Below are 72,089 nucleotides of genomic sequence, written 5' to 3'. Positions count from 1 at the left end.
AGCAGCTTTTTAGCTGAGGACGTCTTTGTATTTTCACTCTTTGTTTGATACTTTCCAGAACCTCCCCTTATTTCATGTCAGCAGGTATGCCAAGTGGTTTTGAAAATTGAATTACAGTCTCTATTTTACTCATTATTGGACGAAGTGTGTAATTTGCCGACATGGCTCAAAAGTATCCGATGTTAAAGTTTCATTGGCATTTCCTTTTAAGTTAATAAAATTATTGTGCTATTTTACCTGTGAATTACAATGCGCAAGCTCTTCTAGTGTAGACAGTTGCAGTAATCAGTCATTGGTTTTGATGCCTATGATTAATCTTCCGAGAGACATTACAGTAAACAAACTGCGCCACACAAGGTGCTTTCGGAAACAAGCGAACCAGTGATTAATTGTTTTTGAATGAATAAATAAAACAGAGGTGTCAAATGCGTACCTCGAGGACCATTATACTGGTAGAATCTTGTAGAATTTCTCTAATTAACATGCAATCAAACAATTAACCTTGTATATTACTAAGAAATGTGGAGTTCCTGATTACTTTGACTTAGTAGATTGGTCGTTGCAGTATCGCCCATTTCAATATTAACCCTCATCCGACTCAACAGGAGATGACAAGACAGGGGAAATCCTCAGTCCTCCCATTCAATATTAGTAACCCTACATTATTATTATTAAATGTAGCGTGTTCTGCTGTAGTAAGATAAGATATTTTAATTTGTCTCAGGGCTCTTTCATTTAAAACCATTAGATTAAGTCAACAGTAACGTCTCAAAAAACAAATAAATAATACAACAATATTTCATACGTTATGGATATTTGAGGTGTTGAAATGTAATTGCTACTTTTGTCTCTGTCGAGATCCAATAAGATGTTGAATGCTGATAAACCTTCTGGCCAAGAGAATTCTATTCTCATTCTCAAAAAGTCAAAAAGGTCAAAAAGAGAACTACAATATGGTATTATTCTCTAATCTCTCAAATAACAGTAGGCAACCTGAACTTGCCATTTGAGCATTCATAAAGGCAGGGGAGAGCTATGTGTAGGTGACTCCTGGGTGCAAGACTTGGTGCCCCATGTGGTTGAGATTTCATTTTTACCACTCCACTTTATACACAAACATCAACATTGACTGTAAATCAGCAACAGTCAATGTGGTAAATGGAGAGCTGCCTAAATAGTTGCCCTGGCATTTTGTACCATATAGCGAGCTGCCTCAATGGTTGCCCTGACATTGTGTGCCCTGGATGCCTTGCACACCTTGCAGCCAGGTGTGAATTTTGGATTTGTGCTGCCCTAGGCATGACTAGGTTCAGGCACCGCCCTAATCTTAATTCGCTCCACCACTTCATGTCAATGCCACTTTTTTGACTGACAAGCACACCCACTTATTGATACCTGCACTGACATATATTCGCTGAAAGCTAACAGTAATTGGCACACACACTGTTTAACCAACACACACTTTCACTGACAGACACACACTAACACACACTCACTGACAGATACGCACTCTTAGATATACTGAAATACACTCACTGACAGACACACACATCCTCTCTGATTTGAGACACAGACACTCCCGGGGCCGAAGTGACCTCATATTCCGGCTCCCAGCATCACAGCACGGTGTGCAAGGGAACAGAGCAAGAATAGCTCAGAAGACAGCGCTTCCTCACCACCCTGCTAGATTCTCAGCAGCTGAATGCCTCGGTGAGGCCCTAAGGTGGCAAGCCGGCAAGCTCTTGGGCCCCACCAGAACATGGGCCCCACCAGGACATGAGGCTTGGGTGTCGTTTTTTGCCACCACCCTGTAAGTGCCGCCCTAGGCAAATGTCTTGTTTGTCTCACAGTAAATACAGCCCTACTTACATCCCAGCTGGGTAAAGGCAATGGGGTAAATTTACAAATTATCTCTGAAAGTGGTTCAGAACTCTACATGAGGGAGAGCATATGAAGCAAGGAGATAAGTGGTAGGGGAATCAAGATTTCGGGTTTTGGTTAAGTTAAAAGAATGGATAGGGATCAAGGAAGGGATTTGTGCATATATCTCTGTTTGTGTGGGTGAGTGCAAATATGCATGTGTGTGCGTGAGTGCATGTGTGTGCAAGTGCGTGCACGTGTGTACATATGTGTGTGTGTGTGTGTGTGTGTGTGCGCGCGTGTGTAATGGAATAGTGCTATTTCTTTTGTTGGAGGCACAAATCTAAAACACTTTCTAATAATTAACACATTTATTTTTTTTATAATTCAAAATGCACAAATAATTTCTATGAAATGCACAGCTCTCATCTCACTACTATGTTTTCTTGACCTTACTTACGATAGACAATGCCATTATGTGCAGACTGGTGACTGTACGATGCCTTTTCACAGCCAGTACTTGCCAATGGAGAGCTTGAACAGCTTTTGATCACAATCCTGCATACAAAGAACCTATTCGAAAAAGCAGGTGGCAAAGCTTCATCAAAATAACAATAATGAGCGACGGCGAGAGTCATTTATTCACACCACTTGCAACGCACTTCAAACTCCAAGACAAGGTTAGGCACCAAAGATAATGCCATTTATAACACACACAAAAAAAAAACATTTACCAATGAGGCAATGTGACAACCTTCATTATCTGAAATGCATGTTAATTTTTATTATAGTCATTTATTTTTCTATTCTCAATGTGTTTTATCTGCATATAGTTTATCTTGCATACAATGCTTGGAATATTGCATAGGAAAATGAATGATGTTCTGTGATGAAAAGACAGCAATGCAGGAAGCATCTCTTTAAGGGTTAGCTATATTCCATTTTTTTGGTGTAACATACATGTATAGGTTATAATTATCCTTAGCTGGCATGGTTGGGTAACTGGGTGGGACATGTTATGTAACTGGGAGGTGAGGTGGACGTTAGGAGTTTAGGTGACATTGTTAGGTAACTGGATGGGAGATGTTAATATAACTGGGAGGTGAGGTGGATGTTAGGAGGTTAGGTGACATTGTTAGGTAACTGGATGGGAGATGTTAATATAACTGGGAGGTGAGGTGGATGTTAGGTGACATTGTTAGGTAACTGGATGGGAGATGTTAATATAACTGGGAGGTGAGGTGGATGTTAGGTGACATTGTTAGGTAACTGGATGGGAGATGTTAATATAACTGGGAGGTGAGGTGGACGTTAGGAGGTTAGGTGACATTGTTAGGTAACTGAATGGAAGATGTTAACATAACTGGGAGGTGAGGTGGACATTAGGAGGTTAGGTGACATTGTTAGGTAACTGGATGGGAGATGTTAATATAACTGGAAGGTGAGGTGGACGTTAGGAGGTTAGGTGACATTGTTAGGTAACTGGATGGGAGATGTTAATATAACTGGGAGGTGAGGTGGATGTTAGGTGACATTGTTAGGTAACTGGATGGGAGATGTTAATATAACTGGGAGGTGAGGTGGACATTAGGAGGTTAGGTGACATTGTTAGGTAACTGGATGGAAGATGTTAATATAACTGGGAGATGAGGTGGACGTTAGGAGGTTAGGTGACATTTTTAGCCAATCCCCTCTGTCTATTTACATATATACTCCATGATGAGTTAATACGTGTTTACTCAGTTTCATTTTACTTCCAGTTCATATTTTGCTAATCTAAAAGGGTTAATCTGGCTGAAAGTAATCTGCAGCTGCCCTGACAGGTCGTATTAGATTGGTGTATTCCTCTGCGACAATGATAATATTTATTTTACTAGCCTACTTCTCTTTTGTGTTAACCTTTTTCTCACAAGATGTTACATTTTCTTGTAAATTAAGATTTAGCATAACAATGACATCACAATCCAGTTCAGACTAGGCACAGCCAGGGCACACATTGCAAATGAAGAGGATAATTAGAAACATTGTTTCATTTCTTCTCCTCTCTGTATGCTCTACCTAGGGTGACTGCCAGGTGTAGTGGGCAAAGCTTATAACAATGACTGACAGGGAGCTAAGATGGAGGCCCCCCCGATACAGGATAAAGAGCTGCAGATTTTGTAACACCTCACAAATACATATTTATTAAATATTGGGATAATTCAACTAAATATTAAAAATCCTAGAAAGTGACAGTTTCCATTTTCAACAATTAATTTTATCATATATGTAACGTTTTGAAAATGTAATTTCTTTTTTAATTTGGAACTATTCCTATTTTTTTATTTTCTTTTATTTTCTTATAAAAATTATTATTATTTTAATTCACTTTCTGCTTAATTCATAGCTTACTCATTTTGCTTACATATCTACAATAAAAGATAATGCTATTTCTGTGAACCTGAGACTATGGGAAGAGAAAGGAATCCAGAACCAAGTCAAGAATCTCATGAGCAAAAAAAATAAAAAATGTGAAACAAATGAACTTGAAATGATGACAAGATCCAGAGCTACGAATATGTATTTTTTTTGTTTGTTATGTTTTCCTTTATCTATTTAGTTGCATTGTTTTGCTTTTAATGACGAGCTGTGGAGATATTCCAGACTCCTGGAGGGTCAGGAGAAGTGTAGTTTTTTTCCTGGCCATTATCAAACAGAGATAGTATTATGTTTGACATCTATTTCTCAAAAAGATGGGAAATATAAGATTCAACATTTTAAGATAATGCAATGTTTGTTTTGGCGGCTATTTCAAGAAACAAAGCTTGTATTAGAGTCATTAAACTTTGAACTATGATTTATTGTGTTTCTGTCTTTTGTAACAATACCATCATGCATAAACCAGACTCGCTATTTGTTTATGATTGCAAAATCATCTTTTTTAACTCTTACATGCAGTACATATCCCATGGATCATTGTGTTTCTAATGATTCTCAGTAATAGTATCCAGTAGAGAAATTACTACTCGAAAACAAAATAAATTAAGCAGGTTGAAATACTCAGATCTAGATAAATGTTTGAGAATCAATGGTTCCTAAATCAGTCTTTCTAGGCCATCATCACAATTTAGGGAATTTCAACCACTTCAGTTGCCATTGGAATAAAATAAAACCTAGATAACTAAAGGTACGTGGAGGTACTAGGAGATAACTGGAGGTACCAGGTAATAACTGAAGGTACTAGCAGATAACTGGAGGTACCTGAAGATAACTGGAGTTACCTGGCAATAATTGTATGAACCAGGTGATAACTGAAGGTAGTAGGAAATAACTGGAGGCGCCTAGAGATAACTGGACATACTTGGTTATAACTGGAGGTACCTGGAGGTAACTGGAGGTACCTGGAGATAACTGGAGGTACCTGGAGATAACTAGAGGTACCTGGAGATAACTAGAGGTACCTGGAGATAACTAGAGGTACCTGGAGATAACTAGAGGTACCTGGAGATAACTAGAGGTACCTGGAGATAACTAGAGGTACCTGGCAATAATTGTATGAACCAGGTGATAACTGAAGGTAGTAGGAAATAACTGGAGGCGCCTAGAGATAACTGGACATACTTGGTTATAACTGGAGGTACCTGGAGGTAACTGGAGGTACCTGGAGATAACTGGAGGTACCTGGAGATAACTAGAGGTACCTGGAGATAACTAGAGGTACCTGGAGATAACTAGAGGTACCTGGAGATAACTAGAGGTACCTGGAGATAACTAGAGGTACCTGGAGATAACTAGAGGTAGCTGGAGACAACTGGAGGTACCTGGAGACAACTGGAGGTACCTGGAGACAACTGGAGGTACCTGGAGACAACTGGAGGTACCTGGTGATAAATGGAGGTACCTGGAGATAGCTGGAGGTACCTGCAACTGGTTTCAAAACTAGTATATGACTTGCAAGTGTCATATTCCAATCTAAAGCATCATAAAGAACAAACTTCTTAGAATGTCAGTCCTAGTTTAGTCACATAAGCTACAGATTAGTCAGTCATAATGTTAATTGTCTGGATGGTTGTTAATTATGAAAATCTTAATGCTACAGAAGGATTATGACCTTCGAGGACCAAATTGACACCCTGCATTTGATATTTTGAGTGATCTTCACTAAATGAGTGGCGCATCTTTGATCCATAATATACATTTTTAACTTTGTAAAGCTCATAGAGGTTCCCTCAAAGGTTCCCTTATCATTTAATGTTCCTATTTTGTTTATTTTATCATTTGCTTTAAAAATCCATCGTAACAGCTTAACTAAAGCAAAATGAAAGAACTTCCTGTTTTCTGGTCTGTCTCATTAATGTACTGAAACATCCAATAAAGAGATATTACTTCTTTATGTCAGTCTTCTGTAATTAAGTACAAGGTTGCAAATCTTCAATGTGAAATAGAATGTAATCCAATTAAGATGAAAAGGTTATTTATAACATGGGTTTAAGGATAAATTGTGTCACTTTTGAACATATTACATTTGCTGAACTTATTTAAGTGGTAAAACTCTATAGCAACATGTACATCTAATTACAGTGAAAATTGCAGGTTCTTGTTGGAAAAAAATGTATTAGCTTGACAAATATAAATATTAAATCACAAACAATCAAACTGCAAAAATTAATACAGTTTTAATTTAATTTAATGGTTAAAAGTATAAAAATCATGGATATTTGTTGGGGGTATAATATTGCCATATTTGTTCCCATTAAAATTAATGTTTCACACAATATTTGAAAACATAAATTTAAAATATATATATATATATATTTATATTTTCTCCTTTTTTTTAGTCACTCTGGATATTCAAAATGTCTTGCTGTAAAGAAGAAACAAGAGAAATTAAAAAACCTAATCACTTCCCAGGAAAGCGCCATAAAGGAAATCTATACTTATTTTTTTTATAATTTAAAAAAATTTCATGAAGCAGTGTGAACAGGAATGTACCCGCAACAAAACTTCTCTCTTCAAACAGATCATTTGGGAGAAAATTAAGTCACTGAGTTTTTTTTCAGGATTTTTCTCTCAAATAGAGAAACCGACTCATTTATTGTGTGATGCGCACCACAAGTTGAAAACAGACACTCTCGCATCCTTTACTGTAATGTATTGCTATTTTTGTGTATTGCTATTTTAGTTGAGTGTAATGCAGGGGTTCCCAATTATTTTTTCCCGTGGAACTCTATGACATAGTGTATCAACATCGTGGAAAACAATTTGCGCCGTTTTTTTGTATGTGCTGGTGTGTGTCAAGGTGTGTATATCTGTGCTTATATGTGCGAGTGTGTGTATCTGTGTGTGTGTATCTGACACACAGATACACACTGGCACATAGTGGCACACAGACACACACACTGACACACAGATACACACACCTTGAAACACAGTGTGTAGCTCTGTGTGTGTATATCTGTGCGAGTGTGTGTATCTGTGTGTGTGTATCTGTGTGTGCATATCTGACACACAGATACACACTGGCACATAGTGGCACACAGACACACACACTGACACACAGATACACACACCTTGACACAGAGTGCGTGTGTGTGTGTGTGCATGAATGTGTGTCAAGGTGTTTATCTGTGTTTGTATGTGTCTGTGTATCAATTTGTGTGTATCTGTGTTTGTATGTGCCAGTGTGTGTATATGTGTGTGTCTATCACACCCACACTGGCACATAGTGCCACACAGATACACACACACTGACACACAGATACACACACCTTGACACACTGACAAACACACATATACTCTTTGACAGACACACAAACACATACAAACTCCCTAACAGACACACATTCAATTTCTTTTACATTTTAGTCCACCCAGCCCCCCTACGTTTAGGAGTGCTGGCATGGAGACCCTGGGGTCCAGTGGGGCTGCTGGGTGGCTGGTGAGAGGTCCCTGGGGTCCAGTAGGGCTGCTGGGTGGCTGGCGAGCAGTCCCTGGGGTCCAGTGGGGCTGCTGAGCGTCTGGCGCGCGGGCGGCGATTAGTGAAGCTGGAGCCGGAGTTACGTCATATTCCGGCTCCAGTATCACTGCTGTGCGCGTGAGGGAGCTCAGCAGGGAAATCACTGCTCACTGCTCCCTCACTGCCCGCAGCCATTTTATTTTTTTAACTTTTGACCGAACCCCAATTGGTGTTCCGTGGAACCCAGGGTTTCGCGAAACACCAATTGGGAAACACTGGTGTAATGTATTGTTATTGTTCTGTATTGTTATTTTAGTTTAGTGTAAGGTGTTGTTATTGTTGTGTATTGTTATTTTAGTCTAGTGTAATGTGTTGTTAATGTTCTGCAATGTGATTTTAGGTTTGTGTAATGCATTGTTATTGTTCTGTATTGTGATTTTAGTTTAGTGTAATGTATTGTTATTTTTGTTTAGTTTAAAACATTGTTATTCTTGTGTATTGTTATTTCAGTCTAGTGCAACATGTTAATGTTGTGTATTGTTAATTTAGCTTAGTGTAATGTATTGTTAATGTTGTGTATTGGTGTTTTAGTTTAGTGCAATATATTGGCATTGTGTGTTGCTATTTTAGTTTACTGCATTATATGTTTAATGTTGTGTATTATTTTAGTTTAGTGTAATGCATGGTTATTGTTGTGTATTGTTATTTTACTTTAGTGTAATGTATTTGTATTGTTCTATATTGTTTCTTGTTTAGTGTAATGTATTGTTCTTGTTCTGCATTATTTTTAGTTTAGTGTCATGAACTGTTATTGCTCTGTATTGTTATTTTACTTTAGTGTAATGTATTGCTATTGATGTGTTATTGTTATTGCTCTTGTTATTTTACTTTACTGTATTGTTATTGCTGTATATTGTTTATAGTTTAGTGTAATGTACTGTTATTGGGCATTTTTTATTTTATTTTAGTGTAATGTATTGTTATTGTTCTGTATAGTTTTGTGCAATCTGTTGTTATTGTTGTGTGTTGTTATTTTAGTCTAGTGTAATGTGTATTTAATGTTGTGTATTATTATTTTAGCTTAGTGTATTATATTGTTTTTGTTTTGTATGGTGATTTTAGTTTAGGGTAATGTAGTGTTATTTTAGTTTAGTATAAATCATTGCAATATATTGTTATTGTGTATTGTTATTTTAGTTTAGTGTGTTATGCTTTTAATGTTGTATATTGTTTTAGTTTAGTGTAATGTTTTGTTAATGTTCTGTATTGTTATTTTAATTTAGTGTAATGAACTGTGTTACTATCCTGTTATTCTGACAATGCAGAACCTTTTGCTGAAAACCACATATAAAGCATATTTTACTGTTATATGAAGCACCGTTCTCATCTGTAAGCGGCTCACTGTTCCAGGGGCTACAATCCAGAGAAGATTATTGCAAGATTTTCAATTAAAAAAATGTTATAGCTATTCAAAAGGGATTTATTTATTAAACATTGAATGTTGGTGAATCAGATTGCAAAATTCCAGCTAAAACGGTTAACTTGAATAGAAGTCAGAGCTGAATAATTATTTGGTTAAAGGGAAACTCCAGTGCCAGAAAAACGATCCGTTTTTCTGGCACTGGAGGGTCCCTCTCCCTCCCACCCACCAATCCCCGGTTAATGAAGGGGTGAAAACCCCTTCAGTCACTTACCTGGGACAGCGGCGATGTCCCTCGCCGCTGTCTCCGCCTCCGCGACGCTCCTCCTAGTGATTACGTCGGCCGGTGGGCGAGACTAATCTCGCTCACCGGCCGAGGAGACCTAATGCGCATGCGCGGAAATGCCGCGCATGCGCATTACGTCTCCCCATAGGAAAGCATTGAAAAATCATTTCAATGCTTTCCTATGGGGTTTTGAGCGACGCTGGAGGTCCTCACACAGCGTGAGGACGTCCAGCGACGCTCTAGCACAGGAAACCTGTGCTAGAAACAAGGAAGTGACCTCTAGTGGCTGTCTAATAGACAGCCACTAGAGGTGGAGTTAACCCTGCAATGTAAATATTGCAGTTTATGAAAAACTGCAATAATTACACTTGCAGGGTTAAGGGTAGTGGGAGTTGGCACCCAGACCACTCCAATGAGCAGAAGTGGTCTGGGTGCCTGGCGTGTCCCTTTAAAGTCAGAGATGCAGTTTGGATGGGGCAGTACTAGAATGCAGAAGTGTGTGAATAAGGAGTGTACAGTAATCCTGTAACAGTACTAGAATGTAGGAGTGTGTAAGTAGAGTGTACAGTTATCATGTAACAGTACTAGAATGTAGGAGTATGTGAATAGAGTGTACAGTTAACATGTAGCAGTACTAGAATGTAAGAGTGTGTAAATAGAGTGTACAATTATCATGTAGTAGTACTAGAATGTAAGAGTGTGTGAATAGAGTGTACAGTTATTATGTAGCAGTACTAGAATGGAGGATTGTTCGAATAGAGTGTACATCGTATAGAAGTACTAGAATGTAGAACTGTGTAAATAGAGTGTACAGTTATGTAGCAGTACTAGAATGTAGGAGTGTGTAAATAGAGTGTACAATTATCATGTAGTACTACTAGAATGTAGGAGTGTGTGAATAGAGTGTACAGTTATCATGTAGCAGTACTAGAATGTAGGAGTGTGTAAAAAGAGTGTACAGTTATCATGTAGCAGTACTAGAATTGTGTGAATAGAGTGTGCAGCTATCATGTAGACGTACTAGAATGTAGGAGTGTGTAAATAGAGTGTACAGTTATCATGTAGCAGTACTAGAATGTAGGAGTGTGTGAATAGAGTGTACAGTTATCATGTAGCAGTACTAGAATGTAGGAGTGTGTAAACAGAGTGTACAGTTATCATGTAGCAGTACTAGAATTGTGTGAATAGATAGAGTGTGCAGCTATCATGTAGAAGTACTAGAATGTAGGAGTGTGTAAATAGAGTGTACAGTTATCATGTAGCAGTACTAGAATTGTGTGAATAGATAGAGTGTGCAGCTATCATGTAGAAGTACTAGAATGTTGGAGTGTGTGAATAGATAAAATAGCCTAGGTTGCCTTTTCCATTGTGCTTAAAGCCCCAGAGGGATTAAGATCGTTTCTGCAGTGTATATAGCTGTCTCACCTGAACACTAGCCGAGACTTAGTGAAGGGTGAATAAGAACTGTTTTATTGGCATTCAGCTAACACTTTTATACCTGGGGTATCAACAGCCGGTCTGCACGGACAACAAAGAAATTGCCACATACCCGGCACCTTGGTGTCTGTGCCTGAGCTGGTAATGTAATTAGCGGCCAGACACCTTGTTAATAAAAACCATCAAAATTAATGGTCCCCGTGCCCACATCCCAATAATGGTGGCATCTCTGGAGTGCCCATTCTGTCTAGAAAGCACTCGGATCAGAGGTGTCTATACCAAGATAGTTGGAAGGGGAAATTTCTGCAGGCCGCGACTAGCCTCCGTTCCAGCGCAGAGTTCCAGAGTGCTGGGTAGAAGTCCCGGTAACCAAAAATGACAGTGCTCTCCGTGGGTACATGGAGCTCCCACAAATCCTGGGTGTCAATAAATGCCTCACCACTCCCTCTAGCATCCCTATAAAAAAGCACACTGATTACTGGTCCTGGGACCAAGAGCGCCCTCCATCCACTCCAGAGACTATAGGGTTGCTCCCGATCAGGTGCTCTGTGCCTCAGCTCAGCTTTAGCTGGTGCAGGGTCGCACAGACTGGAGGGTCAATTAGTAGTAAAACTAGTTTTTTTTTTAGGAGAGAGTGGAAGTAGGGGCTAGGGAGATATGTCATAGGTGACCAGGTGATCCATCACAAAAAGAGATATAAGGAGCCACCAACCAAAATTTCACACTTGTCAATAAACCACAACTCACTCATTAGTGAAACTTTTTAAATTACAGCCTTTCTTATAAGTAAAAAAAATAAGTAGTTTTATTTTAAAAATGCAATTGCTAGCATTCTTGCACTGATTTTATTAATTTTCTTTAGAAGAAATGATGTTAAAGATGGCAGTTTAAACCTATTCTGCATGAAAGGCTATCTTTGCTGCATGCTGTGTTTTTTGAGATATGGTGAATGCCCAGGATTTATAACACTAAATATATAACACACAACACAGAGCACAGTAAGGACTAAGAACATTTAAAATAAAATGGATCAATGTTTTTTAGGTCAGAGGATATTTCACAGCTATTTATAATGAAGCCAGTTTTCACTTTCTGCGACTTGCAAATTAATTACCATTTTAAGTGGGGTGGGGGGGCAAATTAAGGTTTGCCAGTTTTATGGAAAATTAACCTAGCCCTTCAAGTCTTTAGGACACATATACAGTGACATAGTCTTTCAGGTAGCCAGTAATACATGGTATCTGTATCAATGTGTACAATATAACATATAAAATATAGAAACAAGACACAAATCAGTGTGATGGATATCTGAATCCAGAGATACAAACTGGCTGAAAACTGGACATGATCACAGAGGATTTATTGATGATGTGGCAAATCTCGACACTTCTGGAACACTGGACTTTACTTGCCATAAAGGTTGTCTGTATTGTATGCTGTGTAAATAGATGTCTTCTGCTGTGTATTATGTGTCCATTGTAATTTGTATGCTAGCAGCCGTAAGCCGCTAGCATTCAGTCACTTCGTTTCACGAACAGCGACTATCTGGGCCATTCGTGTAACGAATATGGGCCCCCCTGCTAGACCACACATTAAGAGACGTGTGGCGCTCGTTAACTGATTGCAACAGTGTTGCAATCGGTAATTAAGTGTATTCCTAGGTGGCCGTCGTTCGGCTACCGACCATGCAGCGGTCGGCCATCTTGGATTCTTTGTTCCCCAGCTGTGTTTTGTCGTTGAGCGCGTGGAACTAAAAATGGCTGCTCGACGACACGAACACCGCTGCACTTCCAGGCCGTTCGGGAGCTCCGGTATGCTCCTATTATGTTTCTCCATTAGTATTCGGTACGTTTGAAACAAACTAAATAGACAAATGTATTTCATGTGGCGTTCGGTTAGTTTAGCTGGAATCTGAGCGGTATTCACACGAAATGTACCCTCAGACCACAGCTATCTACCGAACACCAGTTCGTGCAAATCAGACGAATATTGTTAAAGTTAGAGATTTTAATGTGAATTGCCGGTTCTGCTGCACGAGGGGATAATCCACTTAACAGTCTATTTCAGTGGGAGTATCCCTCTCGTGCAGCGGTGCCTGATGGGCGAAATTTACCAACTGTTAAGTCCCCCATGTAGTCCCTTACTGTATCACCCCTGTTTTGCCAGTAAGGAAACCCCTTGCATGGGGACTTGCATAAATACTGGAAGTTCTGAATAAAGCTGCTAGTTGACTCGCAGACTGTGTTTTGTCCGGTTATTGGGAGGATTGGGGATCTTGCCTTCCTTTTCAGCGCTGACTGTGGATTTACCTGTTATACCAGCAGAGATCGTGGATTCTAATATTGCACTCCGCTACAGATGAATATAGTGCCAGAGAGCCTGTGTGTTAGTCTGATTGCTTGTTAGCCATCGGTCTGACACACATCACAACAGTGCTGTTTACACATATATATATAGTAAAATATCTGTTAAGATAACAATTCAACGAAATTCACAGGTGTTTGCCAAATAATGCCAAACAATTAGTGGCCATGTACTGAAGTTCAGTCACTAGACCACCAGGGAAATGGATTCCCCTGTCAATGGTAAGGCAGGGAGAATAATCAAGAGTAGAGTTGAGCGAACCCGAACATTAAGTTTTTTGGACCCTGGACCTGAACGCGGACATATCACTGTATGTTCGGGTTGGAGTTCAGCGATTTAATGACGCGTTTTGAAAGGCTGCAGGGCAGCCAATCAACAAGCGTTTGACTTGTGTGCCCTTAGAAGCCATCACAGCCATGCCTACTAATGGCATGACTGTGATTGGCCAGTGCAGCATGTGACCCAGCCTCTATATAAGCTGGTTACTTAGTATTATTAAATTATGCCCCTACTCGCTATACCACGAGTCGGTGCATGTGTATTAAACAGTGAGCAGCCTGGGGCATTCCCCTCTCCTGAGCCCTTACCTGCGACGTGGGGGCTTTTAAACTAAAGGGGGGACCTATTGCCCCCCCTCGGCCCCACCCCTGAGCTGCGGATGGGGGTCCTAAATACCAATAAGGGGGGACCTATTGTACCCCCCTGGCCCCCACCCCTGAGTGGTGGGTGGGGGCCCTAAATATTCATAAGGGGGGGACCTATTGTCCTGGCCCCCACCCCTGCGTGGCAGGTGGGGGCCCTAAACAACAATAAGGGGGACCTACTGTTCTTCCCTCCCGGCCCCCACCCCTGCATGGCGGGTGGGGGCCCTAAATAACAATAAGGGGGGGACCTACTGTCCTCACCCCAGCCCCCACCCCTGCGCAATGCGTGGGGGCCATAAATAAGAATGTGGGTGGGGACCTACTGTCTTCCCTCCCCGGCCCCCATCCCTGAGCGGTGGGTAGGGGTCATAAATAAAAATTTTGGGGGGCACCTACTGTCCTCCCCCCAGCCTCCACCCCTGCGTGGCGGGTGGGGGCCCTAAATAACAATAAAGGGGGGACCTACTGTCCTCCCCCTGGCCCCCACCCCTGCGCGGCGGGTGGGGGCCCTAAATAACAATAATGGGGGGGACCTACTGTCCTCCCCCCCGGCCCCCACCCCTGAGCAGTGGTGGGGCCATAAATAAGAATTTTGGGGGGGACCTACTGTCCTCCTCCCCAGCCCCCACCCCTGCCCGACGGGTGGGGGCCCTAAATAACAATAAGGGGGGACCTACTGTCTTCCCCCCCTGGCCCCCACCCCTGAGCGGCGGGTGGGGGCCCTAAATAAAAATGTAACCCCCCAGGTGACTAGGGGTCCCCAAACCCCTAGTCACCCGCCCTTCCCCCAAAAATAACCCCTACCTACCCCCCTCATCCTAAAAATAACAGGTAAGTTTCTACATTTACCTGTAACAGCACTCTGATTGGTTGGCTTGAAATCCACCAATCAGAGTGCTCTGTGTCATTTTACACAGCGTGGGAAAGTTCTTTGGAATTTTCCCAAGCTGTGTAATTTGACTCATAACACTCTGATTGGTTACTTAATCCACCAATCAGAGTGCTCTGTGTCATTTTACACAGCGTGGGAAAATTCCAAAGAACTTTTCCACGCTGTGCAAAATGACACAGAGCACTCTGATTGGCTGGATTTCAAGCTAACCAATCAGAGTGCTCTGTGTCATTTTACACAGCGTGGGAAAGTTCTTTGGAATTTTCCCACGCTGTGTACTTTGACTCATAACACTCTGATTGGTGGATTAAGCAACCAATCAGAGTGTTATGAGTCAAATTACAAAGCATGGGAAAATTCCAAAGAACTTTCCCATGCTGTGTAAAATGACACAGAGCACTCTGATTGGTGGAATTCAAGCCAACCAATCAGAGTGCTGTGACAGGTAAATGTAGAGACTTACCTGTCAGTCTTTTCATTTACCTGTCAGAGCATTCTGATTGGATGGCTTAAACCCACCAATCAGAGTGCTCTGAGCCTAATTGCAGGGTGGGGCAAGGCTTTATAAGCCTTCCCCCGCCCTGCAGAGCGAAGTCTGCGCCGAGCCCTCCATGGGTGAAACTGGATTTATTTATTTTTGCGCTCATTTTCTTTTCTTTTTTTTTTTTAAGTGCGTTGGTTAATATGGATTTTTATTTGGCCTTTTTTGGGGCTGAAAAAAGAAGAGTTTAGAAGAAAGAAGACATCAAATGGTAAGTCTGTTTTTTTTTTTACAGGTATTTAGATATGGGTCCCCTCATTATTTTTAGGATGAAGGGGGTAGGTAGGAGTTATTTTTTTGGGGGGAGGGGGTTACTAGGGGTTTGGGGACCCCTAGTCACCTGGGGGGGTTAGAGTTTTATTTAGGGCCCCCACCCGCCACTCAGGGGTGGGGGCCGGGGGGGGGGGACAGTAGCCCCCCCCCCATAATTCTTATTTATGGCCCCCACCCACCGCTCAGGGGTGGAGTCTGGGGGGGAGGACAGTAAGTGTCCCCCCCTTATAGTAACTTAGGGCCCCCTCCCTTCTTGTTATTTAGGGCCCCCACCCGCCGTGCAGGGGATGGGGCCGGTGGGAGGACAGTAGGTCCCCCCCACATTCTTATTTATGGCCCCCACCCACCACTCAGGGTTGGGGGCTGGGGGGAGGACAGTAGGTCCCCCCTCCACATTCTTATTTAATAGTTTTTTTTTTGTTTGTTTTTTACAGTGAGCACCCACTGGCTGCTCACTGTTTACTAGACACACCCCGCGGTATAGCGAGTAGGGGCTGAATTTACTAATACTAAGTAATCTTTACTTAGTATTAGTAAATTTGGCTGAAAGACTAATTTAGGTCTTTCAGCTTTTGGTAGATAGCTCCCTAATACCATGGGAATTAGGGAGTTATCTAATAAGCGGCTGCTTATTTTATGTATTTTATGTTATTTTAAGTGATTTCCCTATCCACATTTGTTTGCAGGGCACTTGTCCTACTCTTACCCCCTTTTTACTTCATTTTGCAGCCCATTTAGAGGCATTTTAGTGCCCAAAAGTTTAGGTCCCCATTGACTTCAATGGGGTTTGGGTTCAGGGTCAAGTTCGATCCTGAACCCAGACTTTTTTTCGACGTTCGTCCGAACCCGCCGAATCCGAACATCCAGGTGTCCGATCAACTCTAATCAAGAGTAGTTTTTAAAAAAAGTATCAATATTGTAAGGTTTTTGTTTTCCAACCCATGTCCCCCTTACACACCCTTCAGCACGTTTTCCCCCTCACACTTTGCTGCCCCAGTTCCCCACACACACTATATCCCCTACCCCACCAAACACAACATCCCCTCTCACCCCACAACTAAATTCCCTTTCCCCACACACACTACATCCCCTTCCCCAACACACACACTACATCCCCTCCCCTCACACACTAAATCCTCTTCTCCCACACACACACTACATCCCCTTCCCCCACCCTGAATAGATACCCTTTCTCCCAGAACCTACATCCCTTTCCCTCTCTAGACACTACATCCCCTTTCCCCACACAAACACTACATACTCTTCCTTCAACATACTACATCCCCTCCCCTACACACTACATCCTCTTTCTCCCACATACTACATCTCCTCCCCTACACACTACATCCCATTTCTCCCACATACTACATCTCCTCCCCTACACACTACATCCCCTTCCTTCCACACACTATGTCCCCTTCCACACTCACACTGCAACCCCACACTACAACCCCTTCCTGACCTTTCATGCCCCCACACACTACATTTCTTTCCCTCACAATATATACCCTGTTCCCCCAAACACTATGTCCCACCCCCCACACTATGTCCCACCTCCGCACTATGTCCTTTATTCCCCTGGAAAACACTACATTCTCTCCCTCCCCACACACACTCCTATATCTCTGTACATCTATCCCCACAACAAATACTACAGCCCCTAAACCAGTAGAGAAACTAATTAGAGATTGCCCTGGTGCAAGAAATGTTTTTGGGCCTCCCTCTAGTGCAAGGATAACAAAAAGGTAGATCCCCATCTGTCGTACAACTCCCACAATGCTATCTACCGTTTGAAGGGTTTTATTTTTGAGCTGTGTTTGTGTGTTTGAATAGAGTATATGTGTGCATGTAAAGTTGTATTTGAATGTACTGTTGCCATTGGAATGCAGTGGTGTGCTTGCGTCTGTATGTTGGCTTTTAAATGCAGGTGTACATTTGTATGTAGTGTTATGCTGCATGCGAATGAATGGGTAGTTGTATTTAATTTTGGAGTTTTTATACAGGGGTGTATTTGTCAGGGCTGAACTGGCCCTCCACACACAAACGGCACTCTCTCCACACACACAGCACCCCTCCACAGATAAACGTCACTCTCTCCACACACACACTGTACCCCCCCACACACACTAAACCGCTACACACACTGCACCTCCTTCAAATACACACCACACCCCCCACACACAGAACCCCTACACACACTGCACTCCCCACACACTGAACCCCTACACACACTGAACACACACACTGCACCCCTCACTGCATCTGTGTGTGTGTATTCACCAGTCTGTGCGCGTTCACCAGTCTGTGCGCGTGTAATCACCAGTCTGTGTGTATATTCCGCAGTCTCTATATGTGTGTATTCAACAGCCTGTGTATATATTCAGCAGTCTCTATATGTGTGTATTCAGCAGTCTGTGTGTGTTTTTTGCAGTCTGTGTGTATTCAGCAGTGTGTGTGTGTGTGTGTGTGTATTCAGCAGTCTGTCTGTGTGTGTAAGTATTGTATCTCCGCACTATGCTGGCGCGATGCATTACGGGGCTGGTATGGATTTTTTTTCCAGGGCTGCTTTTCATTCCCAGTCCGGCCCTGGTGTTTGTATGTACTGTTTGTGGTTGCAGGGGTGTCTTTACATATTGTGTTGGTGTTTGATTGCTGGGATGTATGCATGTGCACACATACACTGCTACATAGATACGTACACAGATAAACATGCACATTTACACACACACACATATACACATATATAAACACACTGGCCCAAACACACACACACACATCCAGATACACACTGAAACACACATAGATACACACTGACACATAAAAACACCCTGACACATACAAATACCCTGACACAAAGATATACACTGCCACATACATCTGTGTACAAAAATAAACATACACATTTACACACACACAGATACACATATATAAACACACTGACCCAAACACACACACATCCAGATACACATTGAAACACATGTAGATACACACTGACACATACAAACATATTTGCACACCCTGACACACAGATACACACACTGAGACAAACACACACCCTGACACAAAGATACACACTGACACATACAAACACATTGGCACATACAAACACCCTGACACACAGATAGACACCCTGACACAGATATTCACATATACATGCAGAGCAAACACAGGACAAACATTTCATAACATTAGCTTGTACTGCACTAAACAAAGGGACTTTTTCACATGCAAGAACTCTTCATCAGCCCATCTGCACATGGGCTTTTCTAATGGGTATCAAACTGACTTGCCCACATTGGGAGGAGTGCATGCTGGATTGATGAAGACACCACATGGTCTTTTCTAGACCCACACATCATATAGGGCTTCTATGGCCTATGAATACACAGACCAAAGAAAAAGTGCAATAGAATAGTTTGTATGCAGGATATGAACTATTGCCACAACATGCTATATTTCACACTCACATGTAACAGTATCCACATGAGTTCAGTATTGTTTGTCACAGATGGATGACGTCATCACATAACATGATGTAATGTATCTTTTTCATTCAGTCCCAGACTCACAGTAGGCAATAACAAACAAAAATGGCAGAAGAATTCAACAGATACCTTTACACAACATTGTTGTTATTCGATATGTTTGTAGTTTATAATTACCAGATTTGACTAATTTCATGACGTACAGTCATGATTTTATAAAGGACACGGAGGTGAGTATTATGCTATTCTCTTTCTTTTATTCCTCAGCAGCAAGAGAGAGAGAAATACTGTAAATATTCAACAAAATTTAAATAATAACATCACTTACCCCAAAGGGTTAACCATATGTAACACATTAACCAATGAGAGTGTCCCTATCCTAATAATGTCCCATGTGACCTTAAGCCACTCTTCTTTCTTTTGATGTTGTCGATGAACACTTCCTCAAACAGAAAAACGATGTAGTCAATAAAGTGAAGAACCGTGATTTCCAGAAACTTATAGCAACGGGCTCCAGATGAAACAGGCAACCTTCTGCTTGAACTTGTATGGGCAGGCATGGACCAGAATGACAACCCAATTAGGAGGCTGTAAAACAAGAAATGAAATGGTAAAATACGTTCTTGGATCTTATTTCCATATTATATTACGATCCTATCTACCAAAAACCAATTTGTAATTTCAGTACTAGTCATCAGGTGAAAGAATAAATCACATTATTCCACAACTCGTGCCCCATTACATGACAGTATATTCACAGGGAGGGCGTAACTTACCTGGATTGGGTTGGATAATACTCGCTTCCGTGTCCTTTATAAAATCATGACTTTACGTCATGAAATTAGTAAAATCTGGTAATTTTATTGAAGGACACGGAGGCTCCTATTATGCTAGTTCAAAGCTGCGTGATCACTGAAGTGGAAAAATTAGAAATTGGTCGGAAATAAAATTCTCGGAACGTAGATTCTCTGGACCAATCAGCTGCACGGAGGAGCCTAGCCTACCACCTAGAGAAACGGCTTTTGATGCCATAGCACCCCTTACAGAATGTGCTCCGTACGTGGAGGTATCAATGCCTGCCGACCCCATGATCCATTTAACCCAGCGAGATATGGTGATAGTAGAAACTGGATGGTGAGGTTGTCGGAGTGCCAGAAACAGATCTGGATACCGGGAATCACGAATCAAGACGGTCCTTGCCTCATATTCCTTGAGGCAGGCTACTGGACATAACTTAACGTTATGTGGAAGGGCTGGGTAGAAGACTGATGTAATGGATGTCTTCGTACATCTCGATATGTTGAAGTAGACTCCTTCTGGTGTAAACGAGCGTGCCGTGAGCTCCAGTGCTCGACATCTGAGACACGTTTACAGGAGATTAGACACATAAGCGTAACCAACTTAGTAGTGAGTTGCTTGATCGAGAGTCTGAAAACTAGGCCAACATCCCATAAGGCTGCATATTTAGGTCTTGGTGGGCGTGCAAACTTGATGCCACGTAGAAGTCGACACACCACTGGGTGCTTTCCTGCTTGGAGTCCATTCCAGCCTTGATGGCCTGCCGAGATCGCTGATTTATACAAGTTAATTGTATGATATGCCAGACCATAGTCGTAAAGTGAAGTCAGGAAACTCAGAACCTGACTCACATTTGCAGATATGGGATCCATGTGTTGTTCGATGCACCAACCATTCCATGCGTTCCAGGCATGTAGGTACGACTTCCTTGTTCCTGGGGCCCAAGCTCCTGCCAGGAGATCCAGAGTTGCCTGTGGAACATTTGGGATGTAATAGGGTCCCCTGAGAGGAGCCATGCCAAGAGTTTGAGATGTCCCTGAAGTAAAAGGGGTGTGAGTTCCCGTCGGAATCCCGTATGAGGTCGGTTGTCACCGGTAGTAATCTCGAGAGATCTATGGACCAGGGTTGAGACGTCCAAGGGGGTTATGAGGATTAGGGAGGTTCGGTGATGTCTGAGATCAGTAGAGTTCGTACGATGAGCGAGAAAGGAGGGAAAGCGTAGTGGCGGGTTTTCGGCCATGGTTGCAGGAAAGCGTCCGTCGCCAGAGCTTCCGGAACCGGCCTCCAGCTGAAGAATTTTGGCAAATGTGTGTTCAAGCGTGATGCGAAGAGATCGATGTCCAGGGGGCCCCAAAGTGATTGTAAGTGGCTGAAGATGACCGGGTTCATCCACCAGTTGCTGGCATCTCGTAGGTGTCTGGAGTCCGCCACTACGTTGGACATCCCCAGAATGTACTCTGCTTGTACCGAAATGTTGCAGTCCAGACAGAATTTCCATAAATCTTTCGCCAGTTCAGCTAGTATTGTTGACCACGTGCCCCCGAGGTGGTTGATATACCGGACCGCTGATATATTGTCCATGCGTAATAGAATGGAGCAGTTGGTCGATATACTTAAAAGACTCCGTAGAGCAAACAATCCTGCTAGCAGTTCTAGGCAGTTGATATGTAGTTTCTGTTCCTCTAGGGACCATTTTCCTCTGGTGGAGAAAGCTCCACAGCGCGCTCCCCAGCCGAGCATGCTTGCATCGTATTCCACTATGGTGTCTGGGGTGGTTCCCGAAGATCGCTCGGCCGTTCCATGCTTCCATGTGTTGTACCCACCACTTGAGTTCCTCTTTGGCGGTGCAGTCGAGAGGAACAGAATCTGAGTATGAGTGCCCTGAGCGAAGGTATTTGGCTTACAGTCATTGGAGTGCCCTGTAGTGCAGAGGCCCAGGGAATATGGCTTGGATTGACACTAAGAGGAGGCCGACAATCCTGGCCAGGTGTCTCAAGGTAAGAATGGGGCATGCTAAAGTCCGCCTGATTTCCTTTTTGATGGATTTGACTTTGGCTGTCGGGAGTAGGAGTGCTCCGTTCACAGCATCTATAGTGAATCCCAGGAATTCTATTGACTGAGAGGGTTTGGTGACCAACTTCTCCCAGTTGATTAGAAACCCCAGGTTTTCTAGTAGAGTCCTCGTCCACGAGAAATGTTCGTGGAGCAGATGAGGGTCTTGCGCCATTATGAGGATATTGTCCAGGTATATTATGAGTCGAACTCCTCTGCTGTGTAGGAGGGCGACCACTGGTTTCATGAGCTTCGTGAAGCACCATGGTGCCGACGATAGGCCGAACGGTAGGCATTTGAATCGCCATAAGGTCTCTTCCCATTGGAATTGTAGGACGTTTTGGCACTCTTCGGCCATCGGAACCATGAGGTATGCATCCTTCAAGTCGAGCTTGACCATCTAGTCCCCTGTAAGCAGGAGATCTCTTAGAGAGTGGATGCCTTCCATCTTGAAGTGGTGGTATGTGACAAACATGTTTAGGGGTCATAGGTTGATGACTGGACAGATGCCTCTGCCCTTTTTTGGGAACCAGGAAGAGGTTGCTTAAGAAACATGGTGTGAGAGGAAGGACTTCTGCAATAGCGCCCTTGGAGGCTAAGGCTTGTACTTCTTGAGATATTAGGTATTGGTCGTGAGTGGGAAACACCATGTGTTGGGGGGTTGTATTTGAACAGGGTAGTGTACAAAATCTATAGAGTATCCCTGAACAGTGTGAAGGATCCATGCATCTGCAGTGAGCTTGCGCCATGCAGTGACAAAATGACACAGTCTGCCCCCTACCATAGTTAGTGAAGCCAGATGTCGAGGAATAGAACTTACCATAAGGTTGTCGGCCATAGGAAGATCCTCTGGGTCCCCGAGACCGCCATGGTCTGTCCCGGACTGGGAAGAACGGTGTGGTAGTTCTAGGTTCAGGTGTTGTAAGCCTGGACTGTATAGGGCCTTGGTAGCCCCGGTATGAACCCCGAGGTGCTCGGCCGGGCTGACGGCCCTGATATCTGCCGGCCCCGCCAAAAACTCTCTGGTGGAACACTCCGTTTCATGTTGGCCTGAGCTTTATCAAGTGCCGTAAAGGTGCCTACATATGTGCCTAGCTCTTTAACAAAAGTATCTCCAAATAGGAGGGCTTTTGCCTCGGGTCCAGGCTTTGAAATAGCTAGGTTCACTAGCTTAGGTTCTATTTTTATCAAGATTGCCTTGCGCCGTTCTGTGGTTACCGCCGTATTGGAGTTGCCCAGCAAGCATACGGCTCGCTGGATCCACTCCCTGAGTGCCTCTAAATCCACCGGGGTACCACCTGTTATTGTGCCTTCGACCTGTTATTACCACCTGTTATTGCGCCTGTCAGACATTTTTGCAATTGGCCCTAGGATATCCAGGACCTTGTCCTGGCAATTCCGCCAGGCAAAATCCAGGCCCTTCTTGACTTTCCAGCCTGATTTCCCCAAGAATTGGGCAATTTTGGGGTCTACGTCCGGGGTGGCGCATGCCATATCCGGAATAGTGGGGCGTGGGCTCTAGGGGATACCACTCCGAGGATCTCGGGTGTTGCAAGGTGTCGGGGTCAAAAGGTGGTTCGCCTTGTGGATCAACCAGGGCGGAGTCGTCTACTCCATCTTTGGAGTCTGCTCCCGCTCCTGTCATGGGGCTATGCTCAGGGAGATAAAAAACTTGGGTCATAAGAGTCCTCCTCATCGGACTCGCTCTGTGCCTCCTCTTGCTCCGACTCAGATTAGGAGGATTCAATGAAGGCTCTAGCCCTTTTCCAATTCCTCACCGATTTTGCCCGGTGGGGGGCTCCTTGTTGTGGTTCAACCACATGATCTGTGACAGGACGTACCCTGTCCGTCTGTTTGTTTTGGAGGCATTTTCGTCCAGGTGGTGGGACTTTTTGACAGCCTTACGCCCACTAGGGGCAACCGGATTATCCTCTGAGGGGTTAGAAGTGGAGGATTTCAGTGCCTTGGTAATTGACAGTGAGATATTGTCTGACATGGCCCCCATAGCGGTAAATATGGCCTGTGTCACGGACTTCGTCATAGCCGCATCCAGGAGGGAATGCAACTCTTCAGAGTCCATTTGCTCCTGTGGCCCTTCAATCATAACGTGGCCAGGAGGAAAGGATTAAATGACCGACAGATAAATATTTTTAGCCTTAACTGGGCACTACTATCTGTGGAGTAGGAGTGTGACAGTTTAGCAGCTAGCTAAATAAGCCAACAGCTGAAGAGGCACAAGCTATTTAAGCAATACAGCTGAAGAGGCACCAGCTATTTAAGTAATACAGCTTTAAGAGGCACCAGCTATTTAAGCAATACAGCTTTAAGAGGCACCAGCTATTTAAGCAATACAGCTTTAAGAGGCACCAGCTATTTAAGCAATACAGCTTTAAGAGGCACAAGTAAAACAATATGCAAAGCTGAGTAACAAGAAAAAACTAGATTAGAGCAGTAGAGCAGGCTAGTAACACAGACACGTTCCCGCCCCCAGGTAAGCGTATTGGCCGCATTAGGAAAAAGCACGGCAAAACCGCCAATCAAAACATGGCCGCCGCGATGCGCACTCGCTATGTGCGCATGCGCGGGCGGCACTTAGCCGCGGCTAACGCCGAGAACCGCCGGGACCGCGGGAAACGGTACCCGGTGTGAGGAGGGAGCCCCAGACTGAGGTCCCTTCAAAGCAGGATGGTAGAAAAGCCTGGTTGGAAGATCATTTTAGTATATTAGCATGTTATATATTCACAAATGTCTCTCAGACATTGTAGTAAAATAGAACTTCTCTTTACTTCAATACACACACATAATTGACATAACACAAGAGAGACTAACACAACAGAACAAGTGCATAACTTCACTATGTTGCCATCTACTGGAAGGTGGACTGCATAAACCTCAATACATAACACTCCTCCTCCCTAGACCTCAAAGTCTTTGAGATAACTGGGAGGTTTAATATTTTGTCTTGGGCGCCCAAAAACCATGTTTGGAACTGCTTCACCTGGACCTTCAGTTGTGCCCATCCCTTCTTCCTGTGCTCTGTCCGATGGACCACACAGAACTGGTTCTTCAACAACAACTCCTGGAGAACTGAGACCAGTATCATCCAGTGGTTCCACATCATCTGGTATCACAGAAAACCCAGTATGACTGGGACCGGCAGCAGGCACAATCTCATCACTCCGTTCCCGAATCTGATCGACATGCCTTCGTAATATTCTACCATCAGGAATTTGTACTTTGTATGACAAAGGTCCTGTGGCCATAAGTACTTTTGCAGGTATCCATTTAGGCCCAGAAACATAGTTCCTGACATAGACAGCACTGTCAGGTGCAAATACTCTGACAGTAGAAGCATTATAGTTCTTATTGAATTGCAATGCTTGCTTCTCTTGTAACTCAGTTGTCAAATCAGGATGTAAACGATCCAAACAAGTTTTAAGACGCCGGTTCATAAGGAGCTCTGCTGGACTACTACCGGTGCTTGAGCAAGGTGTCACATGTTGTTTCAGAAGGAAATTTGCAAGTCTACGATTCCAATCTCCTCCAATAATTCTCTTTAATGAGTCTTTGGTAGTCTGAACCATATGCTCAGCTTGACCATTTGATGATGGGTGAAATGGTGCAATAGTAACATGTCGAATAAGATTACTTGCCATGAACATTTTGAATTCTGATGAGGTAAATTGTGTTCCATTATCAGACACAATTGTATCTGGCAACCCATGTGTAGCAACGAGCCTCCTTAAAATCTTTATGACTGTGACTGAGGTAGCAGATGCAACTGGAACAACTTCTAACCCTTTTGAAAAGGAGTCAACAACTAAAAAAAAACATCTGTCCGTGAAAAGGGCCAGCAAAATCTATATGTAAACAGGACCAAGGTGACCTAGTCACTTCCCAAGGATGTACTGAGGCTTTAGGTGGAGCATGATGAGTAGATTGGCATGGTACACAGTTCTTTACCCACTTTTCAATAACTTCATCCATTTTAGGCCACCAAACATAACTTCTGGCTAAAGCTTTCATGCAAACTATTCCAGGATGTCCTTCATGAAGAGCATGCAATACTCGAGCTTGTCCTGCATTTGGAATTACCACTCTGTTTCCCCATAATAGGCACCCTTTATAGGCAGATAGTTCATGTTGGCGCACTACAAATGGTTTGAACTTGTCTTCCACTTTTGATTTTGGCCACCCCCTCCAAACCCAGTTGAGCACACGGGACAGCAAAGGATCCTTGGCAGACATACAAGCAATGTCACTTGCATGTAACGGAGGGTTTGGAATGGATTCCAACATGAGGACCTCAGACATAGGAGGAACAAGGAAGTCAGGAGAAGACAAAGGTAATCGGCTTAATCCATCAGCATGTGTGATATCCTTGCCAGGACGATACTTGAACTCACAATCATAGGCATTCAGCATAAGGGACCAGCTGAGCATGCGTGGTGAAATTATTTGAGGAGTGGGAGTATTGCTGGTGAACAGACCCAGTAAAGGTTTATGATCTGTTATAATAGTAAACCTCCGCCCATAAAAATAGTCGTGAAACTTTTTTACACCGGACACAAAAGCAAAAGCCTCCTTGTCAATTTGGGCGTAATTCCTCTCTGTAGTAGATAAAGTCTGTGAATAAAACGCAATAGGAGCCTCAACCCCATTTCTCAAAGTGTGGCTCAATACAGCCCCTATGCCATACGGAGAAGCATCGCAGGTGAGGTTGAGCGGTTTCTCCAAATGATAGTGTACAAGCAAACTGTCAGAAGACAACAGTTTTTTAGCAGCGCTTAAAGCGGTAGTATGAACGTCAGTCCACTACCATGGAGCATCTTTATCTAGTAGATGATGCAGAGGTTCAGCAACAGTGGCTTTATCAGGCAGAAAAGAATGGTAAAAATTAAGCACCCATAGGAAAGCTTGCAGTTCTTGTTTGTTTGTTGGAACCGGAGCTCTATGGATAGCTTCAACCTTAGAATCAGTTGGATGAATGCCCTGTGCGTCAACTCGGTAACCAAGGAAATCCACGCTGCTTACACCAAAAACACACTTTTCTTTTTTAAGTTTTAGACCAGCATCAAGAAAACGTTGTAAAACAAGTTGTAGTTGTTTGCTCCAATAAGAACGTCATCAAAATAAGGCACTACACCTGGAAGTCCAGATAAGAGGTCCTCCATTAAATTCTGAAATATGCCAGGAGCAATGGAAACTCCAAACTGCAAACGTCTGGCTCGGAAAGCTCCTTTGTGTGTTATTATCATTTGTGCATCAGCAGCCTCATCATCCACAGGTAACTGCTGGTAGGCTTGATCCATATCCAACTTGGCAAATACTTTTCCTTTTGCCAAAGTAGTAAGAATTTGATTAACAGCTGGAATTTGATAGGGATGCTCTTGCAACGCTTTATTGATTGTACATTTGTAGTCAGCACAGATTCTGACATCCCCTTTTGGTTTAATGACCGGAACTATGGGTGTACACCACTTTGGGTGTGTTACGGGTTCAAGTATGCCTTGTTCCACAAAACGTGTAATCTCAGCATCTATTTTTGGTCTGAGAGCTAATGCAATTTTGCAAGGCTTCATACGAATTGGGGGTTCTTTTAAATCTAATACAAAATAAACAGGAGGGCCTTTAAACATGCCAAGACCGTCTTCAAAAACTGCACTAAATTTATCAATCACATTCTCTAGAATATCTGTGGATACATTATTAACTCCAGTTAATGAAATTCCTAAGGGTTCAAACCACTCTCTACTTGGCAAACTTGCTCTTTGTCCCTTAGTAATTATTAAACGTAAATGTCCTCTGAATTTACCATATTTTACTGGTATAAAACAAGCCCCTTTAACATCCACAGCCTATTTGTTGTAGTCCACGAGATGAATATCACAAGGTACTATTGAAGGAGAATTATGAGGCCATGACAATGTAAATGTCTCTTCTGAAATCAAAGAATATGCACACCCAGAATCTACTTCCATTTTGCACGGAACATCTTGCAGCACAATGCAGTCATTTCACCATCTGAAACGGTATGTGGAGTATGAAAAGAGTGCGCTGTGGTTTGTATTTTATTCACATTCTTATATTTGGCCTGAATTCCACTGGCTTGACTTTGGCAAACTGTCTGTATGTGACCTGTACGTTTACATGTGTGGCAGACTGCATTTCGAAAACGACATGTATTACGTCTGTGTTTTCCACCGCAACTATAACAAGTTCCTTTAAATGGAGCTGTGACATCAGTGTGTGGTGAACAGTCTTTTGATTTTACATCAGTCTTCTTCACTAGATTTATTTCAGGTGAGTTCTCTTTGCTGGAGGAGGATTGTATCTCTTTTGAATGGACATATGCAGCCTCATTTGCGAGCGCTTCCTCTTGTGCAATAATAAAAGTTAAATTCTGTCTTGCAAGCAGTCTCCTCTGCAGTGCTTCATCTTGCACCCCACACACAAGCCTGTCCCTTAACAAGGATTCTAAGCTGGTACCAAAATTGCAATTTTCAGACAGCCTGCGCAGTTCTGCAATGTATGCTGCAATGCTTTCACCTGGTTTCTGATTTCTTCTATTGAAATGGAAACGCCTCACTGTTTCAGATGGGGTGGGTGCTAAATTATTTTTTAACAGTGCCAGTATTTCTTCAAATGAGTAGTCTTGTGGTTTAGCAGGTGATATCAGTGAGCGGACAATATTAAAAGTCTTAGATCCAATAACACTCAGTAACACAGCTCTCTTCTGAATAGCATCCACCACCTTATTAGCTTCCAGGAAAAACACTTACCTGTCAGCATATGTGTCCCATGAGGCTGGGTTAGCCAGATCAAATTCCTCCATGTGTCCCAGAGAAGCCATGCTGGAGATATTTGTAGATAAAAGAATTCCAAAAAAAAAAGTTTTACTTCCTCACTCAGGCTGATTTCATTTCCTTTATATATATTCTGCAGTGTCCATTTACTGATATCCCATCCTCGTCGCCAGTTTAGTGTATTAGCATGTTATATATTCACAAATGGCTCTCAGACATTGTAGTAAAATAGAAATGTGTGGAAATCTATTCACAAACCGGACTTTACATAGGACACGAGGTCATGCTTTTAGACTAGAAGAAAGAAGATTTTGTCTAAGGCAAAGGAAAGGTTTTTTTTACTGTAAGAACAATCAGGATGTGGAATTCTCTGCCTGAAGAAGTGGTTTTATCAGAGTCCATACAGATGTTCAAACAGCTAGTAGATGCATACTTGAAAAAACAGAATATTCAAGGATATAATCTTTCAATGTAGGGTAATAACTGCTTGATCCAAGGATAAATCTGACTGCCATTCTGGGGTCAAGAAGGAATTTTTTTCCTAGCTTGTTGCAAAATTGGAAGTGCTTCAAACTGTTTTTTTTTTGCCTTCTTTTGGATCAACAGCAAAAAACATATGTGAGGAAGGCTGAACTTGATGGACGCAAGCCTCTTTTCAGCTATGTAACTATGTAACTATGAACTTATCTTTACTTCAGTACACACACATAATTGACATAACACAAGAGAGCAGGGCCGGACTGGCCCACCGGGATACCAGGAAATTTCCCGGTGGGCCGCGGCACCTGGGGCTGGGCTGAAAGCCCCATTCAGTGATCAGGCTCCTGTGATCCCGGCCAGCCATGTGCGAGCTGTGCGGCCGCACAGGACCCCATGGGAGCATTTAAAAAAAAAAATTGCGGCGGGGCGGAGCCTAGTGTGCGGCAGGGGCGGGGCCTAGCGTGCAGCGGGGCGGAGCTTGCGGTGCGGCGGGGGCCTGGCTGACTGCAGCATGGGAAGCAGGAAGGAGTCCCTGCTTCCCCAACAACCAGCCTCCAGGAGCTCCAAGCGATGTGGAGGTAAGAAGCAGGTCAGTGTGTCTGTGTGTGACTGCCTGTGTGTGTGACTGTTTGCCTGTGTGTGTGACTGTCTGTGTGACTGTCTGACTGTGTGTGTGACTGTGTGTGTGTAACTGTCTGTGTGACTGTATGTGTGACTGTCTTCCTGTGTGTGTGACTGTGTGTGTGACTGTCTGCCTGTGTGTGTGACTGTCTGCCTGTGTGTGTGACGGTCTGTGTGACTGTCTGACTGTGTGTGTGACTGTCTGTGTGTGACTGTCTGTGTGACTGTCTGTGTGACTGTCTGTGTGACTGTGTGTGTGTGTGTGTGTGTGACTGTGTGTGTGACTGTGTGTGTGACTGTCTGTGTGACTGTCTGACTGTGTGTGTGACTGTCTGTGTGACTGTCTGCCTGTGTGTGTGACTGTCTGACTGCTGTCTGACTGTGTGTGTGTGTCTCTCTGTGTGTGACTGTCTGTGTGTGTGACTGTCTGCATGTGTGACTGTCTGCATGTGTGTGTGACTTTCTGTGAGTGACTGCCTGTGTGTGTGTGTGTGTGTGTGTCTGTCTGTGTGTGACTGTCTGTGTGTGTGTGACTGTCTGCCTGTGTGTGTGTGACTGTCTGCCTGCGTGTGTGACTGTCTGCCTGTGTGTGTTACTCTCTGTGTGTGTGTGACTGTCTGCCTGTGTGTGTGACGGTCTTCCTGTGTGTGTGACGATCTGCCTGTCTCTGTATGTGTGGATGTTTGCCTCGGTGTCAGTGACTGTCTGCCTGTCTCTGTATGTGTGGATGTTTGCCTCTGTGTCAGTGACTGTCTGCCTGCCTCTGTATGTGTGGATGTTTGCCTTGGTGTCAGTGACTGTCTGCCTTTGTGTGTGTGCATCTGCTAGTGAGGGAGTGAGCGAGCATCTGTGTGTATGTGTGTGTGTGCGCGCGCATCTGCTAGTGAGGGAACCTCTGTGTGTGTGCGCCTGCTAGTGAGTTTGTGTGTGTCAGTGAGCTTGTCTGTAGTGAATCTGTGTGTTAGTGAGCTCTTCTGTAGGGGGCATGTGTGTGTCAATGGGCTTGTCTGTAGGGAGAGTGTGTGCGCATCAGTGAGCTTGTCTGTAGTGAGCGTGTGTGTGTGACAGTGAGCTTGTCTGTAGTAAGCTTGTGTGTGTATCAGAGTTTGCCTGTACTAAATTTGTGTGTGTGCCAGTAACCTTTTCTGTGTGTGTCATTGAGATTGTCTGTCAATGAGCCTATTTGTGTGCATCAGTAAGATTATCTCTGTCTGCATGTGCATATGCTTTACTGTATAATTTAAATACCCTGAAAGAACTAATATTTTGAATTAGAAGAAGAAATGTATCAATATATATATATATAGTATCCAGGCAATTGAAACAGTTGGCTGCACTCTCAGATTTCCTTAAAACTTAACTTTTATTGACCCTGATGAAAATTCCACAAGAGGGGATGAAACGTTGATCTTCTCTTAAATATTTCAATAAAAGTTACGTTTTAAGGAAATCTGAGAGTGCAGCCAACTATTTCAATTGCCTATATATATATATATATATATATATATAATAAACAATACACAAAACAAACACAAAATACCCCCCCATGTTCCATATATATATATATATATATATATATATATATATATACACACACACCCTACATAGCACAATGACTTATGGGGCTGGCATAGATTTTTTTCCAGGGCTGCTTCGTATCCCCAGTCCGGCCCTGCAAGAGAGACTAACACAACAGAACAAGTGCATAACTTCACTATGCTGTCATCTACTGGAAGGTGGACTGCATAAACCTCAATACATAACAATAATCAAACTGACCAGGTGACTGAGGGAGGGGAGGGAAAATGGAGCAACAAACACAGCAATAAAGCAGTGATAAAAAACAAATAATTTACCACAGAAAAAAAGGACAAATAAGGCATAGGTAATGCAACAAGGTTAAATTAAGGCAAATGTACCAAACTATACAGAAATAAATAGATATTTTTCCAGACATGTAGAGAGATGTAAAATTGTACTTAGCTGAGGAGGCAGCAGCAAAAGAAAGAGGAGTGGCTTAAGGTCACATGGGACATTATTAGGATAGGGACACTCTCATTGGTTAATGTGTTATATATGGTTATCCCTTTGGGGTAAATTATGTTATTATTTAAATTTTGTTGAATATTTACAGTATTTCTCTCTTTTGCTGCTGAGGAATAAAAGAAAGAGAATAGCATAATAGGAGCCTCCGTGTCCTTTAATAAAATTAACATTTCTTTTAACTTCAGCAAGTTCTGATCATGCGATAAGGTGACTGATGTCATTGTGTAGGTCCCATTATAAATCTTTACTTTCCGGCAGTGTCTCCGGACCCAACCCATGTTGTTTAATAGAACTAATACAATGTTCGATACCACCTGAGGATGGTGGGAGATTCCAATATTTGGTTATCAGGTATGTGCTGATCTCATGCTGGGAGAGGCCACTCCAGGTACCCACATATGTGGGGTAGCTTACTGATAGTTATACTGTATGAGTTTTTAAATTAATCTTCGCTACTCGCTAGTGTTAGCTTTTAATGATAATTTAATAATAATTAATTTCTTATTTTCCTTTTATTACTTTGTTAATTTACCTTGATTCAATTTAAAATTTCATCTCCTACCTTTTTGAGCTATTCTGATAAAGGTTTGCCTATTAGTACTGCTTTCGCTATTGTCACACTACCCACTTTTCAATCTAATTAGCCTAAGAGTAATGCACATTGTTTACTGTAGAAGGCACTCATTAACTTGCCTTTCACAATTCACATTCATGCCATTATGGAGTTACTATAAGTCCCAGAATTGTTCAGATCACTACTGTCACCTAGAACAAATCTAAATCAATACATATAGTTTATTAATCAGAAATTATCTGTGAGCTATATTTTAGGACATCCAACGCCATGAATCTCATAGCAGTTATTTTGTGTCTGATACGCTGGTCTTTTTTTAAATCTGCTTTTAAAAGCACTATGTTTGAAGATCTGTCAAGAGAGAAGCAGATAAACTGAATAGGCTCCGTATTCCGGTGTATTATATTCATTGCTTTCATGTATACTGTAATTATCTTGATCCTAAAACAACTTCATGACAGTTACAATTACTCAGAGGTACTTGTTGTTACTGTTGACTATGAGCTGTGTCTAGATCGAGTCCAAAAATTATAATGTTAAAAAAAAAATCACTACTGAGGCTCTATAGCAGTAACTTTAACGATGCCGAAAGAATTGTTTTGGAGAGAATCCCCTTTTGTCAGAATTTTATCTAAATGTACAGTAAGTAAACTCTATTGGCCAATTTTGACCTGTCTGAGAGGGGAAAACTACAGAAAGTGAAGTAATTTGGACCTTTGTTATTAGGAATAAGTGCTGCTATGTGTTTTGTTCCAAGAATTTGTGAAACAACAAAAAATTTAGTCCATTCAATGTATTGTGAGAACGTGGAGCATGACATTACAATATTTGATTGTTTGCATGTCTTTCTCTTATTAATGTCTGTGCTCTCTAATTCTAAAGATATTTGTTCTGGTCTAAGAGATCTGATCTCCCGCGTTGGCATTTGCTAAAAATTACATAAATTAAGAAGAATCCTGAAGAACCGTTAAAGAGCCTCAAAAATGGATAGAATTTGTAGTCAGGTTCCTAGAACTCCTGGCAGTCAGTGAAGGTATGTAGTTCTACTAATGTTCGTTGAAGGGGTATAGAGCCTATATACCAAGTGGAAGTCATGTAATGCCTCAGGAAAGAGGAAACTAACCAATCAGAGGTTAATATGATATTTTAGTGCTTGTTAGTTCCAGTTCACAGTGATCTGCTATGAGCAGTGGCAGATCTCCATGTGAGGACACACTATGCTCCACAATTAAATACTACAGTATATAGGGTATTGGAGATTCTACTTCACCAGATCACCTGGCCCAATTAGGAAAATCTAATGTTTTTTTTTTAAACAAGTAAGACATAATATGAACAGCTTCTTTTCAAAATCATTCATCTGACATAAACAACTGTCCATAATATCAACCTTGCATTCAATAATCCCAAATTTCAAGCTTTCATTCAAAAATCCCTGATACCACCTCCCATTCACTAAACCCTGATTTGAGTTTTCCATCCACTAACCCCTGATATGAAGCTTCCATTCACTACCCCCCTGTATCAGCCTTCCATTTACTAACCCCTGAGATCAGCCATTCATTCACATTCCCTTGATACCACCTTCTGTTCACGAACCCCATGATATAAGCCTTCTAATCAGTAACCTTTGGAAATCACTTTCCCTCCCCTTACCCCCGATTTAGCCTTCCATTCACTTACACCCTGATATCACCTTCCGTTCATTTACCCCCAATATAGCCTCCCATTTACTTACCTCTGATATCAGTCTTCCATACACAAAAACCCTGATATCACCTTCCATCAATTTACCCCCAATATAGCCTCCCATTTACTTACCTCTGATATCAGTCTTCCATACACAAAACCCCTGATACCACCTTCCATTCATTTACCCCCAATATAGCCTCCCATTTACTTACCTCTGATATCAGTCTTCCATACACAAAAACCCTGATATCACCTTCCATTAATTTACCCCCAATATAGCCTCCCATTCACTTATCCCTGATATCAGTCTTCCACCCACAAAACCCATGGTATCAGCCTTCCATTCAGTAGCCCTCTGATTTTACCTTCCATTCATTTACCCCAATATTGCATCCCATTGCTAACCCTCTGATATCAGCTTTCCATTTACTAACCCTTGATATCAGCCTTGCATTTGCTAACCCCCTGATATCAATCTTTTATTCATTAACTCCCTGATATCACCTTCCAATCACTACCCCCTGATATCACCTTTCATTCACTACCAACTGAGATCAATCTTCCATTCACTAACTCCTAATATCACTGTCCATTCACTACCCCTCAATATCAATCTGTCATTCACTAAAACCTGATATCAGTCTCCATTTCCACCCACCCCCCGTATCAGCCTTCCATTCACTAACCCCTGATATCAGTCTCCATTCATGAACCCTGATATCAGCTTTCCATTCACTAACCCCTGATAACAGTCTCCATTCACTAAGCCCCGATATCAGCCTTCCATTCACTAATTAACTCAAATCTGCCTTCCTTCCACTAACCAACTAATATCAGCCTTCCATTTACTAACCCCTGATATCAGCCTTCCATTCACTAACCCCTGATATCAGTCTCCCATTTATTAATTCCCTGATAACAGCCTTACATTCACTAACCTCCTGATATTAACTTCTATTCAGTAACCCCTTTGTATTTACTAACTCTATTATATATATTTCCATTCAATAACCCCCTAATATCAGCCTTCCATTCACTAACACCACTAAACATAACATTTTTATTCAATAGCCCCATAATATAAAACTTTAATTCAATAACCCCTAATATTTATCTTACGTTCATTAACCCCCAACAGCAAATTTGTATTCAATAAACCCCTGATATCAGCCATTCATTCACAAAGTCCCCTAATATCAACTATTCCCCATTATCGATCTTTGATTGATAAATTAGTCTAGACACTACACCCTGACACTTCTGGAGCCATCTAGGGGACACAACAGATAATTATTATACCATGCAATAACCTACCCTAAATTATTTTACGCTCTTTGGAGTAAAGATTTACAAACAAAAAGGAATACAGCATAGTCTGCAATTCATCAGTCTATTGAAATCTTATGGCTTTGTACAGATCTTTAACAATTATAGCACAAGTTAAATGGCTTGAAAGAATATTTTAACAATGTTTGACATCATTATAGGCAAAATAATGTATGCATTATTTAATTTAATACAGCAGAGGGCAGTAAGCCATGACAGGATTCATTTAAATAGTAATACATGTTACAAAGCGTGTTTGGGTGAGCCTAATTAACTCAACTTATTACATTTTAGAATCTGATAAATAGTATTGCATCTTCTTTGGAATGCACAAGGTCTAGGAGACTATGAGTTTTTTTTTTGTTTTTAAGACATAAGCCCTTCTATAACTATGAGTTCTGAGTAAAAAAACCTCAGACAGCAAATTTCATTTAAAAATATGTTTTGTCAATAAGAAAAATACAACTAATCGTGGAGGGAGAAAGAACCCTTTCACCAGAGTTGCAGAGGTTGTAAGATACTTAGGGAATGACCCTTAATAAATATAGAAGAAAGGACTGAAAGGGTTAAGTCAGAAAAGAGAGAACCTATTACAGACCTAGTATCTTAGAGAAGCTGCTCAATAGAATAATGAGTATAAGTGCCTTCTTAAGTAAAGAGCGAAAATGGATAAAAGCTATAAATTTTATTAATCCCTAATAGGGCAGAAACTACAACAATGTGTGAATAAAAAGGCTTATAAGAGAGCCTTAGAGGCTGATAGAGAAACTTCCCTGACTACCAACCCATCTGTAACGCTCACTAATCCCCATCCCCCTCCACGTATGATTGCTACGTATGACACAGGGTGGAATCATATCAGAAATGGTATCCAAAAATTATGGCCCATGCTATTAGAAGACACACATCTGAAACGAATACTCGGCCCTAAAGCTGAGATCACCGCACGTAGAGGTAAAAATCTCAGAGACCTTTTGGTTCCAAGTCACTTCTAATCTTAGCACCCTAATACACACACCTGGCTGAACACACCAATTGTGGGTTCCTTTAACCCCTTAAGGACCAAACTTCTGGAATAAAAGGGAATCATGACATGTCACACATGTCATGTGTCCTTAAGGGGTTAAATGTGGGCGCTGTGTCGGGTGTAAGTACATAAAACACGACTCTAAGAAAGTGAGTGACAGTGAGGTAAACAACTATTTAATATCGTGTCCTTCTTTAACTGTAATACTGCGGGTCTCGTCTACCTCTTGACGTGTCAGTGCAACCTACAATATGAAGGAAAAACCTTCAGACCCTTTAAGGAGAGAATAAAAGAACACGTCAGGTCCCCTAAACTTACTACGGAGACACCTATCGCCTGCCACCTTAAGGAACATCATTCGGGTAACCCACAAAGTCTTCGATTTTGTGGACTAGATTTGGTGCGACGCAATAGGAGAAGGGGCAACTACGATAGGTTCCTAAGACAACGGGAAAGTTTCTGGATCTACTGGCTGAAAACCCTCCAACCCAAAGGGCTAAATAAAGGATTCTCCTTCGCACCTTTCATTTGACAGCAAAAACCAAGACTCTATTTCGTGGGTTTATTAACCTTCAGATTTATTCCCCCCCCCCCCCCTTTTTTGACTCCCAATGGACACTACCCTATGGATCACTTTTCACCCTAATTTATCATTGCATGTCCATTCATTGCATCTATATGAATTACCTTTAAAATATTACCAGTTCCTTTGGCTAGCTCCATCTCTGATGCCCTCTTTTATATTTAAATAGGTTTTAATGTATTGGTTATTACTATACCAACTTTTCAACCTTTAACATAGCCTTATTGTCCCATGCCTATTATATATAAATTCAAGGATCAACCCCTACTATACACTAACATTTGCTGGCATGGAACACCTAACATAGGCTATCTGTTCATAATTTGAACGAGATAACCTTTATTGCCTGTACATATTACCCTTTAGTTTGGGACATTCCTTAGGCATTTAGTATTTAAACTTTAATATAAACTAACTTGTCAACTAACTATTGTTGACTATATATTTACATTAATCACAATCTAGCTTAAGAACTAACTAGTTCCATAACTAATTGCATTTACATTCAATTCCACTCATGCACACTTTATGATCAACAATTCAATTCTACGAGCTAATAATATACTCTATCACCTAATCTTTATTATGGATTCTGGGAGGTTTTTTACTCCCCTCCTTTCAGCACTTAGGGAGTTAATTAATTATTTCTTCTCCCTTTGCCCAATTTTCTACACATGCCACTTCCCCCAGCTTGACACGCCCCCATATCTGACATCACTGCCTCAGGGGGGCGGGGTCTGCAGGGTTTAAAAAGTGGCGCAGCTCAGTCCGCAACTAGCTCTTGCAAAGGCATATGATATCGCCGAAACGCGTGTCGGGTTAAGTTCCTGTCATTGTGGACGCTTCTTTTAGGGACAACCGCTTTACATTTACTCTTCCTCACGGTTAGGGAGTACCTATTGAAGACCTTTATTTAAATGACTATTATTTTTATACATTTTTAGTGCTTTGGTTCCATATCTCTACATGGTTTATCTAGGGACTCCTTACCCCCAAATCTCCATTAACAAACTACTACCATGTATTGCCTTATAGGGATATGAACCATCCATTACCATTACGATTTCTCTCAACACTTTCTGTGCCGCTCTCAACATATGCTGATTACCCATAAGGGGAGTGAATCTCACATGAGAGTATTCTAGCCGATGCTTTGAGGTCCAGACATTACGGCCGTTGTACTAGGACCGCACATTATACTGATAACCCTCTCACACTCTATGAGACCCTTACCCCTCACTCTTTACACTCCTAATACTCAGCATATTGCTAGCGGTTTTTCATTACGAAGTGAGCCCTTGTGGCAGGACCTCCTACATGGTTCTACTGAGACATTATCTGACATTATTCTGACAGAGATATTGCAATAGGGCAAAGCCGGTGTTCGGCTGTACTCGTCAGGTTAGCACTCCGGTTGATTTTACAATCAACCTGGTCTTTACTGTCTTGTTACTCCCCAATATATCTCTGCTCACCTATACACTATTCCCATTGGGGTATACCTATTTTTTGATTCTTAATACCAATACTGACGACACCCATGAACAGATGTACCTATTTGTCGTCTAGTTATTTTCTCTTAATAAAACATTAGGTTATATCTCAATACCTATTTTAATTCCCACATTCATTATAGACTATCTATTTTGTTGCAATCTTATGCAACACTTTATACCAATACTTCTAGTCTGTAACTCACTGTTGGGAATTATCTGAACTTTGCGGCTAGTCCCTATTTTGACCTTTATTTTTCGTTTATTTAACTTTTCACCTTTTTTGTATATTCACACATTGTTGTAGTTTTTGCCCTATTAGGGATTAATAAAATTTATAGCTTATATCCATTTTCGCTCTTTACTTAAGGCACTTATACTCATTATTCTATTGAGCAGCTTCTCTAAGATACTAGGTCTGTAATAGGTTCTGTATTTTCTGAATTAACCCTCAGTCCTTCTTTTTTCTATGTTTTATCAATAGTTGTTTTTTTCTCCACTTATTGATTCTACAGATTTTAATGGTATATTCATGTTAGTGTCAGCAATAAAACAAGCTGTGATTTGTATGATTATTGCTATTTGTGTATGCTGCTATATTTATTTCTTTGTTCATGTATTGTCATGTGCACAAGGTTTATTGTCATGAATTTCATTGATTATTGATTGATTTTAGCTATTACTTGCTTTTAAGTATACAGTAATAAATCTTATCTTTGATATCGGTTTCGTTCATTATCTTTGTACCTTAAAGGACCACTATTGGCACCCAGACCACTTCAGCTTAATGAAGTGGTCTGGGTGCCAGGTCCAGCTAGGATTAACCCTTTCTTCTATAAACATAGCAGTTTCAGAAAAACTGCTATGTTTACAATAGGGTTAATCCAGCCTCTAGTGGCTGTCTCATTGACAGTCGCTAGAGGCGCTTCCGCGCTTCCGCGCTTTTTACTGTGATTTTAACAGTGAGAAGATGCCAGCGTCCATAGGAAAGAATTGTGAATGCTTTCTTATGGACTGGCTGAATGCGCAGGCGGCTCTTGGCGCACATGCGCATTCAGCCGATGACGACGAGAAGGAGGAGGAGAGGAGAAGGAGAGTCCCCCGCCCGGCGCTGGAAAAAGAGGTAAATTTAACCCCTTCCTCCCCCCAGAGCCCGACGGGAGGGGGCCCTGAGGGTGGGGGCACCCTCAGGGCACTATAGTGCCAGGAAAACAAGTATGTTTTCCTGGCACTATAGTGGTCCTTTAACTTACCCCTCCCTCCCTCCTTTTTTTTTTTCTTTCTCTTGCACATCCTCACTTATTATTGTTTGGTAGGGTCAACAATACGACACATTTTGGAAATAACCATCTGATAGCATTACAAAAACACATTAACTTGCAATAGCAAAGTATAAAGTAAAACAATATATAAACAATTATCTCATTGTATAACACAACAAATTGCTGTTTTCTGTTTGTGTCATGGATATTGAAGTATAGGTGACTGTGTCACCATATAAAAAAACAGCGCATGTGGTGAACTAAATGTAGGACCCTGGGAGCCGGCATATAATCGCTAAGAACAGCCAGTTAAAAAGTAAAACTAAAGACGTGTATAATTTCCTGGATTGAGTACAAAGCACAGAAGGACGGTTACGGTCAGCCTAAAGTTTGCACAAATTGCCTTACTACAATCACTCTGTAATAGTAAAAACAAGATTCAGATGTTCAGGAGTTTTAAATGAGCATCAAATAAATGCCTGAGTGATGAGAGTTACAGTTAGACCACCAGAGGTTCCTAACCCTCTTGCAAGCTCCATAACATTTGTATTTTATCATTCGTATTGTAAAATCTTCAAAGAAGAATCAGATTAAATGGAGGGGGGGGAATAGCAAAAAAGGTTAGAGCAAATAGTTTATAAATGTAATTTCTTACAAAAGACATCTATCAACAAAAACATAAAATTGAGCTTCATAGAGTATGCATGTATTATTAGTAAAGATGGAGTAAATTATAATAGTGATTAACGAAGGGGTCTCACACCCTGAAACTAACATTCACACCAAGGTTCGCTGGCGTGGCTGCTGCTAAGACTTAACGAGTAATTTAATTAGTAAAATGCCAGCAGCGAAGTCAACAATCTTTGAATCATCAAATTAAGTGAATATCTTTATTTCAGTATTATGCTCTTATTTTGTTTTCTTGTTCACATGTTTTTTTCTAGAACTGAATGGAATTATTCACACAGACAGACAAACAGACAGTTAGTGCCTCTGTTTGGGTTCCACAAGGTTCTGCTGTCAGAAGACTATGACTCTCAGGAGTAATGTTGCCAGAGATAGGTCAATACGGGTCACTAAGGGTCACGAGAGTCACTAAGTTACCAAGTGAGATCTAGAAAAAGGTGCAATGGAGGTCAGTCTGGAATCGCAAGGAGATATTAAAAATGTACTAAGTTCACATGACAAATTTCAGATTGTACTAGAACACTCTGTTGAAAAAAATAAATATGTTTATTCAGTCTGTTGCATCAGAGCATGTATTTAAATTAATAGTCCCATTCGTATTAAACAAAAATAAAAAATAAAAACTTAAAATCACCATTAAATGTATCTCTTATCCAGTGCCAGGACAAATTCCACACTGAAGCTATATCCACCTCACGTCGAGTCATCAACATTTGTCCATCCATCAACATTTGTCCATCCATCAACATTTGTCCAGTCCGATGCTTCTATCAGACATACGGTGCATGGATGCATGCTTCATACAATGCTATCGCCATAATCTACCAACGCATTGTTTCGGTATAAAAAACATTGAATGAATACGTTGCACACAGCATTGGAATACTTGAATTTTGGCACCAGACATGGGATTTTTAGTCCACAGACTATAGGAGATTGATAGCCAGTAATAGGTGTGAGGAATTAAAAGAAGTTATGTTAATTAGACTTGTGCACAGAGAACAAAATTTGTTAGTCCGGATAAATTTGTCCAAAATAACAAAAATAAAAATTGTGTGTGGTGTTTTGGTTCATGTGATCATTTCAAGAAAAGCTATTTGGACAAACTTAAATATCACAAAAGTTGGTCATTCGGTGTCCTGCCAAATATATACAGTTGTGCTCAAAAGTTTGCATACCCTTGTAGAATTGGTAATATATGTACCATTTTTAAAGAAAACATAAGTAAGCAGGCAAAATACATTTCGTTTATTTCTTATGGTATTCATATCCAACTGTAGGTTAAAACAGAAAGGCACAATCATAAAACAAAACATGGCAACAAAGAAAAAATAATGACCCCTGTTCAAAAGTCTGCTTACCCTTAGTTCTTAATACTGTGTACTACCTCCTTTAGCATAGTTGTAATAGTTGTCTATAAGGCCCATAATTCTTGCATGTCATATAGCTGCCCATTCGTCTTGGCAAAATGCCTTCAGGTCATGCAAAGTATTTGGTCGTCTTGCATGAACCGCACGTTTGAGATCTCTGCAGAGTGGCTCGATGATTTTAAGGTCTGGAGAATGGCCTCTCCAAAACCTTCACCTTTTTCTGCTGTAACAACTTCGCCTTGTGTTAAAGTCATTGTCATGCTGGAAAGTCCAAGAGCATCCCATGCGCAGCCTTCATGCAGAAGAATGCAAATTGTCTGCCAGTATTTAACATGATAACATGCTGCATTCATCTTGCCATCAATTTTCACAAGATCCCAGTGCCCTTAGAGCTCACCCCCACCCCAACAAAACATCAGTGAGCCACCACCATGCTTCACATTGGGGATGGTATTCTTTTCCCTATAGGCCTTGTTAACCCCCTCTCCAAACATAGCACTTATGGTTGTAACCATAAAGCTCTACTTTGGTCTCGTGACTCCAAATTACAGTGTGCCAGAAGCTGTGAGGCGTGTCAAGGTGTTGTCGGGCATATTGTAACTGGACTTTTTTGTGGCATTGGCACAGTAAAGGCTTCTTTCTGGCAACTCAACCATTCAGCTCATTTTGGTTCATCGTATTGTGCTCCTTGAAACAACCACACTGTCTTTTTCCAGAGCAGCCTGTATTTCTCCTGAGGTTAACTGTGTTTTTTTCTTTGCATGCCGAACAATTCTTCTGGCAGTTGTGACTGAAAATTTTCTTGGTCTACCTGACCTTGACTTGGTATCAAGAGATCCCCATGGCACAGTATCTAGCTTTCTCAGTGCATCCATGAGAACTAACACATTCATTGACTATTTATTCACAGACAATAATTGCAATTTAAAAAGCCACAGGTTATCATTATGATGTAAAAGGAGTCAAACAACTATGTGATAGTAAATGGCTTAATATGATCACTATCCACAATAAAATACTTTTTTTTGCTTGATCAGTCATATTTTCAAAATCAATGCCAAAATTTCACAATTTCTGCCAGGGTATGCAAACATTTGAGCACAACTGTACATAAAAGAAATAATAATATAAATAGTATGTATATATTTTGTAGTACATATTTGGTTTACAGATAAAGTGAGAAGAAGTAACCAACAGAGGGGAAAAGGAGGAGCACTAAAACAATCTATATGTATGTATTATATATTTATTAAAGTATATAAATATAAACATTTTACAGGTCCTATTTCCACTTTATTGATGACTTCTCACTTGATCTGTGAATAAAATCAACAGTTAGTGTCTGCCCCCTAGCCATCAATTATCTCTTCTTTAGGTGTCACAGTTGGCACTAAAAATCACAAAATAAACAAAATGGTTTATCTATTCTCTGTTTCGTTCAACCATTCTTTGTTTTGTGATCTGTCCATATAGGTATTTAAAACATTTATAGCAGTTTTCATCAAGCCCTGGAACAGTGAAATAGCAGAAACCATTCACTCTTCCCTCCTCCAAGACTGTAGGAATGGTATGACCCATTGAAACTTCCTTTACTGTTTGAGCTACATTTTTCACAAAACTGTCAGGCAGCAAATGAGTGACGAATGGCTTTTGGCAAAGAAGTTTGTTTCTCTTCAGGCTGGTAATCATTCCTAGAGTACAAATGAGGATGAGTAAGGCTTTATTGACTAAATTCCTTACTGCAAAATACATAATTATAAAACTGTTTTTTACTTTGAGCAGGAGTCAATGGTGATTTCCCTAACCCTGGTCCTTAAACTTGTTTTAAAGGAACACTCCAAGCACTATAGCAACTTTGGTTTTGCCTTGGTCATGTAGTAGTCTCTATCTCTTGGCACACTGTCTATTATAATTGCAGCTGTAAGGTTATAGTGTAAGGAGGTCCCCTGTCCCTGTCTATCTGCACACTGTGTTTTATAACTGCAGCTATAATATTAGAAAGTAAGGATCTCCACGGTCCCTGTCTCCCACACATAGTGTATTATAACTGCAGCTATAGGGTTATAGTGTAAGGAGGTCCCAGTCTCCCTGCACTCAGTGTATTATAACTGCTGCAATAAGGTTAAGGGGTAAGGTCGTCCCATGTCCCTATCTCCCCACAAAAATTATAAAGGTAACACCACTTTTTGCTACAAAACCTGTAAATATATTAAAACCGATGGACAGATACTGTTACAATATGTCATTGTGATGGGCATTAATTATATTGCTTTTCATTTTCTTAAAATTTTTTTTTATAAAACTTGTGGCTCAGAACATCTGTGATATTTAACGAAGATGTAATATGATCAATGATGTTTAATGAACATGTAATGTTTAACAGGAATACGGTTATCTTAGGACTCACCTGAATCATTATATTTTGGTGGTGTGAAATACAAAACATAGTATAACCATGGGTGTCCGCAGGGGGGGGGGGGGGGGGGGCAAGAGGGGGCACTTGCCCCCCCCCCCTGGATTTTTCAGCTTGTGCTGCTATTTTTGGTTTGTGTGAGAATATGCTGCAATATGCTGTGAATGTTAAAAGGCAGGAAGCTACAGCTTATCCCTGCCTCACGCTCATGACTGGAACCGCAGGGGAGCAGCACAGAGGCAGCCGCAGGGGAGCAGCACAGAGACAGTGAGGGATGGGGGGCACTATTACCCCCTCACCACCCTCAGCATCACCCCACCTCACTATCACCCCCACCACCCTCAGCATTACCCCCTTCACTATTACTCCCTCACTATTACCCCCATACACCCTCAGCATCACTCCCCCTCACTATCACCCCCCTCACCACCCTCAGCATTACCCCCTCACTATCACCCCCCTCACCACCCTCAGCATTACCCCCCCTCACCATCACCCCCCCCTCAGTATCACCCCCCTCACAGCCTCAGCATTACCCTCTCACTCAGCATCACCCCCCCCACTATTACCCCCCTCACTATCACTCTCCTCACCACCCACAGCATTACCCCCCTCAGCATCACCCCCCCTCACACCCTCAGCATCACCCCCTCACTCAGCATCACCCCCCTCACTATCACCACCATCAACATCTCCCCCCTCACTGTCACCCCCCTCACGACCCTCAGCATCACCACCCCTCACTATCACCACCCTCAGCTTCACCCCCTCACTATCAACCCTCTCACAGCCTCAGCATCACCCCCCCTCAGTATCACCCCCCTCACCACCCTCAGCATCACCCCACTCACCACCCTCAGCATCACCCCCCTCACCACCCTCAGCATTACCCCCTCACTATTACCCCCTCACCACCCTCAGCATCACCCCCTCACTATTACCCCCCTCACCATTCTCAGCATCACCCCCCCTCACCACCCTCAGCTTACACCCCCTCACTATTACCCCCCTCACCACCCTCAGCATCACCCCCTCACTATTAACCCCCTCACCACCCTCAGCATCACCCCCTCACTATTACCCCCTCACCACCCTCAGCATTACACCCCCTCACTATTACCCCCCTCACCACCCTCAGCATCACCCCCTCAATATTACCCCCCTCACCACCCTCAGCATCACCCCCTCACTATCACCTCCCCTCACCCCCCTCAGTATCACCCCCTCACTATTACCCCTTCACCACCCTCAGCATTACCCCCTCCCTCAGCATCACCCCCCCTGAATATCACCCCCCCACCACCCTCAGCATCACCCCTCACCACCCTCAGAATCACCCCCCACCAACATCAGCATTACCCCCTCACCATCACCCCCTTCCTCAGCATCACCCCCTCACTATCACCCCCCGACCACCCTCAGCATTACTCCCCTCCCTCAGCATCACCACCCTCAGCATTACCCCCTCACCATCACTCCCTCCCTCAGCATCACCCCCCTCACCACCCACAGCATTACCTCCAGTGGCGTACACACACTCCATGGGACCCTGGTGCGAAACTGATCCGTGGGCCCCCCTACCCTGACCCTCTCCCCCCTGACTGTGGGCCCCCCCAACACATACATACAGACACAAACACATACACACACCCCCGACAGACACATACATACTTACAGAGACACACACACAGACACATACATACAGAGACACACACAGACACATACAGAGACACAGACACACACATACATACAGAGACAGACGCACACATACATACACAGATACACACATACATACACAGACACACACATACATACACAGACAGACATACAGATACACACATACAGAGACAGACACACACATACACACATACAGAGACACAGACACAAACATACATACAGATACACACACATACAGAGAAAAAGACACAGACATACATACACACTGAGACACAGACACACAGACATACATATGGATACACACACAGAGACACAGACATACATACGGATACACACACACACACAGACACACATACATACACACATACAGAGACAAACACACACACAGACACACATACAGACACAGACATACATACAGATACACACACAGAGACACAGACAAAAACATACATACACAGACATACATACAGATACACACACAGAGCCACAGACACACACATACATACACACATACAGAGACACAGACATACACACATACAGAGACACAGACACACATACAGAGACACAGACATACACACATACACACATACAGACACACATACATACATACACACATACAGAGCCACAGACACACACACATACAGAGACACAGACACACACATACAGAGACACAGACATACACATACATACATACACACATACAGAGACACAGACATACACACATACAGAGACACACATACATACATACACACGCACAGAGACACAGACATACACACATACAGAGACACAGACATACATACATACACACATACAGAGACAAAGACATACACACATAAATACACACAAAGACATACAGAGACACAAATACACAAAATCTTTCCTACTATGTGTGACTTTCCCTGGGGTCCAGTGGTGGCTCAGCCTGATGGGAGTCAGAGTTCCCACTCTGACTCCCTCCTCCTTTCTGTTTCCTCCCGCGCGGGCTCTCAGTATGCTGGGAGGAGTGACGTGCGGTCACTTCCTCCCAGCAGTGATGATGTAATCACAGGGGCCCCGGTCGCGCTCTTAAAGCGCTCAGCGCAGACCGGGCCCCCTTACAATCCATGTCCATCGGGTGGCCCTGACAGCATGGGCCACCCGATGGACCCCTTAACATGCGGCCCCGGCGGTTTTCAGCACGGGACGGGGCCGCAAAGCGTGGCAGCTGCTACCCGGTCACGGGGGGGCCGCAGGGCGGCCGGGCCCCTTGGAGTGCCTGGCCCGGTCGCAGCTGCGACCCTTGCGACCGCGGTACGTACGCCACTGATTACCTCCATCACCCCCTCCCTCAGCAGCATTACCCCCTCCCTCAGCATCACTCCCCCCTCACCATCACTTCCCCTCTCTGCATCACCCCCCCACACTATCACCCGCCTGTCCCACTCACCATCACCCGCCTGTCCCACTCACCATCACCCGCCTCTCCCTCTCACCATCACCCCCCTCTTCAAGCAGCTACCCCATACACATAGGGTACCAGACAAAAACGCAAACATGCTCACAGACATACATTCACACACACACAAGGATACTCTCTGTCAGACACACTCTCAGGCACATACACAGGTAAACTGTGCATCAATGTGTATATGTGACAGTGTGCAAGTATTGCAACTCTATTTTCTTCACTTTTTTGTTAGTGGGGAGGCATGTTTGAGTTTCGCCTAAGGCCTCATAAAGTCTAGAGCCGCCTCTGAAGAAGGAGCCTCAGAAGAAAAAAAAAGACTGTGTCAAATGAAGGAGAAAAAAATGAGATTGGAGCACTTCATTCTGGACACCACATCATAAGGCTTTGGTACCTGGGCCTGGCAGGGAAACTTTGGAACTTCTCATCTCCCCAGGTAAAAAAAAAAAATATCAGTGTTAATGTGTTCACTTTAATTTACTGAGTGTCAGGAAACACAGAGGGCCGCTGGGTAGGGGTGCCGCTGATTGGCTAGAGGGTCAGCTGCCACTCTAAGCCAATCAGTAGCTCCCCATTCATGAAAACGTAAAACATGTTTATGAATCAGGAACTAGCGATTGGCTTAGAGCGTCAGCTGACCACTCTAGCCAATCAGCGGCACCCATGCCTGACGCCAGTCTGCACTTCCTGACACTCTGTTTAAGAAGCCAAATACCACTGAGCGACCTGGAGATCTGGAGCTGGAGGAAGCCTTTGGGGGTAAACCATTTGAGTGGTTTCACCCCTTAAAGGAAAGAGAGCGCCCAGGGGCCTCCTTGCATCATAGCATTTTCATTTAGTTGAAGTTGTTATGGTGACCAGAATGTTCATTTAGTTTGATTAAAGGAACACTATATAGTGTCAGGAATACAAACATATATTCCTGACACCATAGTTGTAAAAAAGCTATTCACCCTGGCTTTATGTGAAAATGACTATGCTCCTTCCCTTTCATGACACTGTCAAAAAGGGGCCAAGCATGGATGTCATTACAATTATGCCCCCCCCCCCCCCATATATATTTGTTAATGAAAAAATAAGTCAAATTAGAAAGAAAATTCATCTCGTTTCATTATATGCATTTCTCCGCACCAGTTGGTGTCCGGTGGAAACGAGACTAGAAAACTGTAACATTGAAAGCAGAGGTCTTAGATTCTATTTCTGGTTTTCTGGCCAGGACACGAGGGTACGACTCCATTGTAGCCATGTGCCTGCAGAGACACACAAAGGAGCAAATAACAGACATGGCATTGAACAATTTGTACCGCTCATCTAACGAGTTTTCAAAGGGTCAATTACATTTTTCTAAATAAATAGAAGGAAAAAAAAACTTGCTATAATAGTCTTTATTGTACATATGCTTAGACCTGCGTAGATGCTTCTGATACCATATGTTCTATATCAAAAGTCCGAAGTCTGGCAAAGACACGGCTTCAATCCCAAGAATGTATCTGTGACATTGTTAATATAAAATGAATCCGATTATATCAAAGAAAAGAAATGCTAAGATGAAAGATTGCATTGGCTGGCAAACACACATCTTTAGTCATTTGCTCGCTGGTCTATCTCAATAAGATCATGTTTGTAGTGTCTATTGTAGAACGATAGAAAGCACCGATTAGATGAGTAAAATAGCATTGCAATATACAATGTATCTAGATCCTTTCTTTAGCTTTCAAAGGCCGTTCTTTTTTCTAAGGCTTGTAAGAAACATGCTGGCACATAGGGGATTCAAATACAAAAGATTGTACATCATATCAATAATTCCATTGTCATTCCCCAGAGTTTTGCTGACCAGTTTTTGAAAGCAACACAAGCCAACGATTGCCGTTAAATGCTGATAATATCCAAAAAGTTCAAAAAGTTAAAGCTACAGCAAGTGAGAATACTTTTGGATTCTGTTTAGTAAAAACGGACTTAAAAAACGGTAAACAACTTTACTTTAATCAACAGAGAAGAAAATACTAATAAAAGTTTGAGGGGTATGTAAAGTATTGTAAAATGAAAATAAAAAAATGTCTACATAAAATCTTGTAACTTCTGCAATGAAAATATCCCGGACGAGGAGCCAAGCGAGGGGGGCCGAGACATGGGCTGCCTGGGAGAACCACGGCTTGTGTCAAACTGCTAAGAAATAGAGTGACACAAAACTAGCGGATGGAGTCAGGAGCATGCTTGCACCATAACCCCTATACTGGGCTGTAGTGGTTATGGTGCTTATATCGGGAATGTTTTTGTTTTTTTAAAAATAAAAGATGTCATTAAAGTGTCAATATTCAAAAATTTGCATCTTTTTTTCTTTTTTTTTAAGTTCAACACAGGTATTAAATTCTAAAGAAATCCTGCTAGCCCTTTTTGCTATTATAGAAAAAAATCCCTCATCTACTTAATGTGCCACATTATATACAAGCTCAGAGCTGATTATCTTTCTTTGCACACTGTATAAGTTGAGGATGGCTAAGCACCAAGGGAAATGTAGTCCACACACATTTGCATTGCCACACTTAGCCATCACTGCAATACATGTATATATTTAGCAAACCTCGTTCGATTCCGTTTATTTAATTATGTCAGTGTTACGAGCTATTCTGTATGGTCTCTAAGGGATAATACAATATTTGCATTCCTCTGATATCAAGTACTTTAAAAGTAATAAAACGTGTGCTCCATGAAATTCACTCAGACAAATGTATAATGTAAATTGTAGAATAAAACGTGCGGAATGACAATACACTGCTAGACGTGATACCTACATGCCTTGATGTTCGTAGAGATGGAAAAATCTTTATACAGGCGGGGGAAAATATCAAAAGAAATGGATATAACGTGCAATTTTACCATGGATAAAGAGAGGCTTATTTAACAGGTGATAAATGATAGTATTATATTGTTATACTGATATTGTTGTCATTTGGTATTGAATAGAAACATGTCCTATAATTTAGTTGCTTTCACTGTGCTGCTGTTTCGATTTTCACTAGACAAACGCTATTGTCAAACCAGGAAAATGTGATTCTCCTGTCAACGCAGCTTGAAGCTACGCCAGGGATTTTAATTTTTTTAAATGGCAAAGTAGCAAGAGGCGTCTCTCAGAGAATCGCCATTATTCACTAAACTGTGAAATGTCAGAGAACTGCGCATTTAATGCCAAAACAGCTCAACTGGAAATTAAAGGGGTGTGCTGTGTGTGCAGAGTTTATATTACTGTGTGCAAAATAGACATATACCGTGTGCAGAGTTTATATATACCGTGTGCAGAATTTATATATACCGTGTACAGAGTTCATATTACCATGTGCAGAATCCTCCATATACCATACGTACATTCCACGACCAGAAAGAGAGCTCCGCCAAGCCTTCAGGAATTTAGTTATGTTATAAATGCGATAAAGTGTGTTTCTTTGGAACTTCTCTTTGCCCTCTTTTATTTACAGGCCCACTCGGACATTGGTTTCGGCACACCACAACCAACTTTCACCTCAGACACTATCCATTACATAGTAAATAGAAAAAAAGGTTGCGCCAAAAATTAAAAATTAATAAAAATAATAAAAAATAAATAAAGGTAAAAAAGAATAAAATTAAATTAAAATAAAATAAAATAAAATACAAAATAATAGGTAAGTTCCAACGAGTGTCAGGAGATAAGATAAGTATAGTCACTAATTCCGCTGTGGGGTTAAGTTCTCCTGTGGGGGTAAGTTCTCTTGTTGTAGTAGTTCACACCGTCTCGTGAGATAGAAAACACTAGGAGAAAGGACCAATCGTGCGGAGTGTATACACTTAATGTGACAGAATTGTAGATTATGCTAGCTTTAGTGTACCTATAATCTTAATTTTATTAATGACAGGAGGCGAGTATTTGCTTAAGTCTCTCTTTACTAGAACTCCACAGCAGCACAGAAAAACAACCAATCAGAAAAAAGTTAGGTACTATAAAACTCCCCTCCCCATGCATCATTTCCTCTTTCAAGCTTCGACAAAACAGAATAAAAGGCAGAGAACATCATGGGGAAGAAACGAAGTCCTAGATACGATGAATATAACGATGTCCACCATCCAAGTGTAACCGTCGAACTAGATCGTGTAGATGGAATGTAAACTGAAACGAGAGAAAAACAGAATCGGACAGGTTGATTATCCAATGAAATGTACTCTGAATAAACATGCAGGTACCCAATGTAGCAACCAAATTAACCTAATATGTAAATATCCCAACCCTATTTATGGAAAAAAACACAGACATAAGGAACAAGCGACAGGTAGCAGAGACAACAAACAGAGTTGCATACTTACCTGATAATCTAAACTATAACATTAAACAAGGGAGGGACAAGAATGGGTGGGAAATACTCGCCTCCTGTCATTAATAAAATTAAGATTATAGGTACACTAAAGCTAGCATAATCTACAATTTTATAACATGACAGGAGGCTTCGTATTTGCTGTTTCAAAGCTCAGTTCACCAATCCAACGCTGTTTGTGTCGCTGGTATTTATTCCAGGAAGTATAAGAGTAATCCTAATTGGACATTCCAAATACGATAAAGGACAGCCGACGGGTCCAAGAAGATGCCAACCGACAAAGTATCTCAAATACGGAAAAAGGCACCCTCCGTCGGTAAATCCATTGTACGTGGTGTAGCAACCTGTTTCCTAGAAGTCGGTCCATGAGCTGGCAAGCTGACCTATTAGCCACATTCCTGTAGTTGTATAACTTCAAAATCCGATCTATGACTTAGGGTCGCGAGAAGAAAACTGACACCAAGTCTCAACTCATGACCCGTAAGGCGGCTCCACCGATCGTGCCAGGGCCATTCGGCGATGCGGCCTTGCAGGGAGATCTCCAATCTCAAGGAATGCACCGAAGACCACCACCAAAATCGCAATAGAAACCGAGGAGGATCTTTCGTACCTTCCTGTCCTACCCGGTGGGATGTCTCATCCGAGCATAAATTCATAACGCACACAATGAGAGTGTGTCCAAACCAGCCGTATACTAAGTGATTCCAATAGTCCAAACGGACTGTGTAAACTTCGGACGCCGTAGAGAAAAAGGCTCCAAAAGACGTCCGTTCAGGGTTCCGAACTGAACTTGAGTGGAGGAACGGTGGTCGACTATTCTGGGAATAGGGAATCCCAGAAATCTTCAAAGGAATGGGAAGTGCAAACAGGAACGCAGATTTCCATCCTGAAATGCCCTCGTCCAAGAGTGAAAGATGTCTGTGTAGGAGTCGGGGTATACCAGGTACCACCATAAGGTCTCGTAGGTCTCCTCGACGATAGTTGAAAAGTAGGGTAGCGCGAATCCAACAAAATGGCTCCCGTGAGGAATAACTAGAGTATAGACGGAGGGTCCTCCATCTCCGAACCCTGATCACCAGGTATGCGTTTCGAGGAGACGGGGCAGTCCTGCCATCTTATCCCAAGATCTGAGTACCGGGGAGGTCAAGACAAAACGGGGGTTTCCGATCCTACCATGTGAACCATACGAACGGCTTTTTACCTTCAGAGCGGGTAATAGGCCCTCCTTAATCCTGTTACCCGAGCAAGGCAGAGCCCGTTTGCTCTATGAAGGTCCCCGTATCTCCTGCCAACTAAATATGGGAGAAACTGTCTGAGCAGTTGTTCACAATGGTCTGGATATCCAAAAACAGAAAGCAATCCTCTGCTTTTTATGGTGCAGAATATACCCAAACCTGCACTCACATAATACCTGAGTTCCATCCGATAGCCGTACCATCTCCAGGAATGTGTATAAATAAGTGGGAGTCACCCCTCGTTATACCACTGTGAGAATATCCCTCCATTACAGGAGATAGACTAGAGGGATCCAGTCTACCTATGGATATCTTGCATGACCAGGCAGTCCTCTATATCGAAATCAGTAGCACGGACGTCAGAACTGCTTGAATGCAGGAGGGACGCCCCTCCATGTAGTCATCGGTGTCTTGCACAGGTACAAGTCTGTGTGATGAACAAATGGATGGCACCGTAGAGCGTCGAGTGTATGAGAGAGCCGCGCTCTCTACTAATGTGATCAAATATCGTGCTAACGTCCGGCTGATAGCCTGAGCGGGCCGCACCCGTAAATAACCAAACAGTAGAGTCTGCATCCGTGACCGTTCCTCTCTATGAGAATGCTTCCTCCAAACATGACCCCTGTATCCAGCTCAGTCTCTGGCTGAGGTTGAGGGAGGGCTGCGCCCAATAATAACAAATCAGTGTCCGGTAACGTATCTGAGAGGGGTTCGCTCTCTGTTCCAGAAGATAAAATATTCTCGGATCGAAGTGATGGAGGGTCGCACCCTCCTGTGATCCAAGCTAGAGTCCCTAGAGACTCAGGGTGACCAACTATAGGGTACACCAAATACGAGTATCAGCATAAGGCTGAGGGTAATCTACGGGAAAACGATGGAAAACTATCAACTGACCGTCCGGATCCCGTGCGCGCGCGCGGGGTCCAGGCGGATAGTCGGTAGTCTGAGGAAAGCTGGAGACGTTCTCCGCAATCCACGAGCACCCGGGAGGTCGGAGGAGGTCAAGTCAGGCCTCTCGACGACCCGAGCGAAAGGAAAAGGAAGTCACAAAACGAAAAAGACAACAATAACGTAGATACGAGTAAAAACGCAAATTCTATCTCAGCTAGAAGGCAAAAAGCAGGCCGGAAGGCAAGACAAGTAAGCCCCACTGAACAGGGCCAGGAGCTAACCTTACGCAGGAATAACTACCGATAGCCATATGGATACCGGGAGGCAGATACGGAGTTAGTTGATAAAGACAAGGAAAAAACACCGCGTTCTCCTGTAGGTGTCTGAGTACCGGTCCTTGCCTGTGTAAAATTCTCCTTGGAGATGTGCCGTCGCCGGTCTGGCGCAAACCGCGGATGTGTGTCCGGGGTCTTTATAGGAAAAACTTGCCCTTCAGGTCTGAGGTTTAGGGCCTTCACCCTACCTACCATATCCAGATGGCCGTATATTGGCGTCCTCTTGGATAGTATGGCAATGGTGCTTGTCCGGACACCTGCCCATTTCCATGTCACTGGTGGGCACTGGCTTCTCCTCAGTGATATACCCCCAGGCCTGTGGCCAAAAGGGGTTCGGCACCAACAGAGCAGGCCCAGCAGGCCAAACTAATGGACACAGAATAGTTGGTCAAGCAAATAGGCACCGACATAGTAGGCCATTCAAATAGGCACCGACATAGGAGGCCAATAAAAGGGGGCACCGGCATAGCAGGCCGTTCTTATGGGCACAGACATAGCAGGCCGTTCTTATGGGCACAGACATAGCAGGCCGTTCTTATGGGCACAGACATAGCAGGCCGTTCTTATGGGCACAGACATAGCAGGCCGTTCTTATGGGCACAGACATAGCAGGCCAATCTTATGGGCACAGACATAGCAGGCCAATCTTATGGGCACAGACATAGCAGGCCAATCTTATGGGCACAGACATAGCAGGCCAATCTTATGGGCACAGACATAGCAGGCCAATCAATGGGGCACAGACATGGCAGGCCAATCAATGGGTTGTGTATTGCCATAATGTTATTAATAACATGTATTTATATATAGCGCCATCCAATTCCGCAGCGCTTACAGTGGGCATCGAATGAGAAACGAGGACCTCTGAGATCGGGTAGAGGTCCCCAAAATGGTAGATCCACAGGGCATCTTGTGACCTAGGAGCCTTAGCCAATCAACCCTTTTGACAGCGTAATGCTGCGTGAGTAACTTGAAACCGGGACCGGCAGTCCCTAAACGCCCAGCAGGTAAATAGTGGTATTCCATCTGTATTGGGTATAAGGGGAAGTTGTACCAGTGACTATCACGTCCATGAATGTAAGATACACTAGCGATACTGCCCTTGAACTGCGAATAGGCATATGTTCACACAGATCTGTTTGAAATTCCTCAGCATTCTATAGACACCATCATCATACCGCTTGAAGGGTATTGTAACCATGGACTCATCCCGGAGTAGGGGATAGACCATAACCCTCAATGAGCACCCCCAATGACCCGATAAGATTGCACAGAATCAGCGCAGACTGGTCTCTCATATCAGTCTGAGTCAGAGCCAGGTCTGTTAGCTTATATATACGCCATGGACAGATAATGTATCTCAGGGTAGTCCCATCTGAGGCCTCAAAGCAGGACCAGAAAAAATATCTACTGAGAGGGATATGAAGCCTGGAGTTAACTGACACAGCATACACCCTGTACAGAGCCTGTATAACCGAGTTCATATAAACCTGTAACTCACAGAAATCTGTGATATACCCTGACAGAGAACGCACAGTATACAGCAATATGCACTGCCCGCCAAACTCTCAGTAAAACACATTGTCGGTAAATCTCACAGTAGTCTGTGATGTACATGTCAGGAAAACTAAATCTTGAAGCACACTGGCAGGAAAAACTAAATCTGTGACATACCCTGTCAGTAGAGCACACCGCAAAAGTGTAAACTTAAACTGTGATACACACTGTCAGAAAAAAACAACAGCAGTCTGTGGAATACACTGTCGGCAGAGAAAGCACAGAATCTGTGATACACCCTTGTCAGCAGGATTCACAGCAATAGGAAAATAAAGTCAATAAAACCCACAGCAGTCTATATGAAGTCTGCTATCTAAAAGGTAAAAGGATGAGCTATACATGTAAGATCACACAATGCATATAAAAAATGTGGACTATAGAAACATAAAGATTGAAACACAAGTCCTAATGTGGAATGGCACAGAAAACGTTTCCCATAATAACTAAAAATGCCCCGTGTGGTTTGCAGACTCTGCCAGATAGGGGGAGACTAATTAAACTGATCCGCGCTCAAATCAGCATTGACACGTGGCAGAAGTTGCATGGTAATATAATTTGCTAGAGCAACCAGTATGCTACTGTGCCAACTATAGTCCTGAAATAAAAAACAAAATTCACATTAGTGGAAGTGAAGGCAAACCTGATAGTACTCCGCCGGCCAGCAGGGCAACAAAACCGAGAACCGATCACCGTGGGACGGAGGAGGGGCCGCAGGAAGGCGCACTCTCCTCCACCCGGTCGGCTGCCCGCGGCTCCGAGAGGGGGCTTCGTGCGGCGGCGGCCACGTGGCGCGCGGGGCGGCCACGTGGGAGAGCGGAGCGGTCGCCGGTAGATACAAAGGGTTTCGGGGAAATCAGGAGACAGCCAGAGGCTAGTCTCCTGATAACCCCGACACGGTACATACAGCCCGCAGATAGGAAAGGCGGGAGAAACGGAGTGGGGTAGCGAGGGGAGGGGGAGGAAAGAGATAGGAAGGAATCCCCAAGAAAAAACCCCTCGAACCCCCTACAGAAAAGGAAAAGGTCTCCCCAAAGAGACAGGGGGAGCAACAATCTGAAGGAAAAGGATCTCAAATAAAATCAAAATATCTATATACTATACAACCTACATAAGCAGGAAGAAGTAAACATATATAGCATAAATATACAGAAGAAGAAGATAAATGATGTCAAATATCGATTAAAACAGTATAACAAAAACGTAAATACACTAAGATAGCAAAAATTAATCCCAATAAATCAAAATAAAACCCAAAGCCACCAACTAGAAGCAGGAGGCAGTGGTACTCTGACCTGTACTGATGCGGAGCAGCAAAGAAAGAGGAAATGATGCATGGGGAGGGGAGTTTTATAGTACCTAACTTTTTTCTGATTGGTTGTTTTTCTGTGCTGCTGTGGAGTTCTAGTAAAGAGAGACTTAAGCAAATACGAAGCCTCCTGTCATGTTATAAAATTAAAAATATATATGTTGCACTCACATTTGGGTGAGCTATAGCCAGCTCAGGGTTTGTAGGCATATAGCGGTATAATCCCCGCTTACAGGATATATTGGTGCTTGTCCTCCAGGGGGTTTGTCCAACTATCAGGAGAAGAAGGAGATAAAAACAGCAGATAGTGCTCTCTGATGATATTTATGAGGTAGTGAATAAAATAAGATAAAATATACTTACAAGTAAAGTGCAGGTCACACTGCACTTTTGAAATAGCGTTAGTGGTATAATCCCCACTTCAGGATGTATAGTATTAAATGCCAGGAGAAAAATAAAATAGTAGTAATAGTGTGCAAAAAAATGATAGTGGTACAAATATCTAACCAAAAATCCTTTATTGTATAAATAACACAATATAAATAACCATTAACGCGTTTCACCGCTGGGGCTTTATCAAAAATTGAACATTTTTACATATTAAATTCCGAGCACAAATATATAATTATATATATATATATATATATATATATATATATATAATGTGCAGAGTTTATATATACTGTGTGCACAATTAATATATATAACGTGCAGAGTTTATATATACTGTGTGCAAACATATACCATGTGCAGAATTTATATATACTGTGTGCAAAATTGATATATACCATGTGCAGACATATACCAATTGATATATATACCCTGTGCAGAGTTTATATGTACCGTGTGCACAATAATAAATACTGTGTGCAGAGTTTTTATATACCGTGTGCACAATTAATATATACCGTGTGCAGAGTTTATATATACTGTGTGCACAATTAATATATACCGTGTGCAGAGTTTATATATACTGTGTGCACAATTAATATATACTGTGTGCAGACATATACCCTGTGAAGAGTTTATATATACCATGTGCAGAACTGATATATATATATACCCTGTGCAGAGTTTATATGTACTGTGTGCACAGCTGATATATACTGTGTGCAGAATTGGTATGTACTGTTTGCAGAGATTATATATACCATGTGCAGAAATTATATATACCATGTGCAGAGATTATATATACCATGTGCAGAAATTATATATACCATGTGCAGAGATTCTGTATACCATGTTGCAGAATTTATACATACCTTGTGCAGAGTTTATGTATACCATGTACACAATTGATATATACCGTGGGCAGACATATACCATGTGCAGAGTTTATATATACCATGCATACAACCACAAACAGAAATGGGATACGGCTGTACAGTCTATAGAGAGAACATATAAAGAAAAAACGATAGTGTGATACAGTATATACAATGAATTGTGCGCTTTAAATGGATGCACTCACAAGATGGTAGAAATAGAAGAGCATGGGGAGAACCAAGGAATTTATTAGTTCTATTACGGGGGAAACTTTTAAGATCAAATCACCGATAGGTTGCCACACGGACCATGTAGTATATTTACTGCAGTGTCCGTGTGGCAAACAGTACGTGGGACGCACGAAACGTATCCTGAAGGTCAGAATTTTGGAAAATCTAAACAACATACGTAAGGGACTTGTTACCCATTCTGTTTCCGCCCATTGCTATAATTGTCCTTTTTTCTCATTTAGAGAATTTAAATGTATGGGTATCGAACATGTCCTGCCCTACTGGCGGGGAGGTGACAGGGTCAAGAAGTTATCCCAAAGGGAAACTTTTTGGATACACAAATTGAAGACCCTGGAACCGAAGGGTTTGAATATTGGGATCGATTTGGTGTGTTTCTTGGATTGATCTTTGTGTCTATTCTTTTTTAACCATATGTACCTCTAGAAATATGAGTAATACCACCAGTGTAAATATATGGGTATATATTTATACAAAAGTATAAAAAATCAAAATATATAAAAATATATAAAAAAAATTAAAAATAATAAAAAATAAAAAAATAAAAATAAAAAAATAAACAAGTGTGCTCTATATAATATATGTGTACTAATCAGGTTATATATTATAAACTATTATCATTGGTATTGAGGGAACATTTTTAGGAATAGATTGGTCATGTCTTTTCCCCTACCTAATAAGGAGGTGTCTGTCACTTTAAACAGATTTGAATAAATTATATAATGGTGTTTGATATTGTTACACATATTTTTTGAAATATAAGTTTAACTTTTACAGGAATTAGCATAAGAAGGTGTTTATATATTGCATATACTAATTCATTTCTCTTTCTTTATTTAGAGATTAATTGTATTTGGTTTATTAATTATGTTCTGACTCTTTAGTCATTTTTGATTACCTATATTGATGGTTCCCTGTTGAGGTGGCTATGATAGAACCACTGAACGTATGTGGATCGCATTTGGAACGCACGTGGAACGCACGTGGAACGCAAATGGAACGCAGAAGTGAAGGAGGACGTCCACTTCCGGTTCCGGCGTTTCCAAACGCGCCCAATTTGATTCATCAAAATGCCGAAAATACCATCAGCTGGAGGATATCATCCCTGGACCAATGAAGAGCTGGCTATTGGACACTCCCACACTATGGACCAATGGGACACTGGGATTAGCCCTATTTATAGAGATTTTTGTTAAGGAGAGAGTAGGATGTATTTTTTACAATATATGATATTGCTTGTGATTTCTTTTACTGTGCGGTCCCTGATGAAGTTCTTGAAAAAGACCTCATTGAGGTCGAAACGTTGCAATAAATCTGCTTGAAGAACAATCACAGTGAGTGCCTGGGATTCTTTCTATATGCATACATTTCTTGGGGTTTTTTTTGCTGACCCTTGCCCAGTAGCACCCTGTGTTTAAATTGATGTGATTGAGTGCGACCCTATCTCCTTTTTTCCTGATGAAGTTCTTGTCTGAACGAAACACGTTGGACCTATTGCTGCACTTTTAAATTTTATTCTTATGGTGTCATTTCACCTTTTTAAGAAAATAAAATTATCGATTTTTTTCTACTACTTCTCATCTGGAGTCCTGTGTTCCATTGGCTGCTTGACATTAACAAGGGAAACCAGTATCCCCCCATATTATCTGGGGAGGCACCTTCGAATGTTCTTCTATTTCTACCATCTTGTGAGTGCATCCATTTAAAGCGCACAATTCATTGTATATACTGTATCACACTATTGTTTTTTCTTTATATGTTCTCTCTATAGACTGTACAGCGGTATCCCATTTCTGTTTGTGGTTCTATGCATATATAAAGATCGTTTGTGTGGATAACGATCCTGGGAGGCTGCAGATTGATTGGAGTTAAGTAATTTACACGATATTAACACTGAGTTTACGGTGTTGGTTTGTTTGCTGTTTTATATATACCATGTGTAGAATTTATACATACCTTGTGCAGAGTTTATATATACAGTGTGCAGAATTGATATATACCGTGTGCAGAGTTTATATATACCATGTGCAGAATTTATATATACCGTGTGCAGAGTTTATATATACCATGTGCAGAATTGATATATACCGTGTGCAGAGTTTATAAATACCATGTGCAGAAGTTATACATACCTTGTGCAGAGTTTATATATACCATGTGCAGAATTGATATATACCGTGTGATGCCTTGGTTCTCCCCCATGCTAAATATAGCCATATAAAATAATGGTAACTAGAGTTGAGCGGACACCTGGATGTTCGGGTCAGGTGGGTTCAGCCGACCTTTGAAAAAAAGTCCGGGTTCGGGCTCGAACTTGACCCCGAACTTGACCCCGAACCCGAACCCCATTGAAGTCAATGGTGACTCGAACTTTTGGCCACAAAATTGGCTCTAAAACTCCTGGAAAGGTCTAGAGGGCTGCAAAAGCAAGTAAAATGGGGGTAAGAGTAGGACAAGTGCCCTGCAAACAAATGTGGATCGGGAAATCACTTAAAAATAAGTGGGTGGGGGCCCTAAATAACAACAAGGTGGGGGGACCTAATGTCCTCCCCCCAGCCCCCACCCCTGCACGGCGGGTGGGGGGCCCTAAATAATAATAAGGGCCTATTGTCCTCCCCCCCAACCCTACCCCTGTGCGGTGGGTGGGGGCCATAAAAAAAAATGGGGGTGACCTAATGTCCTCCCTCCCGGCCCCAACCACTGAGCGGTGGGTGGGGGCCATAAATAAAAATTGGGGGGGACCTAATGTCCTCCCCTCGGCCCCCACCCTTGCGCGGCGGGTGGGGGCCCTAAATAACAGCTACTATGTACATTGCAGCAATACATCAACAGATACCCCTCACTGATACCCTTCTCTGTTACCCCTCACTATTACACCTCAATATTACCGTTCACTATTACCCCTCACTGTTACCTCTCACTGTTACCCCTCACTATTACCCCTCACTGTTACCTCTCACTGCTAGCCTTCACTATTATGCCTCACTGTTACCGTTTACTATTAATGCTCATTAACTCTCACTGTTACTTCTTCATGTTACCTCTTACTGTTACCCCTCACTGTTACTTCTCATTGTTACCCCTCACTGATACCCCTCTCTGTTACCCCTCACTATTAAACCTCAATATTACCGTTCACTATTACCCCTCACTGTTACCTCTCATTGTTACCCCTCACTATTACCCCTCACTATTACCCCTCACTATTACCTCTCACTGTTAGCCTTCACTATTATGCCTCACTGTTACCATTTACTATTAATGCTCATTAACTCTCACTGTTACTTCTTCATGTTACCTCTTACTGTTACCCCTCACTGTTACTTCTCACTGTTACTCATCACTGTTACCTCTCACTATTACCCCTTACTGTTATATCTCACTGTTACCACTCACTGTTACCCCTCACTGTTATTGCCCAGTGTTACCCCTCGCTGTTACTGCTCACTGTTACCCATCATTGTTACTGGTCAGTGTTTCCTCTCACTGTTACCCCTTACTGTTATCTCTCACTGTTACGCATTGCTGTTACCTCTCACTATTACCCCTCACTGCTATCTGCCAGTGCTATGAATCACTCTTCCTGCTCTGTGTTGCGGCTCACTGTTACTTCACACTGTTACCCCTCACTGTTACTGCTCATTGTTACCCATTACTCTTACCCCTCTCTGTTACCTCTCACCAGTAGATCTGCTGCTGCTCTCTCAGTGATAGAGCTACTGGTGGGGGGACAAGGCAATTGTTGCTATAACGATCTTGTGCTGTAAACTCCAAATTACGTAGTCAGCAAAATAAAGATCAAACATAACACAGTTTCAACTATAAAGAGTTTTTGGTAACAAACCAGCAACATTTAAACCCACTCATGGATTTTTCTCAGGACTTGATTCTGTCCAATAAATCTGCGTCTGTTTGATCTTTATTTTGCTACCTGTTCTCGTTCAACAACAGAGATAACACGGGTGGGGCCTGGGCTTCATGGTGGCAGCACACATCTCGAGTCTGCTCCTCAGCTATTAATTTAATCCTGACCGACCACGGATCTTGAGTACTCACCGACAGCACCCTTTGAGACTTACCTGCTTCCTGAATCTAGCGGGGTGTCTTCGGCGATCCCACAAAACTCTAACTGCTTGTTGCTCCTGAAAATTCAGACGAGGCCTAGTGCAGGCATCAGGCAGGAGAGGTGGCTGCTCTCCTGATCTGTGTAACACAGACCCAACCATCTTCTCGCTGCTCCCCCCCCTCTGGACCGGTGGGTGATATCCCGTCTCCACTGGGTTAAATCACATACCTCTAGTATGGCTCATAGAACACTCCAACTTCCCTGCGCAACCTAGCATATCTCGCCAAGATGGCGGCTCTTACTTGTTCCTCACAAACACTGCGTATCCCAACAACAGCCAGGCACCACCAAAAGCTCCATAAAGAAGCTTGAATGCTTCTGGGAAACACTTGTGTTCCCAGATGCAGAAGAAAAGATGCAGAAGGCTGCAGAGGTGGCAGGCAGTACCCCAACGCTTCAGCTACCACACTGGCTATACCAGGTAGGGGAATTTACTCACTCCAGAGGTGACCCACTAATCTCGGTGGCCAGTTGCCCTTGCAACCAGCTACATTGGCTCTGCAATCGGTGAACCTTAGCTCCTGCTGGAGGAGAGGATGCCTGCAAGTGGGGGAAACCCTTGAGTTACATAATTGCTTGGGCACAGTGGAGGGACTCCATCGTTGCTGCTGACAGTAGAGGAGGCTGGGACTCTCCCTCATTAGGAATTGGCTGACTGATCCTCAACCCCTGCTAGCAATTAGGCTGTCTTATCCAAATGCTTTGTTTTGTTTTATGAGCATTTATTTTATTCAAACCTCTGCTATTGTTATATCCTTGGACCCAGTGGTCTTTATACATCTTAAAATGTAACTATAGTTCAATATATCAGCATGTATGTTTCTTTCACTTTGCTATACCTACATAGAACTTGATATCATTCTACTTAATTACAAAAAGTGCATCTACCCAGACATTTTCTGATACTTACTACTGTTGTTTCTGTCATTCGAGAAGCGTCCTTCTTTGTGTAACCTTGCTTTGTTATTTGATGCACTACAAAAATAAAGAATATCATTTTTTTCATTTATTTTTTTAAACAGCAGAGATAATGCAGCAGGAGTACAACACATGGCTCCCTCTCAAAGAAAGAGCTAGTGCTTATTAATCCTTCTGCATAAGGAGCATAGGATGTTGTGTTTCCTTTCAGAGGTAAAGTTGCTGTTCACCCAGGAGATAAATTGTCATGTTCCCTTTCAGCTGGAGAAGTGTTGCTAACTGAGGAGGGGTAGCCAATTGTTCCCTCTCAGAGGTATAGCTTTTGATCACCCAGAAGGTTCTGTTCCCTTTCAGCAGCAGATCTTTTGTTAACCCAGAGGGATAAGTGATTTCCCCTCACAGCAGTAGATCTATTTCACTAATCCAGGGGGATGAGTGAAATCCCTTCCTGCAGTAGAGTTACTACTGACCAAGGCATGATCACCATTCTCTTCTTTCTCAGAAAAGAACTACTGGTAACTCTGGAGCTAAAACATTCAGTTCACTCTGGCAGAAGAGTTGTTGATGGCCCAAGAGGTAAGCTGTTCTTTTTCCTCTAAACAGTGGTTCCCAAACCAGTCCTCAAGGCACCCCTACCAGTCCAGTATTTAGGGATTACCAAGTTGTCTTGGGTGTTTTTAGTGTTTCTAATAACCCCTTAGACTGGTAGGGGTGCCTTGAGCATTGGTTTGGGAACTACTACTCTAAACAGTAGAGCTACTGATGACCCATGAGGTAGGATGTTCTATTCCCTCTTGGCAGTAGAGCTGTTGATGACCCAGGAGGTATGATATTCTGTTCCCTCTCAGCAGTAGAACTACTGCTAACCCAGGAGGGTAAGACATTATATACATTGGAATTGGCAGGATGAGAAAGCCAAGATAAACATTTTGAGAGGAACAAGTCTCTTTGATGTTTAAAATATTCTAAATATTTACCATTTCATATCATTCGCTGCTTCCACACCAACTCGTAAACCCCTACAGGGAAACTAGACGATGGACTACGAAGAGATGAAATCAGATGAACAGAAAAAAAATCCACATTATAACGATTTCTTTCTGTGTTTTTTTTTCTTTAACTTCAAAGATAATGTAAAAGTGAAATCATAAATGCCCCAGCTTTGTAGTGAAAGTATTGCAAGCTTCTTAAATAATTAAATTATGTGAGTCTTGAAAATGGAGTGTAATATAATTAGTCATTAAGCTGCATATTTCTGTTGCTGGGCAAGGCAATTTTTTCTTTCCTTACAGGGTGTTATGTATTTTGTGTAAAATGTTCCTAGATATAGATTAGTCCCTCATTTAAATGTATTAAAATCAACTTCTCTGTTTCCTAAAGTATTCACAAACTTCTCTTGTAAAAAGAAAATATTAACGAGACAAAATCACCGACGCTACACACAGTAATCTGAATCTGCTGGAAAAAAATTTCTCCCATTGCAATCAACACTGTATTTTATTATCAAACACCAGACCCAAGGATTTCGTTATCAGCATTATTATAAAAGGAATATAAAAAAAGATTTCTTGTTGTTTATTTAAAGAGAAGATTACTTTAATGGAATTGTGTTTACATGGAAAAAATATTGCTGTATTTACGTGGTCATTTCTTTAACAACAAATTTCCTTTTTGGGATCTCGAAATATGGTACATAAATCTAAAGACTTGATGGGCCTTACGATGTCATTTGCACATTATAAAAAACAAAGCAGTTGGCGTCAACCAGTTTGAAATCTGTCCAGTATCTTTTATTTGTTTCTTTATACAATTTGAATAAAATATCAATTACCCGAGACTTCATGACAGTGTATAGTGTTACAAATTTCCAGGCAGTTTACTGTGTAAACTTTTCTTCCGTACAACGGAATCTTGGGAACTAAAGTAAAAATTTGAGGACAACATTGTCTACTGACATCACATATTCTCTGTGATCGCTTATTCCGTTAGTAACAGTATTTTTTTCAGCTGAATAGTATTTTTCCCATAGAAGTCAACAGGAGAACTGCTATTCAATTACCAAAACAAGATTTATTATGTCGAATAGAATCTCCACCCAAGTTGGTAACACAAGAAATATGTGGATAGTTAGCAAGGAAATTATAATTATTATAAAGTGTTTTGTCAGGAAGAAAACAAAGAGATTTGTCTTGTTTTCAAATAAGACCTGGAATATGCTAAATACACACACACACACACACACACACACATATATATATATATATATATATATATATATATATATACACTGCTCAAAAACAGAAAGGGAACACTTAAACAGCACAATGTAACTCCAAGTCAATCACACTAATGTGAAATCAAACTGTCCACCTAGGAAGCAACACTGAGTGACAATCAATTTCACATGCTGTTGTGCAAATGGGATAGACAACAGGTGGAAATTATAGGCAATTAGCAAGACACGCCCAATAAAGGAGTGGTTCTGCAGGTGGTGACCACCGACAACTTCTCAGTTCCTATGCTTCCTGGCTGATGTTTTGGTCACTTTTGAATGCTGGCGGTGCTTTCACTCTAGTGGTAGCATGAGACGGAGTCTACAACCCACACAAGTGGCTCAGGTAGTGCAGCTCATCCAGGATGGCACATCAATGCAAGCTGTGGCAAGAAGGTTTGCTGTGTCTGTCAGCGTAGTGTCCAGAGCATGGAGGCGCTACCAGGAGACGCTACCAGGAGACATGGAGGATGCCATAGGAGGGCAACAACCCAGCAGCACCTCCGCCTATGTGCAAGGAGAAACAGGAGGAGCACTGCCAGCGCCCTGCAAAATGGCCTCCAGCAGGCCACAAATGTGCATGTGTCTGCTCAAACGGTCAGAAACAGACTCCATGAGGGTGGTATGAGGGCCCGACGTACACAGGTGGGGGTTGTGCTTACAGCCCAACACAGTGCAGGATGTTTGGCATTTGCCAGAGAACACCAAGATTGGTAAATTCGCCACTGGCGCCCTGTGCTCTTCACAGATGAAAGCAGGTTCACACTGAGCACATGTGACAGACGTGACAGAGTCTGGAGACGCCGCAGAGAAAGTTCTGCTGCCTGCAACATCCTCCAGCATGACCGGTTTTGCAGTGGGTCAGTAATGGTCTGGGGTGGCATTTTGGGGGGGCCGCACAGCCCTCCATGTGCTCGCCAGAGGTAGCTTGACTGCCATTAGATACCGAGATAAGATCCTCAGACCCCTTGTGAGACCATATGCTGGTGCTGTTGGCCCTGGGTTCCACCTAATGCAAGACAATGCTAGACCTCATGTGGCTGGAGTGTGTCAGCAGTTCCTGCAAGACAAAGGTATTGATGCTATGGACTGGCCCGCCCGTTCCCCAGACCTGAATCCAATTGAGCACATCTGGGACATCATGTCTCGCTCCATCCACCAACGCCACGTTGCACCACAGACTGTCCAGTGTGTGGTGCTTTAGTCCAGGTCTGGGATGAGATCCCTCAAGAGACCATCCGCCAACTCATCAGGAGCATGCACAGGCATTGTAGGGAGGTCATACAGGCACGTGGAGGCCACACACACTACTTGTTTTAAGGACATTACATCAAAGTTGGATCAGCCTGTAGTGTGTTTTTCCACTTTAATTTTGAGTGTGACTCCAAATCCAGACCTCCATGGGTTGAAAAATTTGATTTCCATTTTTAAATTTTTGTGTGATTTTGTTGTCAGCACATTCAACTATGTAAAGAACAAAGTATTTCAGAAGAATATTTAATTAATTCAGATCTAGGATGTGTTATTTTTGTTTTCCCTTTTTTTTTTAGCAGTGTATATATATATATAGTTTTAGAGTAGATATTGTAGCTGTATTAATCCAGTAATACAGATGTAAAATAATAAATTAAATTAATATCTTGTAATATATTGTTATTGGACTAACATAATTTTGGAATGTTACGCTTTCTGGAGAACCTCTATTTCTCAAGCGTAAAGCATACTTATTAATAATCTGACTGATAGTATTCTGGTTGGCAAATATTGGAATTTTATCAGACAAATGGCAGGTCTGCTCAACCATGCCCCCCTTCCACCTCCCCCCACCTTGCCACCACTTGCCATAACTTAAATTAAATAACTGTGTTTTTCTACTCTTTAGGGCCAGTTTTACATCCACCCCTGTAAGAAGCCCCATTTAATTTTACTCGGCTCAAACCCCTCCCACCCAGCCACTCTGGTTTCTTGTACCTATATAGCATGCTCTTCCAGCTGTTTGGAACCAGAGACAATCACCTCCTTATTACCTTCACATTCTATCAACTGCTGCAGTTATACCATTAACTCGCTATGCCATCTCGTCCTCTGTTACCTTTTGTCTCACCTCCACAGTTTGCCTTTAGATTGTAAGCTCACAGGCAGGGCCCTCTACCTGTTGTATCGGTCCGTTCTTATTGTATTGTCTTTTTCCCAATAGTACAGCGCTTCGGAATATGTTTGGCGCTTTATAAATAGCAGTAATAAATAAATAAAAAATAACCAATGCACTGTTTGTTTGTTTTCTCTCTAACCCTAACTCTGTGATCCTTACACTGAATATTTACGACCCTCTGTGAGAATGGTGTCTATTTTCTATCAGTCCTGTGTCTAACCTGCTCGTGTCACTTTAACCCCAGTATCACAACTCAACTTTAAATTCAATGTGTTGTATTTGCGTAAAAATGCTTTAGACTTGAAAAAGGGAGGTTCTCCCGAAAGCTTGTCATTCCAAAAAAAAAGATACAGATTTAATCTCTTATTTTACACGTATATATAAGCAGATATAGAATCTGTGCACGTTAGCTTGCCAGAAAATGTGCAGATTTAGAATTAAATTCATACATACTCTCCAAGATGGCGGCACTTCTTCCAACATATCAATCAGAGTGAAAATGGCTAACTGTCTGCATAAAGGACTTTACTACACTACACACAGCCTGTTCCTTCTGCTATTCTAAGAAAACACTCATAGCGTGTTAACAGCACAGTGCCTCACATAGACATACTAAGGGCTGTCAATCATTGATCCCATATGGCAAGTGTTTTGGAAGAATTATCCCACAATTTTACAATCTTGTTGGGCAGCACAACATAATAAGCAGTGTATAAATCAACTTTCACACTTTCATTAATATTCACAGTTTTCAGAAATATATAAATTCTTTAAAAAAAAAACATAATAGCTTATACTTTTCCTCAATCCCGGGATTAAGACCCATTTTATAACTGCAACGTATAAAGCAAGAGGTTTTATTCAATAAACAGTAAGTTGTGGTGACGAGATCCAGATCAAATTGGGCAAATCATTTTTAGCTGAAGACGACTTATCATTGCTTTGAGAATTTTATATATTTATGTTTATATGTTTAGCAGTACTTTGCAAAAGTTTTCCAGTTACAAAAACTCACTGTTTACTGAATAAGACCCCAAAAATATATTTGAGAGCTACAGACGCAGACCATGTGAAAAAAGGCTTTTACTGCTTTTTGAATGATAGTCGGTCTGCAGGGAGTTGAAAAGACCTCTGTTTCATTATCAGTAGAGAATGCAAAAACATAAACAAAATTCCTTGTAATAAATTTTTAAATCTAGGTTGCATGTTTTATTTAAAGTACTCATCCATTTTCAACTTTAAATCTATGAACTTTATATTAATAAACAGCATTAGGTTTTTTTGTTTGTTTTTTTGTGTTTTTTTTTTTCTTCTGCACAAAAAAGAAACATCAGTGATTTGCTTTTCCTCCTGCGCTCTTGGGAAAACGCGATGTATGAATATCACTTAATCGTTACCCTTGACAAGAGAAGAAAGGCGAAGTGATTAGTACGGAACAAGCAAGCCCACAGTACTACTGTCATTTATTCAAATGATGTCTTGCTTAAAACTGAGAATCAAAACAATAACAGAACGAAGGCTGATGACATAAACTGTGTAATAATTTTATTCTTTCATTGAAGATGAAAATTCTAGAAAGAACAAACACATTCCTTTGTCACTTAACATACATTGGTTATTATACAATTGTTGTTTTTTTTACTGGACATTGTTGACAACTCACAGAAAAGGTTTCCCTTATTTTTTTGAGTCCAATCCTGGTATGAAACTAGTTTAGTATGATTTACTAGAATTCTTTTTGACCCCTTTTTGCTAGATGACGTGTCCGGGCTGCTGCAATATTCAGGGATCTACCTAACCCTTGCATGACTGTGTTACATGTGCATTTATGTATCTGTATCTTGAAAATACTCATCTGGATATTTTTTATAACATGTCACAATTTTTAATGGAGAAAGAAAAAAATCACACGCCGTAGCTCCGACTTGCATTTCATTTTCAGCTGAATTATAGACACAGGGAAACTCGAAGCATAGCACAGTATAAACTAACAGCAAAAAAATAAGGCAAAGAATTTACAAAAAAACAGTAAAATACAAGCTAGTCCAAAACATCTGGAGTGCCAAAGGTTGCCTATGCCTGTCCTAGAGTGTCCCTTCGAAGTGTCTCTGTCGCCTCAAACTGTCGCCTTAAACGCCGCCTTTTGTCAAGATTTGTCAAGTGTAGGAAAAACACACAGCAGTCGCTACTTTGTCTTATGTTTTAAAGAGAATTAGATCAGAAATGAAGAAAAGAAGAACAGATTATGAACGAGGAAGAGAAAAGAAAACAACAGGAGAAAGGGAAGTTGTGACCAAGTCACTTTAACTAAAAATTATATATTTAGTAAAATTTTGTAATTTATACAATCTGCCTGATTAGGAAAAAAACAATATTTGCTTGAACCGTTTGTTTCAAGATAATTGATACATTTTGACAAGTTTGAGTACGTAGAAAAATGTTCGAGATTATTCAAGCATCAAATATATGTTTAATCAGCTACTGTTGTTTTTCATCCTTGCATCCTCTTTTATTTGCTAAAATTTCTCAGGCTTTTGCTTATTTATATCTGGCTCGCCAACATAGTATCTTTCAGTCAATTTCATTATTAGGATATTTTGTATTGCCAAAATTACTTTAAAATGAAGTGTTTTATTCTATTGTAGGCGTATGAAGGAGAAAAGGTTTTCACATATTAAATATTTTGTTAGTAGCAACTTTCCTTTTTAGATTTTAGCCAATAACTATTGTTAGGTAATGTTTTTAGTGGCCTCACATTGCTTGAAATAGATACATTGTATTGGCTATTGGATATCCTGGTATCTCCTGTTGAACAAAATCATCTCTAACACTAGCTGAATTTATTTTAGCAATTAATATGAGGAATGATGCTCTGAGATTTGTTTGCAATTGAAGAATAATACACCAAGCTACTTCCATGTACATCGTTAATGTTGGTATATTGATTGTAAAGTCAACACATTTTAAAAGGAATCAGTATATCAATGTTATATGCTATGCTAGCCGAATGACTAGTATGCATTCACTAATACAATTTAAAAAATAAAATTGATACCCCGTGTTCAGTTCCACCTACCCAAACAGAAATTGTTTGCACATCTGCTCTTCTCCCAGTATCCTCTGCAATTTGGAGAGCAAAACAGTCGTAGAAGTATTATAGAGAAAATGTTCGGTGATAAACTTTCCTCTATGAACTGGTTAATCCGATACTCCTCTCTGCGATATTTATCTTCCAACCATTTCTATTTATTAACTGATTTGATTAAATGCAAAACATACCCTTTCCTTAGTATTTTTTTTAAAAATAATAATGCCTTATTTTAACCGTTCGGAGGCTCGGGTGCTAAAATACTGAAAGGGTAAACGGACGTGTTTTTGCTAATGGCAAAATGTGCGCGCCTTTGAGCATTAATAGGAAAGTTTGGAATTCGTTTGCAGCCAATTATTCTATCTTAGGGCATCATAAACACAAGAGCTGTTGGCGAAACATGACACGTTATGTAGATCATTTGCTTTTTAGATGAGACTGAAATTAATTCTGCCTTTACCAGCAGTTTTGTAAGATAATATCGTGTCTTGAAAATGCATATATGTATCTCACACTAGTTTGCCGAACACTTTTAGCAGCCGGGTTTCAGAGTCTTCAAACAAATAAGTCATTTTCAAACATCACAATGAACCCCCCATTTCAGAGCCCTGTAGAAATCTCAGTGGGATACACAGGGATTTGTCTCTAATTAGGGTTTTTCATATAAATGTCAAAGGGAGAAACTGCTTCCTTAGAGCATTACAGTAAATTAACAATTTGTTTAACTATCATATTTTTCAGACGTGGCCTGTTTTGATGTGTAAAACTTAAGTGAATCAAGCCATAACATCACTAAATGGATAGCCTCGACGCTACTCCTAAATATAATCTTATTGGCATAAGTCAACATGCTCCTTCCTCTGA

Source organism: Pelobates fuscus, chromosome 12 (assembly GCF_036172605.1).
Source record: "Pelobates fuscus isolate aPelFus1 chromosome 12, aPelFus1.pri, whole genome shotgun sequence".
In the NCBI taxonomy this organism is placed as follows: domain Eukaryota; kingdom Metazoa; phylum Chordata; class Amphibia; order Anura; family Pelobatidae; genus Pelobates; species Pelobates fuscus.
The sequence above is the reverse complement of the archived record's forward strand: the minus strand, read 5'-3'. Positions refer to the sequence as shown.